General features: G+C 39.5%; 1 protein-coding gene and 2 long non-coding RNA genes across 3 annotated transcripts; 2 read left to right on the top strand and 1 right to left on the bottom strand.

Annotated features, from left to right (window-relative positions):
* Positions 1-2492: 2492 nt before the first annotated feature.
* Positions 2493-3495, bottom strand: LOC148116581 (uncharacterized). The gene is made up of 2 exons (XR_015733672.1): positions 3224-3495; positions 2493-3119 (listed from the first exon to the last, which is right to left on the bottom strand). It is a non-coding gene; the product is annotated as an uncharacterized LOC148116581 (long non-coding RNA).
* An 18702-nt stretch (positions 3496-22197) lies between these two features.
* On the top strand, positions 22198-22903 carry LOC117674730 (uncharacterized). Its single transcript, XR_004593966.2, has 2 exons — positions 22198-22359; positions 22440-22903. It is a non-coding gene; the product is annotated as an uncharacterized LOC117674730 (long non-coding RNA).
* Positions 22904-35386: 12483 nt separating this feature from the next.
* RND3 (Rho family GTPase 3) lies at positions 35387-62758 on the top strand. Its single transcript, XM_034424959.2, has 5 exons — positions 35387-35831; positions 37034-37121; positions 51821-51930; positions 56873-57007; positions 60855-62758. The coding sequence occupies exons 1-5, from the start codon at positions 35682-35684 to the stop codon at positions 61104-61106; spliced, it is 735 nt and encodes a 244-aa protein (XP_034280850.1). The 5' UTR covers positions 35387-35681; the 3' UTR covers positions 61107-62758.
* The last annotated feature ends 9331 nt before the right edge of the window (positions 62759-72089 follow it).

Below are 72089 nucleotides of genomic sequence, written 5' to 3'. Positions count from 1 at the left end.
CAGGGATTTTTGCTACCGGTTCTCCGAACCACCCACCACCATCGCTACCGGATCGAGTGATCCAGTCTGAACGGGGAGCATTTCACCCCTGGTTCTCACTGAACCATATTGAAATATATTTTGCAATGGGGTGAATGCATGTTTCCTTTTATACAATAATGAGACAGTTCCTTTTGCAATATATTATACTATGGTATCACTTCCAGGTTTCTGAAGGATTCTGGGAGGGAACGGTTACCTGGATAAAGGAAGTAGTCAACATCTCAGTTAAGGAAGCTGTGAAAGAACTATGGTCATTTTGTCCTAAATCTCCTCCTCTTTGCAATCCAATTGTTTTAAAATACTATTGCCTGGTTACTAACCTTCCCTTTTGAGGAAAGGTGATTCAGATAGTTGTGGAAGGTCAACTATGGAACATCATGGAAGAATCTAATAATCTGGACTTTTTTCAGACAGGATTCAGACCTGGAATGGAAAAGACAGTGCTAATTCCAGTAAATGTTGGAGACCTGGATGGTGGGCCCATACTCTTCTTGGTCCTATTAAATCTTTTAGTAGCTCTTGGACCATCAAACATGTTATTCTTTTCAAATGCCTGAAAGGGTCAGCAGTAGTTTTGCTTTGCAGTAGTTTTGCTGCTTCTTTAGCAAGTGATTCCCATTGGTGATTGTAAGACAGTGACTGTGGCCACACCCACCCCAGCTCGGCAAATAGGAAAAACGTTGTGAAACATCACGTGATGGCAACGTGACACAGCAGGTATGACACCGGTGATTTACATGAAGCTGTTGGGATCATCCAGTATCATCAATATGTTGATAATATCCAACTTTATATCACTTTATATTAACCGGCTGTGCCAGTTGGAGATAATATATTCCAGGTGAACAGGTGGAGACTATCAGCAAGGGATCTTTACTCAGATTCAGCCTATTGTGGTCCTACCTCAATATTGTTGAAAGATAAATTTGCTGTGATAGAACCAACTGGGTGTCAGATTGTATTATTCCTGTTCACATCCCAAATCTCCATAGGCCTACTAAGGAAATCTGTTCCTATCTCAGATCAATCCTGAAAAGTGATGGCCTTGCCTCTTTAATTTCTAAATACCAGTCCAGCAACTTATCAGATCTGAACTGCAGATGTGCAACACTTTCCCAGCTGCAGAACAACACCAGATGAAAAGGAGAGGTCAGACGATCTTTCTAAGGGATGATGTTCCACAATCTTGATACCATGACTGAAAAAAAGTTACTTCTTGGGCTACTTAAATTTACTACCTTACTTTGTAAAGGTAAACAGTTCAAAAAGTATTTAGTATGTTTCATTTTTTAAACAAAAAAATCTGCATGATTTTACCTCAATTTTTACCTTAAAGTTGTAACTTTTGTTGGCAATTTGTAGAGGTGCATTTCAGCATTTAGATTATGAAGTGTAATTTGCATTCAAAAGTCAGGATTTGATGTGATTTTTGGGAGGAAATGTGTCTGCCAGAAAGAATTAAATACTAAACTAAAATTGTTCCTAGCTGAACCCTTTGGAGCAGGGGTGAAATGCTCCTGGATCGGACCGGATTGCCCGGTAGTGATCTTGACCAGTGGTTCGGCGATCCGGTAGCGATGGCGGAGGAAAGCTCTGCCCACCTGCCTGGGTGTCATTACTTCCTGGTTTTAACCAGGAAGTAATGTATTTTTTACTTCTGCGCATGTGCAGAAGGTTTTGTGCATGCACAGAAGGTCTGCGTTCGCATGTGATGTGCACGCGCTTCCGAACCAGTAAGGAAGATAAGTAGATTTCACCCCTGCTTTGGAGTCTGTTATAAGTTATAACTGTTATAATCATGTTTTTACAATGATGTAATATATCTCTATTGTTACAGCTATTGTGAAAGGCTATTGCCCTTTCCACAATCTTAAATCTCCAGCATTGACACTAATAAGAAACAATCCCAAAATAATTTGATATATTTTAAATCCCAAAAGAGTTGTGGGTTGTTTTTTTTTTTTTTTTTTGCATCCTTCAGAATGATTAACTATTTCAGGACATCTTTTTTCAGAGCAAGTGACTTATGAATCAACCATCAGCATTAGGCAAGAGCTACTTTACATTACAGTAGTTAACTTTTCACATAAATATGTGAAGTAAAACTATTGAGGGTTCATTTCCGCCAACGGCATTGTTGCTTTCCCTCAATGCTACACAGATTCCCTTTGAATTATTTTTTCAGCTATTCTTCAGAAGGCTTAAATCATCATATGACGCAGGAACCTGCAATTCTATTTTGGGAACAAGAGCCACACCTGATCTTGGCTGCAATTCAACGAGACTCAGCTCAAGATCAAGAAATAGGTGCAAAAGGAACAAATTAACTTCAAATCTTTATATCCTAACATGACAATTAATATTTGGAGAATTCCAGGAAAGTTCATTATGTCTAATAGGATAATATTTAAAACTGTGAGGACAATGACAATTTATATAGTTACAAAATCTACAAATTACTTTACTTTATTGATTAGCCCTTGGGCCATATCAAAGTGCAGAGTTCCAGACACAAATTATTACTTAAAATCTGATATTTTTTAAAAAAAAGGTATATAGGATCATCTAAGATCAGACCATAAAGCCCAACGAGAATTTGCTTACTTTCCAAAGAAATCAATTACCAGGCAAATACTCTAATATTTCAAATGCCTCTTTGAGCTATACAGAAAGACAATATTTGATTTCACATTTGGTGTAATATAGTCAAAAGCTGATGCCCATTGTATTTCAACACTTCAATTTTTAAAGTGCCATTACATTAATATAGTTTTGAAAGCGTCAGATTTTTGGCCTTTGCAATTAAAAGAAAAAAACAACCTGTCAATATTACATGCATAACCACAAATAGATAGGTATCATCCTTTTAACCCAATGCAGACAGCAGGCAAATACCACTATAAGACTTAAGGCAAATTTATGAAATAAAATTTTAAAAATCAGTAGCTATTATACATGTTATCCTTTGAAGCAAAGTGAGAAAGTTCAAGAACGAAGTTTGGAGTTTTACGTCACACAAACTGGCACCAGGCAGAAATTCTCCAAAATAAGGCAGATAAATTATTCATAATATCCTTCTGAAAAAAAAGAAAAGAACAATTGGTCTTAATTACTGAACCTAACAATAGCAAAACATCTGATCAAGTCTTTTAAAGTGTCACCAGAGCTTCTGTTGTATTACCTGTTTCCCAACCGGTCTGTTGAAATGCCGTAGGGTACGGATAGATGACGAGCTCACTTATGGAGAATTTACATTCTGTCAAACCTGTTCTAAAACATAGTTTTATGATTGAATCGCATTCTTTCTCTGGTTCTAATAATAGATTTCTCAGGTAATGTGGTTCAAATAAATTGCTACATATCACAATCTATTATTTGCCTTGGGACAGAATCACTGTTAACACAATTAACGGTTTTTCTCCTGTGGCAGATGGTTGAGAGGGTGGGGGGAAATTTTCCTCAAGGCCACAGATATAAGGGGGGGAAATGACATTAATACCACATCCCACTCTGCATCATGATTTCATGTTACTTGAGCAGGCTATCTCTGAATGCTCCTTGAACTACAATATTTGAAGGCTGCTGAGCTGTCCTTCAGCTACGGTTATCTCTGCCTTAAAAACGCTGAAGGTAGAAAACTACGTATTTTTAATTATGATAAAACTCTTGTAATTTTGCAGGCTCCGTGATTTCTAGGAAATCTATCATCTTGTCTATATCAACCCTGAAGTCGAGAGTCAGGATCAAGCATTTCTCAATGTCCAAAGAATTTAGACTGATGCAAAACAGATGATTATGCATTCCTGAAAGAATACATCTGTTCCAAGCTTTTAAAAGTTGGCTTAACAAACTTTTCCAGCTTTCAGCTTTTGAATTGGCTTTGTACTGAAGCAAAGGCAAGATCAGACAATCTGATTTTGTATAGTCTAGGTTCAATTCATTGCTTTAAAACATAACGGTAATTATTTTTATAAATGTAAATTTAAGAATTTGAAATTATAGAATGAGAGTGAAATTGGAAATTGGAAAAGGGTTATTTTCATTATTTTTTAAAATTGTGGTGGGTTTTTTTGTCTTTTTGCCTCTTGCCTTTTTCTTGCTTGTTTTACAACATATAATGTATATCCATAAATACACATAAATTTGGATATATCAATCCAAATAGGGAGGGAGGGAGGGAAGGAGAGATGAATGAATCAGGATGAAAAGAAGAAATACAAATATTTTAAAATTCCACATTACAATTTTTATCCAGACTGACATTTGTACAGAAAATTATTATATATTTAAAACCTTGGAGAAATCTTTTCAGATATTTATGACAGTGCTGAACTGATGCTTTGGTTCCTTATAAGTTTCCAAAGTTCTTCTCACGCACAAGTGTTTGAGCACCAAGAACTAAATAACAGGATGTATTAAATATGTAGTACAAAGCTGCCCTTTCATTTTGATTTCTCTTTTACAGTAGGCGACATGCTTCAGGGCTTGCATTTCTCATCCTTCAGATACTTGCCATATTTGGATGAGATATCCAAATAAAATTTGGTCTGTGCTCTATGTGCCTTCGCTGTTCATTGTTAAATAGATCGTATGTAAAATAATTATGTTGACAATGAACAAAATAAAAGGTAGGCCTGACTTCCACATTATCAATGCTGTATAACAGCCTAATAGGCTCAGTCTATTCTAAAACACAAATTAAAACTACATTAGTGGCTAGTTGGTTATGTGAACCAACGAAGTCTATATCATTTATTCCAGTGAGTGAGAAGATAATAAGCACCCACTCCTTTCATACGGTTTCTCTTAAAAAAACATTGCTATTAAGTCAGCCAGACTCAAGAAAGAACCTTATCATTTTTCATCATAATGTATGAATCGTACAAACACTTATAGATGGATGGAGATATGAGGAGAGAGAGAAAATGGCACCCACCTTAATTTTTTAAAACTGCTAATCATCTGTAAATGTATCTAATATCAATAAAAAAATAGAATTAAGCTCAGATTTATTCAATTTTATTTCCAGATGAGTGGGAGATGATTTTTTTTTTAAAAAAATGTTTTAAAAATTATCTAGGGTGATTCTAATTTCTAGGAATAAACATTAGAATTTCCCCAAATTATGGGACGATTCCAAGGCTTGTAGAGAAGCTGTTCTAAAAATTCGGTATTTGGCGAAAGAACATGTTTATCATCAAGGATTTTTTTTTTAATTCCATCAACAGAGCAGACAGTTAAATGAGAAGTTAAAGTATGATTCATTTTGGAAGTATGAGAACAGCACATTGTACACAAAGTGGTGATTAATTGCTTCTTTGTTGTTGTTCTGTCTCATGCATCATTTTTGAAGACAACATATAAAACTCCTCTTCCCTCCCCCCCCAAAAAATAACCCAATTATGATGACTACTACTGTTAGTATGAAATGTCTTCATGGTTCAAAACCCATTCCTGCTCTTGTAAAGTTTTATGCACTTTGACAGGAATTCAAAGGCCCTTGTGACTTGAAGCTTGATTCAGAAGGTCAAGCACGGGTCTTTAATACACACAGTCAACCGAATTATGGTATCTAAGCAGAAGTCAGGAAACAGGACTCAAAAGCAAATGTAGCATTCAGTCAAGAAGAATAGGATCAGCAAATTTTGCAAAATCTTAAATTACTTCAGCAGCTTTAACAAAAGCAATGAATGGATGGGTTTCCTCCCCAAAGATTATGTGACAGCTCACATCCAAACTCTGTTTACTGTATATCTCTCCAGATACTGTAGGAACCCATTCTTGTTTTCTGCAGAACATGTAATGCAGAGCAGGTAATCCAGGGGTGGGTTCTACTTATCTTTACTACCAGTTCGCAACCGGGCAGCGCAGAAGCTTCCTGATGACATTGGAGTCGGTGGGTGGAGCGTCCCACCAGTTTTACTACTGGTTCTATAGAACCGGTCCGAACCGGGGGCAACCCACAACTGTGCTAATCCCAATAGCCAGGAACAGGCAGTAGAACTCTTGATACCAGTTGTGAAGAATGAGTGGAATAGAGCTATCTTGTCCTTCTTTTTGGCCTTCCTAGATGGCCTTGGTAGGACAGAATACTAAAGAACTTAATCACTTATCTGATCTAGCATGCCTTTTCTTACATATTTACATTCTAGGATTTTTGGTTTTCTTGTGGCCAAGCATGAATTCCAGTTATGCTAGTGCATTGATAGTTATATTAGATTCCTTCCTTCCTTCCTTCCTTCCTCCCTCCCTCCCTCCCTCCCTCCCTCCCCTTCCCTCCTCCTCCTTTCTTCTTTCATTCATTCACTTACTTTTTATTTTATTATTTTATATTATTTATTATTTGATTAATTACTCTCCCATCTTTATTTTGTACAACTCAAGGAAGTATACATAATGCTTCCTCCTGTTATTTTTCCCACAATAAAACTCTGTGAAATTAGTCAGGGAATGACTGGCTCAAATTCACCCAACCAATTTCTGTGCCTAAGAGATTTATGAACTCCAAAGTTCTAGACCAGCACTTTAACCATTATACCAGAGTGGATCTCTATAATGATGATGATAATGATGGTGATGATGACAATTATAATGATGATGATTTAGTATAACTACCCATTCCAAGAATCTGAATGACCTACAGCATAACAAATATATAATTAACATAGTTGAAACACAACAGGAAAATATAACAGCCATTACAGTCAAAACAATAGGATAGCCCCCCTAATCCCCCCACCCCACTTCCAACACACCATTTCCAGGCCTGGGAACAGAGCTTGTTCAGAGCAAACATTCACTTTAGAAAATAAATGATTTCTCTTCCTTAGAAATTTCCTAGAAGAGGTTGGCAAACATATATGTAGTTTATGAAAATTAGTACCAAACCTAACATTCCAGAATTTCATAGCATTGGTTTCTTCTTTTATCATCATTGGTTTTCTCCTCTTTAACATGGATGCTCCCAGAAACCATCCAAGAAACCATGGATGCTGTTTCTTAAACCAACTTCAAAAATTTCAGTCCAGATTGCTGTGATTGATAACAGATTAGGGCTGGTGCTCGGTCCAGATTTGGACTCATTGGTCTTTCCCCTACTTCTTCTTGTCATGGTTCCATTGGAACCTGGTGAGGAGGAGGAGGAGGAGGAGGAGGAGGAGGAGGAGGAGGAGGAGGAGGAGGAGGAGGAGGAGGAGGAGGAGGAACTGAGACCATCAATAGAGATAGCATGTTTCCCTTGGAATGCTTGGAGAGGTCAGAGGCTGAGGATGATGCTGTCCCAGGCCCCTCAGGCATGGGGGAAGTGGTCAGCTGGACAGAGAGCTGTCTGCCCTCACAGACACAGGGGAGGATCAGCTGCTGACAGGCAGTGATCCCCTCTGATGAGGAATAGCTGCCTCCCCACTCGATCCAAGGGCATGGAGAGCAGAGCATAGGCAAGCTCAGAGAAGGTCTGTGAGGCTACACAGGAGAAGGTTGCCCCACCCCTCCTCACAAGGAATACCTGGAGTATATTGACTAAAGGAGAGGCTGTGGGGCTGTGGGGCTGTCTTTGCCAGGAACAATTGTTTGTTTTGGTTTATACTCCCCCAGCTTTGACTCGTTTGCCTTTTGCCTTGCTTTGAAGACTGCTTTTTGTCTTTTGCTTTGCCTACCCTTGAGGCTAGCCTTCTGCCTTGCCTGGAGAACTGCCTTTTGCCTTATACCTTGCCCTTGCCTTGAGGACTATCATTTGCCTTTGCCTTGACTTGCCTGGAGAACTGCCTTTTGCCTTGTACCATACTTTTGCCCTGAGGGCTGCCTTTTGTCTTGTGCCTTGACTTTGCCTTGTGGACTACAGTTGGCCTCAGGGACTCTCTTATCCAGGTGGACTGGATTTTTGCCCTGTAAGCATGTTCCTACTCTGTGGACTTTCTTTGTTTATATATGGGTGGTTGTTTGGGGGACTGAGGGTGGCTGCCTTCAGTGTAGCCTGGGGTGGAGCCTTACTGGTCATTGGAGGGCCATTTGTTGGAACATTTATTTAGAGCAATAAACAACTCTCTAGAGACCTGCCTTGCCTTGATGACCTGGATCATAACACTTGTCCTTTCCAACTGCTCAAGGAAGGCCATACACGCTGGCTGGCTGGACAATTCTACCAGTGCTTTCTCTTTCTTTCGGGGGTTATTCTCTTCTCCCTATTCTCTGTATCTTTCATTGGCTTTCTCAGAGGCCTGCATACAACACATACACCGTAGCTGCCTTCAAATTTTATTTATTTATTTATGAAGAAAATTTATTTGGCCATCCAACTCATTCATGGTGACTCCGAGCAGCTTACAATAATAAAACCTCATTACAAAACCCAATAAATCCTAGTTCCCCTAGTGATAACAATCAAACCAATCACTTCATGGGCTCCATATCACCTTGGGGTCCTCAGGCATGTTGGCAAAACCAAGTCTTGAGAGCTTTTCAAACAGTGCCAATGTGGGGACTAATCTTATTTCTCTAGGGATGAAGTTTCATAGAGAGGGAGTCACCATGAAGAAGGTCCTGTTTGTTTCTTAGTCCCATCAGATTGATCTTTTTAAGAGAGAGGACTCTTAACATACCCTGTCTCCCCACTCTGATGGGCCAGATAATATAACTGGGAAAAGACCAGGAGTGAAATCCAGCAGGTACTGACATATTCTGGAGAACCGGTAGCAGAAATTTTGAGTAGTTTGGAGAACCGGCAAATACCACCTCTGGCTGGCCCCAGAGTGGGGTAGGAATGGAGATTTTGCAATATCCTTCCCCTGGAGTGGGATGGGAATGGAGATTTTGCAGTATCCTTCTCCTGCCACGCCCACCAAGCCTCACCACACCCACCAAGCCACGTCCACAGAACCAGTAGTAAAAAAAAAAAATTGGATTTCACCACTGGAAAAGACGGTCCTTCAAATAACATTCCACTTTGCACTCTATCTCCTTTGCACTCCCTTTGCACTCTATCTCCTTTGACACTAAATCAGACTTTTTCTTTTTTCGCCTTACGGTACCATTGTCGTTCTGATGCTACAATCAAAGCAATATGGGGGGAAAATGCTCTTTCATTCCTACTTCCCTTTTGCTTCAGGGAAATTTGTACAAGGAACAACTGATAGGTCAGTTTTATAGAAACAACACAGCAGTGTTTCTAAATAGCCTGTCAAAAAAAAAATAAAGGGAAGGAAACCTTTGCAGTACTATGAACAGGGAATGGAAAGCAAGGGAAGGATGTTTTACTCAGCCTGGGCAGAAAGTGAGATGGTGTCCATAGGGAAATGTGAGCATTGAACATTATTTGCCCTCGTGTCGGAGGCACTGAGATGGTTCCAGTTTGAAAAGATTAGCCACTGACATCACCATCCGGTATCAACTGGGAGACACCCAGTTGGAGGACCCTTTCATGTCCCCGCTGGGAGCTGGAGCAAAGAATGAGAGCTCATCCTGCCCCATGGCAGTACTCGGATCTTGAACGTGAGTTTGCTGCTTGTCAAGTCAGCGTCCTAACCATGCGAGCCACCATGCTCCTTGACTATTGACATATGGGGCCACCACTGGATCAATATTATTTTTTAAAAAGAGCAACTTCTGGTCATCCACGGGAGGGCAGGGAGGGCCAGGCACTGCATTCAATCAGAACTGGGTTGCTCCTGAAGTGAATGAAGCTCTGAAACCATTTGCTCTCAAGGACCTCAGGAGACTCAGGTTGGAAAACAGCAGCTTTGAATCAAAGCTGCAAAATGGAGGTGCAGGGGGTATTTGCAGAGGGCTGGGGGTGGGAGGAGAAAGATGTTATCTCTTCTTGCACTCAGGGAGCAATGAGTGGCCTGTACAGTATTAATGATGGGTTTTAAAAAACCAATTATGTGCCATCATTGAGCCTTAGCAACCAAATACACAGACTATGTTTTCTAATGGAGTGCCATTATAAGTGATTATTTATTTAATTCATTTGTCAAATTTATTTTCCACCTACCTCACCATGGGGTTACTCTAGGCTATTCTATCTATCTATCTATTTATCATCTATCAATCATCTATCAATCATCTACCAATCATATATCTATCATCTATCTATCAACTGTATCTATCTACCTATCTATCTATCTATCTATCTATCTATCTATCTATCTATCTATCCTAGGTTATCCATCTTTCTGCTAGTCATCCTCTTCTTCCATCTTTCCCAGGATTCAAGACATCTTTAAGGAGCAAGGTCTTCCCATAGGTCTGCAGTAAGATATTTGAGCCTGGTTATTTGTGCCTTTAGTGAGGTTGAGTCTACCCAAGTGCTTCTGAATTGATTGGTTCAATTATCCATTGGTTTGTTTTCTTGGTGATGGACCAAAAGCAAAATGTGGACCTGCCCTTATAAATACTGTACTACATTGTAACACATGCCTATAGATCAGCATTTATATCATACAAACATAGTTTCTGTAGAATGCATATAATTGGATCAAACCTCAGCATAGCACAGAAAAACAGTATGAATGAATAAATGGCAATGTACAAAGTTACTCAACCACAAAATTATGTTCTGTGTGTTCTAGTTGACTAGAGTTCTAGAATGATGTCGTAAGACTGTTTCAAAAATATTGTGATCTGTCAACTATATGATTCAGCTTTGATGTATTAGGATAACAAATTCTAATTCAAACCCTCTCTGTCAACAGCCTTGTATTGTCATGTGATAAACTTTCAGCAAGGTATTTTTAAAAATTGTCCCATGATTTTCTGATTAGCAAATGCAATCAGGCTTCATCAACAGAAGTGTAGTTTCTAAATCACAGAACATAATTCTGTTTTATTTTACTTTGGTCATTCCCCCCCCCCACTTCTTAGGTTCATAAAAGGACAATAAACAGAATTCAAGAACCAGAACCAGTCAAGAGAGACTGAGAGAATTGAGATTGTCTATCCCTTAAAGATCAAATGTCTTCAGATGTCTGAAAAGACACCACACAACAGACAGCGAAGAACATTACTCCTCCATCATTGCAGAATCCTGGGCATGCAATAATGGATAAAACTGAGAGGAAGGCAATGTTGAATATTAGGAAAAGATTCCTGAGAATGAGAGTAATTTAACATTGGATCTAGCTTCCCCCAAAAGATGGTGAGCTCTCGTCATTTAAAGTCATCTGTTGTGGATGGATTATATTAATACACAGAGTAGGAGTTTGACTTCATACCTTAAATCAGAAGTGGGGAATTATGGTCCCTTTATAACTTGTGGACTTCAACTCCCAGAATTCCTGAACCAGCCATGCTGGCTTGGGAATTCTGGGAGTTGAAGTCCACAGGTCATAGTAGAAGGCATCACTTCCTGACAGAATCATGCTATACCAATTCTCCTCCTAGCGCTTTAAAATATTACTTTCCTGGGTTTGGAAAGAAGGGGGAAACAAGCAGTGGGTAACCAACAGAATCTCAAGAAGACAACAAATCAAGAATCATCATGTTTGCTCAGCAGGAGGATCTGTTTCCCTTTTTTGACAGTCAGAACAAACAAAAAAAAAACACCCCAAGCTCCTTCTAAAGAAACATCATGGCAAGGTGCATTGTGAGTTGGTATATATTAACTTGAAGGTCGGGGCAGGCAGTCTTCTTGTAACCAAGTGCTGCATTGATTTTTTTAGCTACCAAGGTCACAGGAGATGTGGTGGTGAGTGCCATCGCTGGAAGATGGCAGGACTGGAATTTTAAAAGCCTTTTTATTTCTTTGGTAAAATAGAAACGTTAAGTTTTTGGATGCTTAATGCATTTACCTGTTTGTTTTTCTTTCAGAAAGAAGTGGGGGGGGGGAAAGGTTCACTGCAATACATTGGTTGATGACCCAGGGGAACCTGTGGTAGTGTGCATGCCCTGAATTTCATGTTTCTACTTTAAGTAAGCCCCAGTGAGTTCAGTTAGGTTTCTCTCCGAAAAAACCCTACCAATAAATACAGCCATTTCTGAAACTGTCTGGTTTTATCCATTGATTGCAACTGGGATTATCCTCAAGAAACTATAATTACTTGCAATACAATGCCTTGAAAGCTTCATCCTAAAATATCTGCTGGATCTGTGACTTCCAAGTCTATTCCACCCCAGGAGTGTCCAGGGGGAGGGACCAACAAAGTCAAGATGGTAGGCACAATTGAGTAATCGAACCCCTGTCCATTTTCATATCAATGTGACTCATGAAAGAGGGCCGGGATTTTGAATTAATGGTCAAGCTAACAATTCTGACTACTTTGAGCCCTTCTAAACAGCCCACACCATCCTTTAACCAACTGAGATTAAGAGTACTTAGCAAAACATTCAGCTTGCTTACTGAATGGGGTTTAACTCCAATGTAAGTTTGCCATAGTGCTGGTTTTCCTCCATTTCTGAGCTTGTTTCTGTTCTGTGGAAAACGGAAAATTCCAAATGTTGGTTCATTTGACTTGTAAACTTAGAATAAATCCCATTTGATTTTTAATAGCTCCTTCAGGGCTTAGATACATTTCAGTAGTTGTGCAACACACCATCTCAGGAATATATTGGGGGATTTGTAGGTTCTTGGCAGAGCACACCATCCTATGAATCCTGTTCGCAGGGAAATTCATATCGTCCCTTAAAAGAAAATGCAGGTTTACACTTCCTTATTGGTTATTTACATAAGGCTTATAGTCCCCATGGTTACCTAAAAGGAGATACACTCTCTCACCTAGGCAGTATAGAGATGAAAAGCACATTTGAAAAGCAATCTAAAACATAATCTCATCCTATACTACTCCTATGCATTTAATGATGCATCATTAAATACGCTAGTTTGCAAATCACTATTTTAAATGATAGAAAGATACAGTGTTTGATTTGGGGAAAGCATTGGACCTATCTCAAAATGTCAAAGAAACAGACGGACAGACAGAGAAAGAGAAAGAGAAGAAGATGGAGAGAGAGGGGGGAGGGAGAGAGGGAGAAAAGAGGGAGAGACGGAGAGGGAGTGTGAGATGGAAAAAGAGGGAGACAAAGAGAAAGAAAAAGAGGAGGAGGGAGGGAGGAAAAGGGAAGGAGAGAGGAAAGGAGAGAGAAAGAGGGAGAAAGCAAGAAAGAGGGAGGGAGAAGGGGAAAGAGGGAGGAGAGAAAGAAAAAGCGAGAGGGAGGGAGAGGGAAGGAGGAAGGAGAGAGAAAGGGGGCAAGGGTGAGAGAAAGAGAAGGAGAGGGAAAGAATGATTGAGTGATCTATAATAACTATCAGCAGTACAAATATTTAAATTTGATTTGGAAAATGTGGCAAATATATAAACTGGGAATTAAGAGCTCCAATCCCAAGAAGTAAGCTACATAAATCAATTACTCATCTTGTTAAAATAGAGGATGTACCTGCAGGAAAAACAGATTCAGCAATAAGTCTAATCTTTTTTGGGTAAGACCTGAGTTTCCCTCATAAGGCTAGGCTATTGAAATTCAAGCCCACAGCCAAAGAGGAGGGATGCTGGAAGTTCAGCAACATGTAGAGAATCCCAGGTTCTTCATCCCTGGAATTGGCTTTTGATCAAACAACTTCCTAGTTAACTCAAGGCAAGCTTGGCTGGGTTTGTGCAGCTCGCATGCTAATATTTACATTCAGAGACTTGGAGGTAGAATAATCGGGACCGATCACAAAACAATTGTGCCAAGTTTCTCCAGGTGTTAGAACATGAACAACATTAAAGTTGGCATGTTTTAAAGTCGGTGCCTCCCAGGTAGTCTCTCAAGAACAAATGAAGCCGATCTAGAAAGGTATTTCCCTTATGATGCCAGAGACAGTTTTCAGTCATGGGGCCTAGCCTGACAGAATAATTCAAACAGGAATATGGAGATCTTTGTCACAGGGAGATCATAATTGCCTTGGGAACTGGGCCCTCACAGAGTGTGTGATAGGCTTTCATTCCACAATGATTAATTGCAAGGTCGCATCAGGAATTTCTTCAGACAAGCTAGACAAAAGGAGAAAGTAGTGACAAGGTCTATGATAGAACACAACAGTGAATGTGGGAGGAAGTAACATTCCTGCCTATGTCACAGGGTGATGTAGCAAAACACTTCAGCTTGAAAGGCTTTCTTCTTATTCTTTAGGAATTAATTCTTCTCTCTCTCTTTCTTGGTTATTTCCAAATTCTATATCCGATACTTAATCAATGTCAAAAGGTCACACACCAAAAAGGCCATTATCACGATGCATCAGCTAGTCCTGGATGCTAGAGAACTAGAATAGGCCTGTCCACCAATCCCTGTGAAGCTCTCAGATAGAAAAGAGTTTATTATTATGGTTGGTTGCACAATCAATCAGATGTATAGGCTGGATTTGGCATTTTGTCCCCCTATCAAGTCTTTCTCAAGGACCTGGGATAGATAGATGTTGTTTGCTGGTGTTAAAAGGTCTTGTCTCAGGATGTAAGTTGTTCCGAGTAAACCTGCCTTTTACAATTAACTGGTTTTGTGAATGCCAATGATATGCCAGTGGTGCATTATTTGTTTTGGGATTGTATCAGTGGTGAAATCCAATGTTTTTTACTACCTGTGGGCATGGCTTGGTGGGCATGGTGTGGCTTGGTGGGTGTGGCAGGGGAAGGATACTGCAAAATCCCCATTCCCGCCCCACTCTGGGACCAGCCAGAGGTGGTATTTGCTGGTTCTCTGAACTACTCAAAATTTCCGCTACTGGTTCTCCAGAATCTGTCAGAACCTGCTGGATTTCACCCCTAGATTGTACCCAAGGAACTTAGGACTATTGGTTCTATCTTTGTTTGCCATATTTAGCTTCTATTTGCAGGTTCCTTACATTTTGTGATTTTCTCCAGTTCTTTCTCTTTATTTTGTGGTCTCCAGGAACTGCAACATTCACTAGCCAGACTTCTTTATCTTTCTCATCAACAATTGTTAAATCTAGTGTGTTATATGGCATAACTCTCTGCTTGAATTCTGAAGTGCTAGAGGATTTTAGCTTCTTCATCTTCTAGTACAATATTTTTATCCTATCTTATTTTGTGTATAACTCAAGGCTGCGGACTTGTCTTATATTCCTGCCTCCACCAGAAGAACCCTGTAAGTTGGGTTGAGCTGAGAAAGAACAACTGGGTCAGAATCACCCAGTTGGCTTTCATGCCTAAGAAACTTATACAGCTTATAGTTTAGTGTTTTCTAAGCCTACACCTTCAGGGAGAAATTTGTAGGCCATTGACCTTGCTCAAGGCATCAGTTCCAAAGGTGAAATCCTGAAATACACTGGATACATCCCCCCATTACTCTTTGGAAAAGGTTCTAATGTTGTTTTGTGCAGTTACCTCTGTATGCAAACTTTGTGAGGAGTGCTTCTAAAGTAAGCTCCATCAAACATGTATAGGCCATGGGCTCAGACATGGTTGAACAACAGTAAGGTGGAGAAAAGCCAGCGTAGAGGGAATGTAACCTCTTTTTCAACTTCTCCCTTCCAGTTGCTTCTAAAGTGGGTAAGGCCATGTATATATTGGTGTGGGATTAGTTTGAAACACAAGGCTTTGAATATTAGAAATTGATATGTTGTATCAAACTTTGCTGATTAATACAGTATATTGTGCATTATATTTTCTTATTTTACTTTCTGGAAGTATTTGTGAATTTTTGTTGTTGCATTTGCACTAAAGAAGTCAAAAACGTGTTTTGTTCCCTAATGAACTCTCATAATTTTTCTTCATTTGAGCATTAACATAAACTGAAGCAAGTAGAAATAAAAGGCCATAATGTCCCACGCAAAGCCTGAAGCATCATGTCTGCTGTGGGACTTGTTTATGGAAATCTCTGATCTTCAAGAATCGCATCAAGTCGACATTGAGAAAAACAGATTGGTAGATCATAACCTGAAAAAATAGGCTTGCAAAATAAGGACACATGATCTCAGAAGTATCTTTTCCAACCTTGTTAGTATCGACTGAGCAACCTTCTCCCACACATGGCCACCTACATATAATTTATGTTTAGTTTCTAGGGGATGCTAGACTGAAGTGAAATTTTCTAATTGAAGAGACCTTGTTAATCAACATCTCAGTTGTATGCGTGTGTGTGTGAATATATACACACAAACAATTTTACATGCACACACAAATATACATACTCTCCTGGGCAGGGGTGAAATCCAGCAGGTTCTGACAGGTTCTGGAAAACCGGTAGCGGAAATTTTGAGTAGTTCGAAGAACCAGCAAATATCATCTCTGGCTGGCCCCAGAGTGGAACGAGAATGGAGATTTTGCAATATCTTTCCCTTGGAGTGGGGTGGGAATGGAGATTTTGCAGTATCCTTCCCCTGCCATGCCCACCAAGCCACGCCCACAGAACTGGTAGTAAAAAAAATTGGATTTCACCACTGCTCCTGGGTTCAGAAAGTGGCTCCAACAGATCCCAGGAATGGCATTGGAACTCTCTATCCAGTATACTGCAATGCTAGGAACAGTTAAGATCCTACACAGAACCCTCAAGCTTGCAGGCCTCTTGTAGAGAACCCAAGATCGAGGAAGAACACAAATCATCCATAGGGATGAGAAGTGAATTTTTTTACACCACTGATATATCTATATACATACATACATACATACATACATACATACATACATACATACATACGAACAGTCATTAGTCATCTGAGTTAATTATAAAATCCATAATGCAGTATTTCCTTTATATATAGCTCATGTAAACTGCCCACATAATGGCAAACGAATATGATAGAGAGTCTGAACAACGTTATTGGTTTTTGTTTTATAAACATTTTGCAGTGCCAAACCCTTGGTGCTTGTAAGCAGTGGCCTCCGCGGGAAGGGTTGAAACAGGCAAGATGGCCCTTATAGCATCATGATTGGGTCCTGCTTCTTCTCTACATGTGTTGACATGTTCAAAAGGGTAGGGCTGTGATTGGAATTCTCTGCCTGCCATCTTGTCTGTTTTGACATCCACCCCTTCTAGGCATCCCTGCTTTTGAATTTTTGGTAGTTTAATATCTTAGATGCCGTTATGCAGTTTTGCTTAGTTACGTCCTTACACCTCAATTTCATGGTAATGATAAATGTCACAATAAGATACTACTATTAGTTTCACGCAGAGACCTCTGGATTCCAAAAAAATAAGTTATTTGTCCAATAATTTGCAAATTCTTCCAAGTTTAGAAGGGCAATCCAATACAGAGGCTATGATGTTACAAGGAAGAAGCTAAGTATCAAAGCTTATTCAAATTTTTTCCAAGGTGCCAATGGATTCTTGGCAAGCTCTCCACCTGATTCACTGTTTTAACTTGCACAAATTCCTATCTATATAGTAATCTGATATCTAATTTAGATAAATTCTTGTTTTTCTTCTAGCATAATATGCTCATCTTTTTCCTAGCTCAACCTATAATTGCTATAACATTAAAAGGTGGGTCATTAAGAGAAAGGAATAATAGTTCGAATTACCATATTGTTCAGAGTATAAGATGCACTTTTTTCCCTCCTAAAAGAGGCTGAAAATTTGGGTGCGTTTTATACTCCGAATTTACTCCACCCACCCTTCGGCCTCCGCGCATCCTCTTCCTGGCTGTAGAGATTGCCACCAACAATGGCTTTGTGGTTTTGGGCTCCGTGCGTTGCGTTTTCAGCCTTCAAACATTTGAGAGCGCTTCAAGGTTGCAGGGATTGCGAAAGCATATCACTGCTGATTGCCGCCCAAAAACGCATCACATTTGGAGGCTGAAAACATGATGTGTGGTGCCCAAAATGGCTATTTATTTATTTATTTATTTATTTATTTTACAGAATTTATATGCCGCCCTTCTCCCGAAGGACTCAGGGTGGCGAACACAGGTTAAAAACATACAATAATAAAAACCTACTAAAACCAGATTAAAATAATAAATAATAAAAACCCAAGAATGCCCTACCCCTGGGCGTCACCAGACGGCATTGCCTGGTCGACAGTACCCTGAGGAGAGCAACCCTATGGGAGCGGACAGGACGGTGGGAAGCAGGCAGGAGATGGTCCTGCAAATACCCCAGACCTAAGCCATGTAGGGCTTTATAGGTCAATACCAGCATCTTGAAGCGGATCCAGAGGACCACCGGTAGCCAGTGCAGCTCGTGCAGGAGAGGTGTTACACGGGAGTAACGAGGGGCTCCCGTAACAACCCACGCGGCTGCATTCTGGACCAGCTGGAGCCTCCAGGTGCACCTCAAGGGCAGCCCCATGTAGAGGGAGTTGCAGTATTCCAAGCGGGAGGTAACCAGGGCATGAGTGACCGTGCAAAGGGCATCATGGTCTAGAAAGGGGCGCAACTGGTGCACCAGATGCACCTGTGCGAAAGCCCCCCTGGTTCCAGCTACCTGGAACAGCTGCTGCTTTCTCTTACCCCTTCCGCGCTTCACCTGCTTTAGTCACTGGATCTCCCTCTGAAGATCAGCTGTGCTTTTGAAGCTGTTTTTCAGCCCCAACACGGTGCTTGCAAGCAAAGCGATCTTCTGCACTTTTCCCGCTTTTCTAATTGCTGCTCCCTCCGACAATCAGCTGTGCTTTAGAAGTTGTTTTTTAGCCCCAACCAGCCCCAAAACCTCAAAACCAGTGAGCGAACTAATGTGCTGAAGATGACCAGGCTAATGATGCTAGCCAGTTGAATACTTGGTAGTCAGAATTTTTTTTTTCCTATTTTCCTTCCCAAAAACTAAGGTGCGTGTTATACTCCGGTGTGTCTTATACTCCGAAAAATACGGTAGTTCCTTTTTTTTCTTTTCCCGTTGAAACTCCCAAATACGACAGTATCTCTTTTTCTTGCTGCAACCTAATTACCTAATTAACTAATTATTTGTAGGACGTATGATGTAGGCCATCAGAGAAGGAAAATAATTTGACTTGTATTGACAATAAACAAGTCAGATTATTTTCCTTTTTTCTTTATAACTCCCAGATATACTGCATATATAAAATATTTGCTGCCTGATGAAGCTGGTGACATCTTTAGTTACCCAGCCATGAGAATATTCAGATAGTGTACCATCTACAACTGTTCCTTTCCCCCACCTTCTTTAAAATCCAATTTTGAAACTGATGATATGGGACAGAAGCTGGCCTAGGAAATGTCACCTCCTTTTTCTTACTTCCATTTGAAGAGCCGGATTGCTATGACAACCACAGTCCACTTGAATCTGAAGGCTTTACCACATAAATACATTTATCTTAAAGAGTTTCCTGGGAGGATGCTTAAAATAATGCAAAATTCATTTTTCTATTATATAACATCTTTGTTCAAGGTCTTGATTTCAATCAGAAAGGTCTCATCAAGGGTTCCCAATGAGTAAGAAATAAGTTCCAGAAGTAAGAAGTCTGCAAGAGACGAGGTTTAGATCAGGTGAAAATTTATAAAATACAATGGAGAAGAACTGAAACTTCAAGATTCCATTGTCTGGACTTGCCTGTGAAATCATGACGGGAATGTATCTAACATTCACTAACATTGTACATAGGATCTGGCTGTGTACAAAATGCTAGGGATGTTTTTAAGGTTCCTCCAGCTAAACTCCTTCAGGAATTTCTGAATTCCTCGTTTTCTCTTATTGAATGCAGAATGATCAGTGTTCACTAAACTGATGAGACAACTGTTATCATTATTTTTATTAGTGGCAGTGGATGGGCTGGTTCTCTTCCCCTTCTCAGCATCCTGCCTGCCGATTTTGGCCAGGCATCTCAAGCAGAAACAGTTGAGGTTTGGCACCTCCACAACAAGCATTTCCCCTTCTTTCTCCTAAATAGAAAAAGCTTTTCAAAATCAAGCAGGAGAGGCTGACAAGAAGCAGGCCACTAGTAAGCTTTTTCAACTCAACCTCCAATTTAACTGAATTTTGTGGAAAGCAGGATTTTCCAGGTAGTAAAATTAGCATAAGGTACATCTGTTTCAAGGGCCATCTATTCTCTAAAGAAGCAAGGAGAAATTAACTAAGGACTGCCTTAAGCTTAATTTCTTTTCTGTCTCTACTGGTTAATGCTTAATGGTCTCTGATATTTTAGAGTTCCGTGTACATGTTGGGAAAAAAATGTGTGGTTTTATGCAAGTTGGAACCTTTTTACAACTGAATTTCTTTAGATTCTAGAATTTTACCCTGACTTTGCCCAGAAAATTATCTGTAATTTTCTTACTTTTCTACAGGAAATATTTTGATGTCATAATCTGTACTCTGAACAGTCCTGCAGTTTTATCACCTTTGCTACTGAATGATTTATCTCTGGCTATTGAAAGCAAGATAAAGGAATTTTGTACATTCTCCTTTTTAATTAAGTAATCTTATTTTCTCATTGTGTGACTGATCTTCCTCCAAAAGAAGAGTCTACTTCAGAGTCAAATAAGCTTAAACCAATTCAATACCTTTACTTCAAATTATATTCATATAAATGATGATGAAAGCTTGATTACATTGGGATCCTCCTAAATAACAACTGTCAGGGTCATCTCCTACAACAATAAGTATAAACTAATAGCCAGTATTATTTTATAAAACATAGGTAATTTATATTTTTCTCCAAGAATATAGTCTCTCTCTCTGGCTACAATGAAGGCCATATTCTTCATTGTACCAAAGGGATTTGTTGAGGGGCCAGAAATGCTTCTCAAAGTTGCACAATAATTTTAACAGTAATTGACAAAAGACGAAATGAAACAGAAATTGTATATAAACTTCACTAAAAAAATAATCCCTTGACTTTTGGAATATTGCTTTACTCTTGTGATAGTTCTATTATTTCTGCAACATTTTGAATAAAATGTAATGATTTTGTACTTCATCCCATCCATCTTATTTTTAGCTGATTCTTCTCAAGAAAAACATTTTAATTATTTTTCCTCCAGCAATTCTTGGTAGATTGTGCCATTATCTTTATAAATACATCATTTTTTTTAAAAAAAATTGCAAATTTCCAATGAATGAAAATTAGGCTTGTTATGCCAGCAGAATACTATTTTTTTTCTTATTAAATAGCAAAAGTTCCTTTATTATTTAGCTTGAACGATAAAGACAGAAAAAGTCTAATCATAAAGAAATGAAGTGTTTCTCTTTATAATAATTGTTTCCATGTGAATGCTTTTGCGAGTGAACCGGATGAATACAGGAGGATTGATTATACTGATTTTAGATGCAAACTAGCAGTAGTTAGTCTTCTACTAGCAGCTTTGTTATCAATGAGTAAGATTTCCAAGGAAACATTTTCAGGAGCCATGGAAATTTGGGCGTGTCAATGGGTACTAAACCTTACAATTATTGTCCAAAGAAGCAATCGTCAATAAATATTATGCATCCAAAGAAGCATAACCCTTAAGGAGAACTACTACAAGTAATCCTAGATTTATGATCACAGTTGGGATCAGGATTTCTGCACAATTCCACATTTCTGAACACCCACATAATTCACTTAACAACTGCAGTGATTCACCTAACCACCATGACAAAAATGGTTGCAAAATTAAGCAGTACTCATTTAATTTCTCTTGCTTAGCAATGAAAATTCTACTGCCAGTTGCGGTCATAAATCAAGGTCTACCTGTAATATGGGACTGAGTGCTGAGATCAGGACTGCACACAGTATTGGGGCCAAAGTAGGCCTTGTGTCCTTCTGAAGATACCATCAAATTGTGGTGGTGCAACTGATGAAAATTAACAAAGAAATATAGGACAACTATTGGTTGAACACCTTAATACCTTTAACCCAATTAAAAAGCAAACCATTATTTCTAAATTCTGCCTGCCCAGAAAATCTCAATCAGATATGCTGCAGAGGTGGTATTCAGCAGGTTCTGACCAGTTCTGGAGAACCGGTAGTGGAAATTTTGAGTAGTTCAGAGAACCGGTAAATACCAACTCTGATTGGCCCCGCCTCCATATATTCTCTGCCTCCCAAGTCCCAGCTGATCAGGAGGAAATGGGGATTTTGCAGTAACCTTCCCCTGGAGTGGGGAGAGAATGGAGATTTTACAGGATCCTTCCCCCGCCACACCCACCAAGCAACGCCCACCAAGTCATGCCACGCCCACCGAGCCACCCCCACAGAACCGGTAGTAAAAATTTTTTAATCCCATCACTGGTCTGCTGTTTTACATTATTGTCCCTAGTAGCCATTTTATATTTTAGTCCCAAAAAATATAAATGAACTCCCATCTGCCAGATGTCTGCTCATCTCGGGTGTAGAAGAATGAAGCTGAATTGTGACTTCATTTAAAAGGAAGGAAGTTTCTGGAAAATTCTACAAACCTTTTGCATTCTCGTGAATTCTCCAACTGTGCCTCACATGAAAATTTCTCAAGGATGACCTTTGGTGAGCATTATTTCCTTACTTTTTCCAAACACTCTGAAGATAAACATGCTTCTCTCTGACTATGCCCTTGTTTCTTCCAGAAGTGTTCTGTATCATCAATCATCTCAGAAAAGGAGAAGACAAGGAAGGATTACTGTTGATGCATATCTAATACCAGATGACCGGGAATGGGAAGGCTCTACTTAGGGCAAATGACATTATGACCCCCTCCCCATTTTAATCCTTCAGATCCCCTGAATTTCTTCTCAAAAATTCAGGTCTGTTCCCCCTCCTTTTAAAGGGGTTTTATAGGACAACACAGAATATTTGGGGAGAATTAAAAGAAAGAGCAGCTTTGGGAAGTTAAGAGGATCTAGAAGAGCTACTCTTTGCCAAAGTCTCATAACAATTCACTATGTAAAGTTTGGGATGTTATTTCTTTATGTCATGGATGGCCAGCTTTTTTTTTTTTTAATGTATTTTTGGCCAACAGCCTCTCTGAGAACTCCATTCAATTGCTGGATGGAAGTGGGAGGTAGAGCCAGAATAAAAATATTCAAAGTCATTCATTTATCAATAGCTCCCCTTTTTCGACATACTTTTCCTTTTTCCACAAATGAAGGCAAATATACGTGTCCTAGAATAATGTTGCAGGATCCAATTTGGGTTGGTTACCGGGACCAGAGGTTTTGTCTTCCGAGCTTTCGGACTCATGCTGAAGTCCATCTTCCTGGTTTTCCTTTTTTTCTCCTTCAGAGATTTTTCCTCCTTCGTTCTCCATGTGCCTGTTTATTATAGCTGTTCTTACCAGAAATCTTAACTTCCCTTTTGGCAGAGGGGGTCATATTAAAATGAGAGCTCTGGTGGCTCAGCAGACTAAAGCACTGTTATTAACATCCACTTACATCTGCTGCCTGCAATTACTGCAAGTTCAAATCTCACCAGGCTCAAGGTTGACTCAGCCTTCCATCCTTTCTAAGGTAGGTAAAATGAGGACCCAGATTATGGGGGCAATAAGATGACTGTATAAATATACAAAAGTATGAAGGCTATTGCTTAACACATTGTAAGCCGCCCTGAGTCTCCGGAGAAGGGCGGCATATAAATAATAATAATAATAATAATAATAATAATAATAATAATAATAATAATAATATGCACATCCAAGGGGCTCTAGGAGAGCAGCCTGTGAACCCCAACTTTATGTGCAGCTTCTCTAAAGTGAGCCCCAACAACCCACAGTAGATGTGGACTGTCAACAATTGTGAATATTCTGCTGATTTTCTGCCCAGGCCTTGTGTCAAGATCAATATGTTGTGCTAGACATGGAGATACACTGCTGCGCCTTTAACAGAGTGACCATTGCATCGAATGTGTACATACTGAGATAACTAGACAATACACATAGCCTTCCAAAAAAACCCAGATCCATTCCTAGTGTCCCTAGAAACCATACTATGGCTTAGCTTTCCAGTTAGAGACTGTACAAGAGATAACACCATGTACAAACTCAAGAGGCAACCAAAGATCTTATGATAGGCACGTTCTCCTGCCTCCACCACACAGCAAACACACCCTGTTATCACATCCTCAAGATGGTTGCTGTGTGGCAGCTGTAAACCTGCTACATTTTCTGGTATCCTTCTGGATTGTTTCTTGTAGGCCCTGGTGGAGAACCAAAAGCCTGCCTGATGTTACTGAGCTAAACACATGGTTCATGAAGAGAGATCTGAGGAACTGCTGTCCACCAATATTGTTGTGTGCTTCCACAGCATGATTCAGGCAGGGGGACTTCAACAATGACATTGTTCATAATAAAATTTGATTGTACACACACATGGGTGTATATGAATATGCAAAATGAAATGTGTAAAGAAAATATTCTTTGCCTACATATGACTAGAAAAAACATACTTCTGGAGAAAGCCAAATGGCTTGGCTTGCCAAACAATGGGAAAGGCCTAGAAAATAAATATGTAATTATGCTTTAGGATCCATTCCTCTTAATGTATTTTATAGGACTATTTCCTTTAAATACACTCTAGACAATAATTGTCATATCTGCATATCATACCATTTTCACATTCCTTAGGCTAATCCTAAGGAATGTTTTCATTCCTTACAAGTTTTTGGCTTGTAACTTACATAACTCAGAAAATCACAGGATATTTCCCTGAAAATAAGACCCTATTTTATACTTTTTTTGAACCCTGAAATAAGTGCTTGGCCTTATTGCCATGCACTCAAAAGCCCGATTGGGCTTATTATCAGGGGATGTCTTATTTTGGGGGAAACAGGGTAGTAAAGTTTTTGTTTCACAGGTCAGACTTGTCTGTGCTCTCCTTGTTGTGGAAAAAATTCAAGAAACAGACTCCCTCTCCCTCCCTCCTTCCTTTCCTTCTCCTCCTCCCCCCTCCTCCTCCCATTCCCAACGCCTGCACCTGAGATATTCTAAACATGAATTTTGGACACCTAAAATTAATAAAATTCACCGAGATCCAAAAGACCAAGGAAAACTCTCATTAGCCCTTTGTTTATGCAAGAAACTTCTTCTTTTTAATCAAAGGCAAACTTTCCACAAATTTTCCAAACATTTGTTCAGTTACAGCTCCCATTATCCCCATCTAATACTGTTATTATTCAAGGTTCCCATAGAGGATGAGACTTGTAATCTAATGAACGGAGAAAGCATCTGGCTAGAATAGTATTGTTTAAGACGCAGCCTTAAAACCCTTACCTGCCTAAGACACCCTGGTTATTTATTGCATTGACTCAGGCTTGCATGCAGCTTCAGTTGAAAGCAACTCTGAGTAGCTTACAAGTCCAGATATAACAAAAAAAAAAAAGGTTAAAAGGAAGACTATAATGCAATGCTGAATGTTAACAATCACACACTCAGCAGTAGGCAATTCACAGTTTCTTCCTTGAAGGGAACAAAGATTCCAATCACATGTACACACAAACACATACTTTTGGAAGAGCCAAATTCTTAATACCTTTCCAAAATCATTCTGATTTTGGGCAGGTCCTTTTGTGGCATCAGTTAAGAAGGCCCAGTCTTGGGACCCACAACCAGCCCTCTCTTTTACTTAGATTCTTTAAAAAAAAATTACCAAACCAACAAACTTCCAGAATAACTGGTATTTTATAAATGAATCACGGTCAAGGCATGAGTTGACATTATTGTTGCAGGATATAATAACAGAATGCTGAAAGTCTGGAAGTAGACTGTCTGTAGGATGTGGTTAAAAAAAATAAATAAAGACGGCAAAATCAAGATTGTCAATAATGACAATCGAATCTGAGTTTGTTTTTCACGTGTGCACACATAGCACTAACCCATAAATCATGACTTAAACAAGCCACATTATCCTTTAGGGTTCTCCATATGCTCGTGTGTGCTCATTCAACAAACCATGATTGAAATAAACCATGTGTGAATTCTCTGGCAGCTGACCTTATGCAGTTTACCCTATTTCATCTGAACCAATCTTTGGTGAAATTCCTTTTTCTGAAGTAAGAAAGATCATGTTAAAAGAGTTATCAATTTTTTAAACATTGTCTATGACAATTAAAGATCTCAGCAGAGGTCAAAAACTTGGTAGTGTTCTCTGGACTCGGAAGGAAGCAGAGTTAACCCTGGTTTACTATTTAGCTAGGAAACCCCCAGACAATATTGTATTTTGCAGCTGATTAGGAAGCTGAAAAAAAGGCCATGGCAAACAACTTCTGGAACATTGGCAAGAAAACTGTATGTGTGTATATGGATGACTGCAGAGGCAAATGATGACATGTATGATAATGTTATCACGTAAATGGACAACTTGCATACAGTACTTTTGTGAGATGCTGGGACTCAAATATCCTGGCATGAATATGATGTCACATTTGGCATCTTGCAGTTAGTTATGAATGCCATGGATATGTCATATGTCCATTAGGTCACTAAGTAACAAGTTTGAATTAAGGAAGACTCTACTTTTAAAAGCAGTTAAAATATTGTTCACATCCAATGAAAACTAATGAGTATTTTTAAAAAACCGAAAACATAGATTTTCTTTTATCGTGAATTATTCTGCGACAGATTTATTGTTTACCCTTTTCGAAGACAAGTGTTGCGCAACAAGAATGCAGTATGTATTTTTGAAGCGACTAAAGAAACAGATTGCACATTACATACGTGAAAAACAAAGCACCGGCATGTTTTTGTTCAAATGGTGACTGATTCTGTTACCGGTTTATTTATCTTAGAAATGATTCATTAACACCAAGCCAGAAATGACTGGAAGAATGTATTCAGGATGATGTATATGACCAGTGTTGTAATACAAAAAAAATACAGAATATGTTGTGGTATGTATTGGCGGCCACATGTTATTAACCTAATTAGTGGCATTTCCCTTGATTAAATTAGTATTACATATGTTAAAATGAGAACTGGGGAATTTGTGCAAGAAAACCTGTAGTTATAGAATAAGATGATTCAAGAATTGGATCCTATGCCATGCTAAAGAGGAACTTGTACTTCAGAGGTAGTACAAAGGTAGTACAAGTATCTCAGAAATTCAAAATACCATGTGAACTGTCCTAAAGCAATAAATTTCATGGTTAAGTGAGCCAGTCTGGTGTAGTAGTTAAATTGCTGGTTCTAGGAACCAGGAGACATGAGTTCTAGTCCAGCCTTAGGCATGAAAGGCCTGCTGGGTGACTTTGAGCTAGTCACTCCCTCTCAGGCCAACACATCTCACAGGGTTTTGTTGTGGGGAAAACAGGAAGAAGAAAGAGATTATTTTTTATTTAATTTATATGCTGCTGATCTCTTGGTTCGGGGTGACTCTGAGTGGCTTACAACATAATACAGTAGTCCTCAACTCACAACAGTTTACTTACTGACCATTCAAAGTTACACTAAAAAAGTGACCATTTTATGACCATTTTTCACAGTTACCAGAGGTGGTCGTTAAGTCAAGGACTCCCTGTAACTGTAATTGATACAGATAGTCCTCGATTTACAACAGTTTGCTTAGTGACCATTCAAAGTTACAACTGCACTGAAACATGTGACTTATGACTGTTTTTCACAGTTACAACCTTGTAACCATGGTCACATGATCAAAATTCAGACGCTTGGTAACTGGTTCATACTTATGACCGTTGCTGTATCACAAGGTAAACGTGATCCCTTTTTGCAACTTTTTGACAAGCAAAGTCAATGGGGAACCCGATTCACTTAATAACCGGGTTACTAACTTATCAACTGCAGTGATTCACTTAACAACTGTGGCAAGAAAGGTGGTAAAATGGGGCAAAACTCACTTAACAAATGTCTCACTTAACAGAAATTTTGGGCTCACTTGTGGTCGTAAGGCTAGGGCTACCTGTATGCATTATGCGTGTTCACCGCAGTGGTGGGTTTCAAAATTTTTTTACTACCGGTTCTGTGGGTGTGGCTTGGTGAGCGTGGCATGGCTTGGTGGGCGTGGCTTGGTGGGCATGGCAGGGGAAGGATACTGTAAAATCTCCATTCCCTCCCCAATCCAGGGAAAGGTTACTGCAAAATCCCCATTTCTTCCCGATCAGTTGGGACCTGGGAGTAGAGAATAGATGGGGGTGGGGCCAGTCAGAATTTTTACTACTGGTTCTCCGAACTACTCAAAATTTCCGCTACCAGTTCTCCAACTGGTCAGAACCTGCTGAAACCCACCTCCTGTTCACCGCCTTGAGTTACTTGTGAAGTAATAAAGGCGGGATGAAAATCTAATAAATAAGAGAGAAGGGGGTACTATTGCCCCCTAGGTAATGCTTACAGTTCTCCTTATATGGGAAGGTTTAATATTAAGGACCCCAGGAATCATGCTGCCATCTGGTGAAGTGTGGGGTTCCCCCCTCCCAATATGAACACAAAGATGTATCATTGCTTTAAAGCAGGGATGGGCAACGAGGCCCCCTTTACGACCTGTGGACTTCAACTCCCAGAATTTCTGAGCCAGCATGGAGTTCACAGATCATAAAAGGATCAGAGTTCCCCACCCCTCCCTTAAACAGGCCTCATTCTCATCTGTGAGGCCACTCGTGTGCATGTATAAATAAACCTGCATCCGTACGGCAATTCAAAGCAGAGTACTAAGATGTCAGCATTTACCCGGCGAATCTGTAATTGGCCTCTTGTGAAACATCCTTCAGTAACAAGTTGACAGAATTGAACTCCAGCTTGTCGTTTGATCTGTAATACTCGGAGGTGATCTGAAGACACTTCCTGGATGGGGTGAGGCCAACCGATTTTTCCTTATCTTCAGCAAGGTTGATTCCTTTCATTCATCTTGGCAGCGCTTCTTGTATGCATTGTCATGCCAACGAGATTGCTTCCTCCAAATACTAAAAACTAAAAAGCAAACAGTTCTTGGAAATGAAGCAGAGTGGTTTCTCTTGTGTTCTCCACCCCAACCCCACTCAAAGTTGTTTCTTTGGGAGGAGAAAGGCAATCTATCTTCAGCTTCCGTATAAGATTTCCCTCTGCATTTCACAGTGTTTCTCATGCTTTTGACCATAATCAAACTTCAATTCTTTTTGATATGGGAACTCGGTTCAAAACCAACAGTGCAATCTTATCCTTTCGGAAACATTCCCACTGAGTTCAACTTTTGAGGACAGAGAATGGCAACTTTCAATTGCTAGAGTCTCTCTAGCATAAATGTCAGCAGACCTCATGTTTCCCCTTTGACCACAGTTTCTGTTTTAATTTGTTTATGATATGGAAACAGAGGGAAAAAAGAGAGAAATCCATAAAAGAAAGATCTCTCTCTCTCTCTCTCTCTCTCTCTCAATCTCTCTCCCTCTCCCTCTCTCCCTCCCTCTCCCTCTCTCCCTCCCTCTCCCTCTCCTATATCAGTTACCTTAAAAATAGTCAAAAAGAAGAAAACAACTCTACAAATTAGTTTATGTTGCCTTAATTTCCTCCAAATGGGATTCTGAGCCATAGAATTGTTGTTTAAATATGTAGAGGTGAGCTTGATAGAAAACAGACAGCCTCTCATTGTATTCATATAATATTTACTGCAATCATAAAAACATACGATCTACATTTACGTTATCTCCTCTTTCATTTCTCAATTTTTGGCATGTTCAAAAGGGAACCACTATAAGTAAAGAAGCATATCGTAAAAACCAATGTTACATTTCCAATAAGGAACTAAATCTACCATTTTTTTCCATAAAGTTTCCAATATCCTCCAATTAATTTTGGATTGAATTGTACTTTTAAATTTACAGTATAGTACTGTGGCTATAGGAGATGACCAGGCTGAAACCGAGGGAGGAGTCATGGACATCATCAGTTTGGAGTCCCTTCGCATCCACAAGACATCTAAGTCCAACCCTCCTTGAATTCCATTGACTCTTATCTACTGCCAATTTGCCCTGACTGCTAGTAGTTCAGATTCTTGTAGTGAGCTAATATAGATTAAATTTGTACTCACTTGAACGGCTTTGGTTCCTGATTATTTGTACCTACATTGACCTATTAATGGTAACTGTTAATTCATTTGTTGTAATTCTTCATTCTATTCTTCTCTATCCTTTAAAATCTAGATTAATTTAATGCATTACATATCACACATAAATAGTGCAGCTCTGCAGCTCTCTGAGGGAAATTTTGTTACATCTCTGTAGGTGCACCATCTAACCAACCATGTCTGGACTCAGAAATTAAGCAGGGTTAGGCCTGGTTGGTATTTGGTTGAGAGACCTCTTAGAAATGCCTGGACTAAATTGGGAAGTCCAAAAGACATCCCAGGAAAACTGAAGGACAAACTTATTTTGTAATTCTGCCAGCAAAAACAACATGGATATGAACATGAAGTCACCAGAATAAAAGGATTTTACTTCCTTTTATTTATTTATTTTTTTGTTTCATGAAGCAACACAGGGTGCACTTCTGATATAAAACTGGTCTTGAAATGGTCACGTAATTCTCATTTCCCTGTTCTATTTTCTCCAGTAAATTCAATAACTGGAAGAGACTTTGTATACGTATTCCCAATTCCTCTTACAAGCCTTGAGTTATCTTCTAATCCAGAGGGGATCCTGAAACAGAGCTACCTGCCTATATATACCTGATTGGCTTCCCTTAAAGTAATAACCACACACCCCAGTTTCTCTTTTTAAAATCTAATAGTGTAGCAGCTTCCCGGCGTTATAATCTTCTTGCTAAATCCAGCATTCTCACCCTCCCAACTCTAAGACTAGGCAAAGGTCTGCGCCAGAAGCATTCCTCTTCCATCCTGCGCAGACACACACACACACACACACACACACACACACACACACACACACACACAAGGTTTCCACATCACACTAAGAATATGATTTAATTTATTCTGGAAACCTAGTCATCGTGGTTTCTAAATCATGTTTGATGGCTTTAGTCCAAAGTATGCATCTAGCTATTGTGGTTGAGTCAATGAACCACAGGCAGAATTATCAATGGCTTCATATTATGTGTAATGCTAGCTATTTTTTCCTTCCAGCCTCAATGAATCAGCTATAGTTTGACATTTAACCTATGTTCCAGAATTGTGATCCTCATACTTCACACAGGAGCCATGAATAAAATATTGAAAAGTCTCTGCCTTAGGAACATAGGCAGTAAATTGAATTCTAAAGGGGGAAACAATGCAACTGCTGACATTTCGATAACCTATCCTCTTTCAATAAATTTTGGAGAAGAAACTCTAGGAAAAAAAATCTTGCTTTTATGGAGGTGGGACGACGAAGAACTTGGCAAGTAGTTTGAACTGGGTTCTGGCTTAAATAGGCAGCCTTGTGATGTAACAAAACATGATAATACCCCAGAAGGTCCAGAGCAGATTGAATGTATTTCAGACTAGGATCGAAAAAACAGAAAAGAGAATCAAGAACAATTGCCTGGAGACTATTGCAGTAGCATACAGTAATCTGATTTAGATTGCAGTAATATAAAATGTGATGCAGTCAAGGCATCACCAAATAAAGGACACATATTCCTCTCTCAAAGGTCTTTGGATCCTATGAGTTACTCATCAAATGAAAATTAGTGATCGATAAATAGATGCAATGTGAATTGATTACCAATCATGCCCTGAGATTGTGAGCAGAGAAAATTGAAAAAAAAAATCTGGAAATCTTAGAGACAGAAAATATGAAGGACAGTCAAGTCAAAAGATAACAATATCTACCTTATCCATCTTCAATTTAAAATGATGACAGGACATGATAATCTAGTTGTCTAGAAGTTGTTACAACAAGTTGTCTAGAAGTTGTTACAACAAGTTGTCTAGAAGTTGTTACAACAAGTTGTCTAGAAGTTGTTACAACAAGTTGTCTAGAAGTTGTTACAATAATAACAAAAGGCATGTTGACCAAGGTACATAGAACAAATACACAATATTTTAAATACATTTGCTATGGCACCCACTTCTGTGTATTAGAAATCAACTGCAGATGACAATACCATCTTGTATATGTACTGCAGATGTATATGCACCAGGAACCTGGTGGTGCAGTGGACTAAACTACTGTTAAAGTAGTATTTAGCTGCCAGCTGCCTGCAATTACTGCAACTTCAATTCTCACCAGGCTCAAGGTTGACTCAGCCTTCCATCCTTCTGAGGTAGGTAAAATGAGGACCCGGTTTGTGGGGGCAATAAGCTGACTTTGTATAAAATAGAACACCGCTTAGGGGGGGCCAAAAGCCCTACTAAGCGGGTATATACAAAAGTATGAAGGCTATTGCTTAAAAGCATTGTAAGCCACCCTGAGTCTCCGGAGAAGGGCGGCATGTAAATCAAACTAATAAATAAATAAATAAATAAATAAATAAATAAATAAATAAATAAATAAACAAACCATCTTGTATAAGCAAGTGGTTCATTTAGTTGGTGTTGTCTGATCTTGAAAACTAAGCAAGATGCTTCTGGCTTAGAATTTGCAGGGGGGAACTACCCCAAAATCAGACTGATGATTTTCTTCTTGCTGTTTTCAGAATGTCTTCCAGAAAGACATTCTGGAAAGAAGCAATGACAACTATTTCTGTAATGCTTCCTCAAAGTGTCATCTACTAGGAGCAATTTCTTCTAGCAAGGGTCTCTCTCTCTCTCTATTGAGTGCAGCTGAAAAGGAGACTGGACAAGAAATCATTTAAGGATGATTTTAGCTCCAATTTTTGTGGATCCCTTTCTTTAAGATGTGGTTTTCATCTTGTCTAAGATGGAAATAAATTGGATAAATTGTTCTCCCTCCACGTCCACAAAATCAGCACATGTAGCTTTGGGGGAAAAAAATCTCAGTAAATAAAGGAAGAAGTATAATATTTTTGACTCATTTGTTCAGTTGGGGCTCTCTTCAACCACTTGTTTTAGGACTTGTGTGGATAACATATTCATTTTATATCATATTTATGCAGAAAATATTGAAAATTCAAATGTCTACAAACTTTTAAGCACCACTGTAAGTTGAGCACACTCTCTGCAAGGGAATTTCTGGGATGTAATATGTGAACATTGAAAAGTCAGGTGTCTTCTACCCCACTGCGCTTAGGATGCCAGCTGGGATGCATGGCTGTGTGATTTTGGCCCTGGTCTATCAACAATTACCTATATCGCTACAGGTATTTTTCCACTTACGACCACAATTGAGCCCAAAAATTTCCATTGGTAAGCAAGACAGTTATTAAATGAATTTGCTCCATTTCATGACCTTCCTTGCCACAGTTAAGTGCAGTTGTTAAGCTAGTAAGAATTGCAGTTGTTAAGCTAGTAACACGGTTGTTAAGTGAAGCTGGCTTCCCCATTGACTTTGCTTGTCAGAAGGTCACCAAAGGTGATGGTGTGACCCTGGACATAAATATGAACCAGTTGTCAAGCATCCAAATTTTGATCCCGTAACCATGGGGATGCTGCAACGGTCCTAAGCATGCAAAATGATCTTAAGCCACTTTTTCAAATGGTCACTTAATGAATAGTTGTAAAGACTGCCTCTATTTTCATCCCTATGTGACCACATGTAAAGAGACATGTACGTTCAAGACAAAGCTCCTTCCTCAAAGTCTCTAAATCAGGAGTGAAATCCAGCAGGTTCTGGAGAACTGGTAGCAGAAATTTTGAGCAGTTCGGAGAACCAGCAAATACCATCTCTGGTTGGCCCCCGAGTGGGGTGGGAATGGAAATTTTGCAATATCCTTCCCCCAGGAGTGGGGTGGGAAGATTTTGCAGTATCCTTGCCCTGCCATGCCCACCAAGCCACGCCCACCACATCACACCATGCCCACCAAGCCACGCCCACAGAACCGGTAGTAAAAAAAAGTTGAATTTCACACTGCTCTAAATCCATACTGAAAGGTGAAGAGCAAAACCTGCGGTCACTGAGCAAGGAAGGTAATCATACTATTGCTACCATATACTACAACATTTAAATTGAGATTCCAACCAACCAGATTCTGATTTTTTTTTTTGGCCAGAAATATACCAAGAATTTAAGCTCAACTCTGGGTTCTTTCTGTAAACTCACTCCAGAGTGCAGGCAGATGATCCCTCTTGGTTGTACTTCGAGTTAAGTCACTGAAATCAATTCCCTTTTTTAAAAAAGGAAAATATAGGTAGTCCTGTACAATGGCACTGAAAAAAGTGACGTGGCCATTTTTCATACTTATGACTGTTGTGGCATTGCCATGGTCATGTGGACAAAATTCAAATGCTTGGCAACAGACTCATATTTATGACAATTGCAGCGTCCTGAGGTCATGTGATCTCCTTTTGCGACCTTCTGAAAAAAACAAAGTCAGATTCACTTAACAACCCTGTCACTAAATTAAAAACCGAAGTGGTTCGCTTAACAAATGTGACAAGAAAGATCATAAAATGAGGAAAAACTCATTTGTCTTCATTTTATTAGACTCATTTTCATTTTTCATTTTATTAGATTTATATACCGCCCTACTCCCGAAGGACTCAGGGCAGTGAACAGCCAAAGAAATAAAACACACAGACTACAAAATTTAAAAGACAATATAAAAACCCATTAAATAATTTGGCCCCAGACAGATTAAAACACCCCCAATGTTTTAAGACAAATTTAAAAATTTATAATTAAAAAGGGAAGTTAGGCCAGGCTAGCCTGTTGAAATAAAAAGGTCTTGAGGGCACGGCGGAAGGTGCGTAAATCCGGGATCCTCCGTATCTCCGAGGGGAGCTCATTCCAGATAGCAGGTGCCCCCACAGAGAAGGCTCTCCCCCTGGGGGCCGCCAGTCGACACTGTTTGGCCGACGGCACCCTGAGGAGCCCCTCTCTATGAGAGCATACTGGCCGGTGAGAGGCTACTGGTGGCAGCAGGCGGTCCTGTAAGTCTTGCTGAATATCAAAAAATTTTGGGCTCAATTGTGGTCGTAAGTCGAGGACAACTGGTAACTATAATTGGTACAGGTAATCCTCGATTTACAAACATTCGCTTAGTGACCATTCAAAGTTACAACGGCACTGAAACATGTGACTTATGACCGTTTTCCACACTTATGACCGTTACAGTATTCCCCACGATCACGTCATCAAAATTCAGGTGCTTGGCAGCCGGTTCACACTTACAACCCGTTGCTGTGTCCCAAGGTCATGTGATCCCCTTTTGCGACCTTCTGAAAAAGCAAAGTCAGTGGGGAAGCCGCATTCACTTAACAACCGGGTTACTAACTTGTCCACTGAGGCGATTCGCTTAACAACCATGGACAAGAGAGGTTGTAAAACGGGGCAGAAGTCCCTTAACAAATGTCTCGCTTAATAACAGAAATGTTGGGCTCAACATGTTGGTCGTAAGTCGAGGACCTCCTGTACTGAGCCGAGGCCCTTTGTCAAATAGCACCTGATCGCCGCTTCCTAGCGGGCTGAGCCGAGGTGATTTCTCCTTCCCGCGGTCGCCGCGTTACTCCCGGTGGTTTCTCCCCTAGAGGGCGCGTCTCGGCCGGTTGCCGTCGGTGCCTGGCCGGCTTCTAGCAACCATAAAAGGGCAGGGGGCGGATCGCTCCTTTCTTTCCTTGAGCCTCGGATTGGAAGGCGGCGGGGCATATAAATTCCGGCAGGGCGGAGTGAAACAAAGCAGTTTGCCTTAGGATCCGGCGCCGGAGAGGTGGGAGCCGGAATAGCTGCGATTCAAAGGATCGGCGAGCGAGCGCCCTTGTTTGGCAGGAGATTTCCTTTGGCGCTTTGGATCGTCTCCCCACCCCCGCCCCCTTCCTCGAAACTGGTAACTTGCGTGGTTGTTGGTTTTCTTTTTTTATAATCAGAGAGAGAGAGGAGGAAATCAAAAGATTACGGACATCTCAATGAAGGAAAGAAGAGCTAGCCAGAAATTAACCAGCAAATCGATCATGGACCCTAATCAGAATGTGAAGTGCAAAATAGTGGTGGTGGGAGATACGCAATGTGGGAAGACGGCGTTGCTTCACGTCTTTGCCAAGGACTGCTTTCCCGAGGTAAGTTGCCACCCGCCAACCTCGGGGATCCCTCTCGAAGTTTTTTTTTTTTTTTTTTTTTTTTTAAAGCATCGGTTCGGCTGGGATTTCCTGGGGAACGGTTTCTCGTGACGCTCGGTTAACGAGAAATGCCAAAAGAAATGCGACCTGATCCGGATCCCACGGTCGAGAAATTAGCCTGCCCCGAACCCGGGTTGGGGATAGTGAAGATGTGGGGGGGGGGGAGACTGCGATCGTCAGGATCTCAGCTTTTCAATGAAGCTCCTCTCCAAGTCTTTCTTCTGAGAGACTTTAGTGTAGCTCTCGATCCCGATTGTGCTGTCCGGATTAAAGCCGCTTCCTCGCTCGTGATTGATAGTGTCACCCAGCCACCCCGGTGGTGACATAAAGCCTGTCTCCTTGGCTGATATATTAGCCCCGGACTGCTTCATTGCCTTATAAATCACTAGTGAGGAAATGGATTGGATGCCCGCAACTTCTAGCCTCTGTCCTTTATCCCTCCTCCACTCTTTAGAAACCATGCTCTGAGTAAAGCTTTGCTGAACTTATGTATTGAGTTAAATTTAGTAGAACCCTGGCCCCTTGATTTAGTACATTTAACTTGTTTAAGTAAGGGGGTGAAGCCCCAAGACTCTGTTTAAAGCATACTTGTGCATGCAGAAAAACTCTTAGCAGGACTTTGTCAAGCTACACTTATTGTATCTTTCTCTCCTGAAAAGATATTTTGTGAGGGATGGGAAAGGAAAGAACAATGGGGGGGGGGGAAGGCATCCAGACCACTGCCCCATCTGCTACTGCAAAGGAGGCAAGATTCCTCGTTCAGGAACGGAATCCATTTTAATTTGTCCTTCCCCAAGCTGGTGCCCACGAAACGTTTTGAAGAATGACTCCTATTAGTCCCATCTGTCCTGACCTTTGACCAAGCGTGAACAACCTGAGAGGCTGGGTGGACTTTCAAGATCTGAGAAGTATAAAGTTGGTTGGAGGGAGGTGAACAGAGCCTGATGCCGCAATGTACATACATAAGGGAAAGTGGTATAGAATTAAAGGCATGGCCGGTGGCTGAGAGATTCCGGGAAAGATTTGTGTTCCTTTCCAAGTCTTTGAATCTTCCAGAAGGAGAAACAAAAAAAACGTTAAAAGCGATGTGGTGTTCACTTTCAAGCGACCATAACACTTTTCTTCTCTCTTTTGTTGCCTAGAATTATGTGCCCACTGTGTTTGAGAATTACACCGCCAGTTTTGAAATAGACACGCAGAGGATAGAGCTCAGTCTCTGGGACACTTCGGGTAAGAGCCTAACTGTGTAGCAGGAATTCTCTCCTTCTGTTTCCATGCCATTCCAGTGACTCATAGCTGCCTTGTGTCGTAATTATAAGGCTTCACTCAAACCTCTGTTAACACCCTGTTGATGAAGTAATTACTTGCCATCTAGAAAGCTGCCTTTTTCAGAGGGATATGTACGTGTCTGTGTGTATGTGTCAGATTTTGACATAAAGTATTGTGTCCCCTCCTCCCTCCTTCCTTTGTTTTAATTGTAACTCTTTCTGCAGTGTGGTTAATGCTTCCATCATGTTTACCTGACTTCCCCTCCTCCCTTCCCTCTTATTTTTAATTCTCTCAAGGGTCTTAGGGTAATTAGCTGAACAGATGGGAGAAGGTTATACTGGCCTATTGTGAGCCATTCTTTTTAATATTTGCCTCCACGGATGGGGGGAGCCGGCATGTGTTCTCCTTCTGGTAATATGTAATTTATACAGCCGCAAGAAAATGAGTAAATACACATATGCCAGCATAGATTGGAGAGGGGGGTGTACGTGTTTCTTGCTGAATTTTTTTCCCCCTGCCGTTTCGGCATGCATTTCCCACATATTTTCTTCCCCCAAATACTCTCCACCGCAAAATGTGTAGGAAGTCCTTCACTTAGTGGATATGAGGTGATTTTGGCACGGGGGTGTAATCCCTGGAGGATTTGACAATATATCCAGCAGGGGGTGGAAAAGCTTTTGAAATGGAATTTGACAAAAAGCTGAAAGAAGTTTAAAGGCAAACGTGAGTTTTATGCCTGAGTGTAGTTCAAGATCCAGTTAGGTAATTCTAGAAAAGGGGTAGTGACAAGATAGAGAATTGAGGAGTGGGTTGCTGAATTTCAGCAGCTGAACAAACTTTATACCTTCCAGTTGTTTAACCAACAGTTAAGAAAAGGGCTATTCTGTAAAAATTGTCTTGGGATCTCTAATAATTTGGATGTAGACTTGAAATTGTCATATTCAGGTCACGTCAGTTTGTAAGGTTTATTGAGGAAAATAAATGACAGGATTTCCTCTCAGCTGAGCCATTATTGTTGTGTACCTGATATAATTTGGTCACTTTTAGTTGCTGCTTAAAGTAAAGTAGGCCCAGGAATCCTGAAGTCTGGTTTGCCAAGTCTGGGAACCGTTGTTTTCTAGCAAGACAGATCGACATAGCTTGAATTGGCTAGCAATGATCCTATGGTTTTCAAACAAAAATCATTCCCACCCTAAATAGGGATATCAGAGTTTGAACCATGGGCCTCTAGCGTCCATTGTCTGTACTTCTGAATGATGGTCCTTCTCTTTCCTTGCCCTCCACCTTGCTAAATTGCAGCACTGGAAACCATTGCTGTTTCCCCCCTTCTGCTGTGCACCAGATTGTCACGCAGTCCTCCAAATGAATTTTCTGCCCCATAAATCATCCTCTTGAGACTTTGCCTTTCCGCTAGGCCATTCTGTGATTTAATGCTAGGTTTGCAGATACTGTCATCTCAGCCCATGTTCCATCCTAAGGCAATAACGTTGAGATGGTGGGAGAAATTAAAGAAAAAGTGAATCATTTCTGAGAGACTGAGACAATAATCGTATAAAGAGAATAATCTGTGTTTTCTGGTGGTTGTATACATACATACATACATACATACATACATACATACATACATACCCTATTTTCCCTAAAATAAGACATCCTCTGATAATAAGCCCAATCGGGCTTTTGAGCGCATGGCAATAAGGCCAAGCGCTTATTTCAGGGTTCAAAATAATATAAGATAGGGTCTTATTTTGGGGAAAACACGGTATATATTTATTTCCACTATGATCTCTTGCTAAATGAGTATATTTCATGTAAATATAGAGCAAATTTATAACTTCTTTTGGACCTTCAGGCCAAATCTGTAAAGAGCTTTGCAATGAACTTTGCAAGGAGATAGATGCTAGAAGCAATGTACACAGATACACTGTTGCCCCTCAGGACTTGCATAAGGCTAAATTATCTTCTAAAAGAAGTGGCTGGATTTTGTATTCTCAGGAACCACTGCAAATCCTAGAGTCTGTAATGGCCTAATAAAATCATCTCCATTTAGCAATGAAATTCATTCAAGCACAGCATTCCATAAAGAGCAAAACCAGGGAATGTTGGAATCTGTTCCTTTTAGTATTTTACTTATTAAATTTATATGCGGGTGATGTAATTAGCAGAGTAGCTTAGAAGCCTCTTCTAAGGCCATAAGGAATGTTACTTCTCTCTCACCCTCTCTTCTGACTGATTTTATATATAAATCCAACCACTGAGATGAGACCTATAAAATCCTGCGTACAGAACAAATAAAATCTTCCTGGTTCACTGTCATTTATGATGATTAAAAAAAGATGCTACTGAAGAAGGCAAGGGGTGGGAGGCAAAGAAGGGTACAGAATGATGAGAATGAATGGCGAGACAATCTGAACTCTTGCCTGTATTGCCTTAAGCCTGGTGTGTGTATAAGACCACCCAGTGGGTTAGCATTCTTCCAGGGCAAAGAAACCCAAAGAGTTGCTGAAGAAGATGCCTCTTTTACAGCCTAACACACAAAGTACAAAGTTCTTTCTGGTTTTAAAAACACTTTTAAGTATTAGAACAAATGTTTGTCTGCCGGTTGCAGGAAGCAACGTTATGAAATCACATTGTGGCACAAAGAATGGTCCGATGGGGAAAGGATGTTAATAAAAGCCCCAAATGGCAAGTCTGCTTGTCTTGTACATTGGGCAACGTTTCTACAGCTCTTTTGAAGACACCACAATTAAGTCCTTTCTGCTTTAGCAATCTTCACAGCACATTACTGCTGTTGGCATCGTTGGAATGCAAGCTTCCAGATGTGGATGACAGCTGGGAGGCCCGCAGCTCTGATTCCCTTTCTCTTTCCTCCTCCCCCTACAGAGGAATGTGTGCTGATTTTCTCCCTCCACTGTGATAGAGCAAAATTAAATTCTCTCCTTCCGCCCCATAGCAGGAGAATGAGCATGAAATGGAGAAGGGCACTGAAGGAAAATTAACACAAAAATCTCAGAATTTGTGCTTTTATTCAAAGGTGGTGATCTCCTAAACTATGGTACATGTTTAGGGTGGTCTGTAGAAACATTTTGTTTTTACACTTAATGATGAGTGAGAATTAAATTCCATTAAACCCAATGGGCCTTATTCTAAATCTAAGCAAACTACTTCAGATTAGGTTCCTACTGACATATTTTAGTTATTCTTGGAGTTATAAATTGGTTGTCAAGTATCAGCTGCCTAGATATTTTGGGCTGTGGTTCCCACTGTTCTTGGCCCGATGCCCTATTAGCTGGAGGCGAAGAGAATTAACAGTTTAAAAAACCCGGCATTTACTGGGTTAATTATCCCAGCATTTTTATAAACAAAATAGAACAATTTCTTCCTGGCATGAATCAAACATAGCCTTCCAATTCCAACAGGATATGATGAAACAGACTTCAAAAACTTTCATGGGATTGCCTTGACTCTTAATTATTATGTTTCTGTATCTTGAGTTCTTTTGCTCATCGGTGTCCTAAGATCTCTTCTACACTGCCCTCTGGTATTTTTTAGATGCACAATAAGCAGGGGCTATAACTCGGGAGGGGGGGGGAATAATCTTCATCTGTATTACTCACACCTGTGAATTACTGGGTAGAGAAACCTTAGTCTGATATTATCCTTCTCATCTTCGTTAAAGATTAGCATATCTTTTGCAAGCCTATTATAGAGGAAAGGACTGTTCTGTTTGCTAGACTAATTCTCATCTAGAGATTATAGGATTGCAGCATGTCTCCAAGTCACAATCTAGGCCTACTTTGAACTGCATAAACTTTGCATTAAAGTCTGACTGCTTGAGTAGGACACATCTCAAACATCAGAGTAATGATAAATATCAATATAATGGTCTGAAGTAGTCAACCTTTGATCCTCATAGTGGAATCCAACTTTCATCGTCATCTTTATCACTTGGCTGTGCTGGCTAAGAAATTGGCTTTCAGCATCTAAAGGGCTACATGATCAACCCTGTTAACCACATAGGGGAAATGCTTGCTTGACTATAGATGATAATTGGGGCAAAACAGAATAAAAAGAACAAAAGGACAATTTCCCATTGGGAAATCCCAAAGTTGGTATGAGTTTATGTATGGGGGAAAAATGTGATGTTCCATTATGTACTTTATTTACAGCATACAACTAAGTAAATTGCTAAAATGCAGTGAATTTTTATAGACTTCGTGTCTACCAGAACTAGTCTACACAATTCCAGAAAATAATGCCTCACTTTTAATGATACCACTTGGGTAGTCTCATCCTTCAAATGTTTAGTTGAGGCTCCCAAAACATTTCAATATGACTTAGCCTCTTGTGTTCTCATTAAGTGAGTGGGTCTGCTTTATTTCACTGTACATTTGGGATGAGCATTCCTGAATGAGCAGTGTTCTCAATTAACAGGGGTTAATTGCTGTTTGACCAAATCTATCCATTTGGGGTTAAAATTCGTGGAAAGGTTTAGAAATCAACAAGTACAATAAATATCTGAATGTTTTATGCTTTAATCTATCCCTAGCTACTAGCTGCACAGGCCGCATACGGGCCACAACACCTGCTGGGATTGCAAACATTCAAATGGAAACCAATAGAGTTGCTTTAGAGCCATTTTTGTGAAAGCCAAAGTCTCATTTTTAAAATGTGAGAGAGTGCAGTCCAGCCTTCACAGTGTTTTTGTGTCATAGATCTAGTAAATTAGGGAATAGGCAGCACTGGTATTCTGACATGCTTAATAGAACAGAACAGAATTCTTTATTGGCCAAGTGTGATTGGACACACAAAGAATTTGTCTTTAGTGTATATGCTCTCAGTGTAAAAACATCTATACTGTGAACAGGCAGCCTAACAACTCTCTCTTCCCATCAAGGTGGAACCCAGCTTCTGATTATGTGCTCCTGACTTGGATTGACCACTTCCGACAGGGGTGGGCAATCCTTTAGAGACCAAGTGTGGTGAGATATATCTATAGCAAAGTTGACGAGGCTCCATTATTCATCTGGGTGACCTTGATTTTTTTTTATGGGAATGCTATTGTTTATTTTTAAACCATCTTCTGCCTCTTTTATATCTTACTTTAAGGTTCTCATTATTTCCCAACTCAAAATTGTGCAGAATTGTGTTATCTTGCTCAGAGGAGACTCCCCCACAAAAAATGGAGTTGCATACAACCCTGAGGTTGAAAGTTGCCAATCTTGACTTTTGATATGCTGTTAGATGAGAGCCAGTTTGGTGTAATGGTTAAGGCATCAGGCTAGAAACTAGGAGACCTTCAGTTCTTGGCCCAAGTTGGGTGACCTTGGGTCCATCACTCTTTTTCTCAACCTTAGGAAGGTAATAAGGGCAAACCACTTCCAAAATCTTGCCAGAAAACTGGCAAGCTTTGCCCAGGCAGTTATGAGGAGTCAACATGATATACAAAGGTACCAAAAAGAGAGGAAAAAAAACACCTGTGAACTGTATTAAAATGTATTAATTTTACACTCCACAAAGTACCCACCAATATTAGAGAGCACTCTAATATTGTCTCATTAATCTAAATTGCACATGAAGTGTGCTAGCCAGATTGGATAAATGACTCTCTTCCTTGTTGCAGTTACTGGAAAATAATTTGCAGTAAATTATTTATTCTTCCATAGTCTTATTATACAGCTTGTTGCCACAGAAAATGAACTCATTTTAGCAGCTTTATTTTGCTATACTTTATTAAGAATTCAAAGCACCTGAAAGGGGGAATCCAATGAAAATCATATGTATGTTTACTGGGTTTTTTTCTTATGTTAAATAGCCTATCCATTAGTTACCTAGTGCTAAATCATAGGACATTGAAGGTGGCTAATATGTGAATTTTGATTAAGTTTAATTACAAGAAAAACATGATGGCATACCAAGGGGCCTTGACAACTTTCAGATTAATTGATTTTGATATTAATCTACTAGGGTAATCCAAACATAGTCTTCCTAGATAGGTTGAATTTCAATTCCCATAAATCCTCAAAGAATGTTATCATAGGTCAAAGTAATTTGTCTTCTGAAACATTCTGTGGCCTTTTGGAATGTTGGAGTAGCCTGCAAATATTGTATAATTTCAGGGAACATTTCATCTTCTTGATCAGATTAGCAATTAGCCAGTAGTTTCCCAGATAAAATATTAATCATTATGGATTGTCAGTCTTCCAAAATGTTATCATATAGTCTTGGAGAAAGGGCTTAATAAACCCAAATTGGGTAACTCTTTCTGCTTCCTGAAAAGGATATGGTGAACACCATCTGATTCCTTTGCAATAATCAGGATTGTTATATGGGCTACATTTGATTATAAAAACCACCCATGATAACTTAATTGAGGTTAAGAAGCTTTTTCATGAATGACATCTGGGAGATAAGTATATAAATTTATCACCACTCAGCTTAGGGAACTGGTACTGGAGGCAATGGGTCAACCTTCCATTCCTACATCAGTGGCAGATCCCTGATCAAAATAGTGATCAACAGTTATTACAAGTTACTGTTACACTATAATGCGCTACTTCTGCAGCAATGGTATTTTCTGCTGGTCTTAGTGCTCATTTTACATTTTGTGTTTAAAATTAAAAGTGGTGGCGCAGTGGTTAGAATGCAATATTACTGGCTGACTCTACCCACTGCCAGCAGTTCAATCTTGACCGGTTCAAGGTTGACTCAACCTTCCATCCTTCCAAGATCAATAAAATGAGGACCCAATATGCTACGGCAATATGCTGACTCTGTAATAAGCTTAGAGAGGGTTGTAAAATGTTGTGAAGTGGTATATAAGTCTAAGTGCTTTTGCAATTGTGCTTATTAGACCAAGTTTTCAATGGTCCTAAAATGATGGACAAGCTTTTGAATGTTTATTAGAAATCTTGATCAGGCAAGAAGGGAAACTTTCATCAGGCAGCAAGAAGGAAAACCTGGGTGAGAAATGGTTGGGATGAAGCTAGAGAACCTGCATTTAGCCACGTCAGATTGACAAGTGGAATCAAGGTGTCAGCTATAGAGAAGCCTAAGTGTCCTTTCCTAATAACAAGGATATCAACCTATGGAATGCATGTTGTGATGTTGTGACATAAGATCTGCTCTCTCGCATTTGTGTTGCAACTTGTCATGCAAATACATAAAGAACAGAGTTTGTGCTGTGATGCCACGACACATTTCCTTGCCTCCCTTCCCTTTATGGATAACTTTCACTATCAAAAATTGTTCAGGTAGTAACTTTATTTATGACCAAAAGATCCAAACAGCAAAGTACAAATCTGATCTAAAATTTAGCATTAGATAAAACAGTTTCAACGGATAAAATAATTGATAAATATTACAGAATGCGTTGAAAATTCTAGCTTGTTGATGTATTACAGTTGATATGTTAGCAACAGGGTTGTTAAGTGAATTTGGCTTCCCCGTTGACTTTGCTTGTCAGAAGGTTGCAAAAGGGGATCCCATGACCTTGGGACACAGCAATGGTCCTAAGTATGAATCAAGTATGGTCAAGTATCTGAATTTTGATCACATGATCGTGGGGATGCTGCAATGGTTGTAACTCTGAAAAATGGCCATAAGTCACTTTTTTCAGTGCCATTATAACTTCGAAAGGTCACTAAATGAACTGCAAGCGAGGACTACCTGTAATAAGTAGTCTACAGCAGTGATGGCTAACCTTTTTGCCATCAGTAGTAGTCTACAGCAGTGATTGTGTGCCAGGAGTGTGGGGGGGGTCACGCATGCGCATGTCCACACCATAATTCTATGCGCCCTGCCCCCTCGCTTGCGGGTGCAACCCTCCCCCCACTCCTGGCACGCGATGGCATGGTAGGCCCGTTTTTTGCTCTCCCCAGCCTCTAGAGCCTTTCTAGGAGTCTGGGGAGAGCAAAAACGGCCTTCCCCACCACTGGAGGCCCTCTGGAGCCCAAAAGCAGCCTGTTTCCCTACTTCTAGTGGGCCCAGAAGGCTCAAAAATCATGCGTGCGCCGGAGCTGAGCTCACGTGCCCACCGATATGGCTACATGTGCCACCTGTGGCACGTGTGCCATAGGTTCGTCATCATGGGTCTATAGTATATGATGTAGATTGGACAGAGAATGATTTTTGCCTAGAGCAACCCCCTACCCCACCCCTTCCCCAAATGATTACTGAAACAAATGTGTTAAGGAGGCAAGCTTGACATGGAATGTTAGCTTCTCAGCAGTAAACTTTGACCTCAGAAGACCATATCAACACTGAACACAGATTCCTAATCTTTGTGAACTTCATTGATGTAATACATTCTGAATCCAAATATTCATCGGATGTACAGTGATCTACTCAATCTGTGCCATTTCTCTGTTTTGGGCAGGGTTTCAGGTTTCTTTAAACCATCTTGGGGAAAGATTGAACAGACTGCTATTGAGTTCTCTTGAAAAGAGACTTTTTAGATTTAGCACACATTCTCAAGATTCCTCAGCTCTGAGGATTTTGTGCTAAGTAAAAATGCCCTATTGAATTCCATCTTGATGCTTTTGTTCCTAACTGCTGACTTACTTGGGCAGAGATAAAAGATGGCTTTTAAAAAAAAAATACATTTCTTGGGAAGCAAAATGTAACTATATATTCTTAAAAGATGCAGCATACAGTAACATTCCTCAGGCATTCCCTCACATTTTTTCCCAGATAAGGACGCCCGATTGGTTTCCACTATCGTTGGATTCAGCAAATTTATAATTAAATAAGGTGACTCTAGCGTATCAGTATATCATTCATAGACATGTACATATATGGTGTGTAAATCTCCTGGGTGATGACTGAACACTTAGGTATGTGTCTAAAGAATTGTTATTATATTTTTGGGGCGAGGTGCTTCATTCTTCTCTTATGCAAGCAATATCTCTATCCAAAGTTTAATGAACCTTAGAAGTTAAGGGTTCATCATGCCCGGGCCTGTCTCAAGAATGTTGAGAAGAGAAGGTGGCACCCATGCTAAGAGCTACACAATAGCTGTAGGTCGGAAATTAAAATATTGTGCATTTCCCCGAAGTTAGTCGAGTTTTTTTAAAGCATGATGATAAAGCATAATATCTGGTTATCAGTGGGTTGCACTTGAAAGAACAGTGGTGTTGGAATATCAGCTTAAAAATCTGTGATCATGGTTACATTCTTTAACTGACAGTAGGTGTGCCATAAAAGCATAACTCAGATTTTGGCCAGCTAATTAATGGTCGCCAATCTACGGCCTTGCCAGGTAAAATATATCTAATATTGAGTTTTAGGTATGTTGCTTAAAGGCTCTTTTATCAGGAGAGGGCAGGTGGGATCAGTGACTTTGTCCTTTAAAGCAGGGGTGAAATCTACTTACCTTCCCAACCGGTTTGGAAGTGCAAACCCTTCTGCGCATGTGCAGAGGGTAAAAAACAGGTTACTTTCTGGTTAAAACCAGGAAGTATCGATGACTGGGTGGGTGGGCGGAGCCTTGCACCACCATCGCTCCCGGGTCTCCGAACCACCGGCCGCCATTGTTTCCGGTTCGACCGAACTGGTCCGAACCGGGAGCATTTCACTCCTGTTTTAAAGGTATGCAAAGCAGATTGTAATGGCCAAATCCAACAGTTTGTGCCTTTTTCTTGAGAGAAAGCCTTGGTAGGAGCAAAGAGTGATCTTCTGCTCTCTGATTATGGCTCAGGAAAGGTCAGCAGAAACTTTTCACAACTACACTACTGAAAAACAGACATGCGAGGCCACTTCGAGGCTGAGTTCGTCACAAGAAACCATGGTTTGACAGTGCATCTGAATACAATATAAGCATTTGTAGTATGTCAGTTGCAGGTGCCCGATGAGTATATCTCAGGAAGGACCAGACAAGAACATTTTTGTCTTAAAAGTAGGGTCAGTACAGCACTAACTTAATTGCAAAAGACTTCAACTTTCATATCCCAGGGAAAAGAATTTGGTGGCATATTATAGAAAAGAACTTGGCAAGATGTCCTCGATAAATTTGTGCTAAGCAGGGTTAGTTATGGTTCTTTAGATCTGGAATGGGGAACTATGGCCCTTTTACAATTTATACTGGTTTAAGAATTCTGGGAGTTGTAGTTCACAGATCATAAAACGATCATAGTTCCCCACCCCTGGTTTAGATGGACAAATAATCTCATTTGATTTAAGACAATCTGTATCCTCCAAGAGTAAATAACTTTTTTGGGGTGAGGGCTATATTTTAGCATGTCAGGTCATAAAATAGAGATGGGCATGTTGTCTGTCTCACTGTTCACATTAAAGCTTTAAATAAATACATTATTCCACAGATGTTTAATGGCTATGAAACATTAAGAATTGTAATGTGGTAGGATCCTTTGGAGTTACTTTGGCATAGGCTTTCTTTCCTAGATGTGAATTCTTTGGCCAGCTTGATCATTCCTGAAAATTCTGGGAATTGTCTACACATCTGGACAACATCTAGATTTGGGATAAGTCACTCTAGAAGTTGCATCTGAAAGTCTAGCTTTGGGGAAAGTGCAGATGCGGTCATATTTTTCTCTTTAGCAACCCTCTTGCATTAATAACTCTTCTACCTCTGAAGTATTTGGCCATGTTGCCAGGTTCCAGCAGGAGCCAGTGAAGCAGCAGTGAGATGCTACAGGTTTATTGTTCCCGTATAAAAGTTAGCTCTGGTGTTGACAGTATAAATACACATCTTGTAGAAGGTCATTTGAGATGTCCAATTTCATATGTTTCTCTTTTGGGGTACCTCTTCTCTGTTCCCTAATCCAAAACCTGGAGTAATACTACAAGAAATGATGAGAAAATTTTGCCATCAACTGTCCTCATTGTATGTAGTGTTTGTAGTGTCAACCATTTAAAAATACTTAAGCCATTGACTTAATGGAATTGTGTCATGTACAAAAAAATAACCCTAAGGAAATTTCTTCTTCCTCTAGAGCTTTAGCTTATTTATTTATTGTTTATTTATTGGTTCGATTTATATGCTGCCCTTCTCCGGAGACTCAGGGTGGCTTACAATGTGTTAACCAATAGCCTTCATACTTTTGTATATACCTGCTTAGTAGGGCTTTTGGCCCCCCCTAAGCTTGTTGAGCATTCGATTCCCACAATGGGAGTGGTGCCTTATATATTAGCTTATGTCCAGGAGCAACCTTATCCAATCAATACATAGGCCCAAAATTAAACTTGAAAGGAAATTGCAGATCAGCTTTTCCTGGCTGGGGCTTTGCTCCATATGTTCCTGTTTCCTTCAAAAGCAGCATTCCTCAAATTCCTTCCTTCTGGTCCAGCTGCCCTTTTCCCCCCAGATGAGTTCCTTTTGCTGTTTACCTTAAACACCCTGAAACAGCAGGGAGGGGGGCATTTTGCAGAGTCCTCTTTATCCTGCTCAGTTATCATTTTATACAACCCCTAACTCATCTGCAGCATGCTGCAGATTTAAAATATTAAACATTGCTCGTTCCCCCAGAGCCAAAGGCGATCTGATCACCAAATGTTTGTGTGTCATCTTCCAGCAAACAGTATGCAGCCAACTCTCCAGCACATTGATAGAGAATGTCTGCCAAGAGAAGACCCCCTGGTAGTCAGCCCGGCACCATCCCTGCTAAGATTTGGCTGGCTCTCAAAAACCCTAGGGTGTGCTATACAAATAAATAAATAAATAAATAAGGAAAAATAAGGATCCATCAGGAAATAAAATATAGCTGGTCTAGGACTGAGCATATGCAGTAATCACCATATGCTGATTGTCATTTATTTATTTATTTTTTAAGAAAAAGGATCTGAGAGAGGTATGGAACAGATTATCCTGCTGGTTGATTGAGCTCCACAAAAGGACATTTCGTTTCTGCACCGTTTTGTGGCAGGTTAATGATAAGCAGGAGTAAATGTGTTTTTAAGGATGCAGTCTAATTCTTCAGATTCCTGGGAGAGAGACCACTCAACCATTTAAAAATACTTAAGCCATTGACTTCTTTAAGAAACAGCCAGTTTCTAGCAAGCTTTTAAATTTCATGGGAGCTGCTTGCAAAGACAGTGTGGCTGGAGGCGATGTGGAGTTCTGCATTCCAGAAGACCAATTCTCTCTAATGACCTACCATAGATTTGAGCAGGTCATTAAACTGCGGGTGCTCCAAAGGATTCTTTTACTGATGTATGATGGAAGTGACCCTACAGATAGGATGGAGAAAATTAATAGTTACATATAAAGGCAGGCCAGACTTATGGCGACTGTGGCCAGATAACTGTAGTTAGTGTAGGGACTTAGTTACACCCTTGCTGCATATCTGGTGACCCGCAAAGCTGTGGGTAGCCTGATAATTCTATCAGTGTTATCATGATGACTGTATAGAGTCAACTGTACAGAGAGAAGCAACCTGGAATTAAGGAGAAACTTCCTAACAGTGAGAACAATTAACCAGTGGAACAGCTTTGCCTTCAGCAGTTGTGGGTGCTTCGTCACTGGCGGTTTTTCAAGAAAATACCAAATAGCCACCTGTCTGAAATGGTATAAGGTCTCCTGCTTGACTAGAAGACCTTCAAGGTCCCTTCGAGCTCTATTCTGATTGACTTTAATTGCTGAGCTTCAGCAGAAAAGTCCTATCGTCTGTGTCTCCAAACACATTGCTTCTTGTTGCCCAATCGGTGGAGATGGGATGCTCAGCTAAGTGAATGATGGCTTTGATCCAAGTGAGTTTTTCTCTTTTTGTAGACGTCTCTACAAAAGGTTGATACCAGTTATAGGCAGGAAACATAAATGAGTTGTTTATTGAGTTTCTGGTGGTTGTATTATTGGGTCACAAGTTGTGACAAGCTAAAGGGGCAAGTGCCTAGAGCTTTACAAGGAAAAGTCTTTGTTTAGCAATGGCAACTGGTAACAGCAACTCCATCACTTAAGCAACAAAGTTGTAAAGTGCAGGGTCACATGACTGCACCAACCTATGACAACAGTTGTGGCAGTTCCAGTTGATGTATTAGGTCAGTGTTTCTCAACCTTGGAAGCTTGAAGATGGGTGGACTTCAACTCCCCAGAGTTGAAGTCCACCCATCTTCAAGCTACCAAGGTTGAGAAACACTGTATTAGGTGAATCCCATGCGGTTGCAGCCTCTGGTGGTCATGTGATTGCTATTTGTGACCTCCTGCCAGCTTCCCTATTGACTTTGCTTGTCAGAAGCTGGCAGTGAAGGTTGCCAGTGGTAATCACATGACTGTGGGTTGCTGCAGCGGGACCCCTCGTTCAGTGCCATTGAACGGTCACTGTATGAATGAATGGCCATTCAACATGAAAACAGGGTACAGCTAATTAATCATCCAACTGATCTCTCAGTACTCGTCTTTGCAGCCACAAAGATCTGCAGAGTGATGAAAAGGTTGTCTGTCTCAGGAATTCTGGGAGTTTAAGTCCACAGGTTGTAAAAGGGCCACATTTGCCACCCCTGTCATAGGGAGATAATGCTTGGGAAGGATTTATGGGAACAGGCTAAAGCATTGTATATATTTTCCCATTTCGGAACATTAGGCTGTCTTGGGTATTGCGAAAGTAACGCTGAGCGTATATTTCTCTAGGGTTCAGACTTGAAGTGAACCTAATATAGTGTTTAGATCTAGAATTCAATCAAATTCTGAAAAACGCTGAGGTAACAAACTGAATCTTACTACATTAGTCATGGAACAGAAAATTAGAGGTGTGTGTCATTTTACTACAGCTGTAGACCTTTTAAAAGAAGGCAGACAGCTCCTGGGCTCTCTTGGCATAAGTATACGAGATTTTAGTGAGCTTAATCATGTTTTAATTCTCCCGAGAGATGAGAACAATTTCAAATTGTTGTTTCCCTTCCAAACTGTATGTGAGAGCTGTTTCTGGGTAGCCGTGTAAGCACATGCTTCATTTATTCATTAACCATAAGAAATGGGCTGAAGAGGATCCGCACGCCCATTGGTTACCCTATCTGGTTATTCCTTCTCTATTAGTAAATGTAAAACATGTTCAAAAGATGGTGGCCGTTTCATCTGAAGCTAGCCTAAATGAAATGAAATGACCTTTAATATGGGGTTCTACTGAATCTAATGCAGGGGTGTCAAACTCAAGGCCTGGGGGACGGATCCGGCCTGGGGGATGCTTAGATCTGGCCCGCAGAGCCACCCTGGAAACGGTGAAGGACTGGCCCTCGGTGCCTCTGTCAGCGAAAACAGAGCTCGGGAGGGCCACACGCTGGCAGAGGGTTGCAGGAGGAGAGCCCGTTTTCTCTGGCAGAGTGCTCAGGCCACCACAGGTGCCCCCAACACGAGTGACATCAAGCTGGACATGCCCACCCTGGCCATGCCTATTCTGGGCCCCTGAGGTCAAACACAACCCTGATGAGGCCCTCAGTGAAATTGACTTTGCCACCCCTGTTCTAACAGATGAAAGAAACTTTTAAGTTGAGGATCAGGAAATCATGATACATGTGACATATGACAGTTCTCTAATCTTTCCAAATTGGGTTGGGTTGCATTGTCATCAGAGCTGAAATCTAATGCATTTGGGGAGCACAGGATTAGAAATGATTGTCATGTGCCTTGATTAAAACTCTTGGGGCACATACATTTGTGATATGTATGTGTTTTTCTACTGTATAACCCTGATTTAATTTATTCTTAATAGGGTCTCCTTATTATGATAATGTCCGCCCACTTTCATATCCAGATTCTGATGCCGTCTTAATTTGCTTTGACATCAGCCGTCCAGAAACTCTTGACAGCGTATTGAAAAAGGTAGGTGTTTTAGAAATGTGCATATCTATGAAACACTACTGTTTTCATTTTTATATATTTAAATATATCATCCAGGCTGGGGATTGCAAAAATGCAGCATCTACTGTATTTTTTGGACTATAAGATGCACCAGAATATAAGACGCACCTTAGTTTTGGGGGAGGAAAATAAGAAAAAAGCTAATTGGGGGTGGATCTGCCTCCCAGAATACCCCCAATCAGCTTTTCCCAGAGGTGAACTTTAGCAACAGGTTCATTGGTTGTGAGCTCTGTGTCTTACTTTTTTTTTCAGCCTCTGAAATCCCAGATTCAGAGGCTTTTTTTTTCAGCCTCTGAAACGGAGGTTTCAGAGGCTTTTTTCAGCCTCTGAAACGGAGGTTTCAGAGGCTGGGCGGGGCTACATTTGGTGTATAAGACACACCCAAATTTTCACCCTCTTTGGGGGGGGAAGAATAGTTCCTCAGTTTCTCAAGCATATTCAGTTCCTGATGGTAAGCATTGGGCATCCACTTTTGTTTCTCTACTTGGGATTCAAACATTTAGCTTAGTACTGAAAGGGATCAAGGAAGTATCTCTTGAGCTATATGTTGCTCAGGAATTATAGCTTAGTAGAGGAACATATAATCTGAATCTTGGAAAACTAGATTGTCAAAATCCCAGCATCCTTACCATTGGCCAAGCTGATAGGAACTGCTGTAGATTATCGCTGAAGAACATCTGAAGGGGAACGGGTTCCCCACTGGTTCTGGTTTAGTGTAAAGCAATTTTATTGTTAAACTATTTATTGACAACAAAAAGAGTCACTGCCCTCAAAAGGAGGAGAATACTGAAATTAATATCTGACTCTTAATCAAATTACAACCCATGTCTTTTTTAATTGACTAATATAGTGAATTTTGTACAGCTGCTTACTTCTTAAAGTAAATTGCTTCTTCATCTTTCCTTCTTAAATATAACATTTGTTTTTAATTGTTTCCATATTTTATGATGTGTGCCACCCAGAGTCATTGTTTCAGATGGGTGGCTACAGAAATCAGATAAATAACTCATGAATTAAAGACTCAGAAGCTGAACTAATTTGGTTGACTCAAAGAAGGTGGTCAGTGTAGGCCCCAAATTAACCACTGTTAGATTTGGATAGAATTTTATCTATTAATTGCAGTATGATCTGACTTTTTTCTCATTTCATACATTATGAAAAATTGACAATACACCAAATTTCATATATTTCGATGCCTATCTTGTTCCTAACATATAACATTTTAATATAATATTAGACCAGAGGTTTTCAAACTTGGCAGCTTTAAACTGGCTGGCTGGAGAATTCTGGGAGTTGAAGTCCACATGTCTTAAAGCCGCCAAGTTTGGGGACCCCTGTATTAGACTAACTGGAAACATGTGAATAAATAAAACATACTAAGGAATGTCTGCTTTTGATGATTATTTAAAACAATTGAAGATGAATGAAGAAATGATACAAAAATGATATGAGCAGACAGAAATGTAATTGAAAGGGAGTAAAATTAGAAAGATCCATCTTTATTTCTTTGAATTATGGAGGAACCAAGAAACACTGTTTGAAGAACCTGTCTAAAAAAGACGGAACATTCTCCTCTTCTCTATGCTATTTATAAAGAGGAGGAGGATATCTAATCAAGCCTTTGTAAAACTATGAAGGTGGGATCTCAAGCCAATGAAATACAATGAAACATTATTTTCTAGTTTTCTTGGATGCTTTTGCCTAAGAACACTGTTTCCCTATATTTATTAATGCAACAGGATAATGGTTAAGAACCCGTGTCCTTCCAGATGATATTCTGTTGAGATTCTCAGCAATACTGGTCATAGTTGTCTCAAAGTTGCTTTTTTTTTCTTCAAAAGACAATTGGGACTGGGTTTTTTTTTCCCTTGAGGAGGAAGAAGAAAACATTTTGCTTCTCATCCAAGAAGCTTCATCAGTTCCATCCCCCTTCCATCACAACTGATGAAGCTTCTTGGATGAGAAGCAAAACATTTTCTTCTTCCTCCTCAAGGGGAAAAAAAACCCAGTCCCAATTGCCTTTTGAAGAAAAAAAAGCACCTTTGTGGCTTCCAGATGATACTGAATTTCAACTTCCCAAAGCACTAAAAGCCAGCTGAACCGAGCAGTATGATGAAGAATTCCAGTTCAACACCATCCAAGTTCCTCTTGCATGATATATTACATGGAAAGTAGATCTCTCATTACTTTCCAGAAAGAAATATTTAGAGAAATGTTAGTGCTTAACTCCTATAAGTTATGACCCCCTCAATTGAATATATTTTTACTGGGAATGTAATCAAGCAAACTGAGCCTATTATATTCAATAGGCCTTACATATAAATAGATGGGAATCCCAGGAAGTAAAGGATTTGGAAAAGCAATATATTCGTGTGTATTAGGTATCCTTTAGTTTTAAACAAACCTTCAGCTATAGGGAGAAGTAGGAGAATGCACATATAATCTTCTACATATATTAAAAGAACAACTGCCCAGGCCTTGTATACAATTCAATTAACAAATATTTCGCTTAGCAACAGAAATGTTGGGCTCAACTATGGTGATAAGACGAGAAGTACCTGAACAGTGTTTTTCTGTGGTTAATTGTGACTCAATTGGATTACATTCTTTTTGTTTCCGCACTGCCTTGCTGATACGCATTTTGTAATGTAGCCCATTTCTAGAATTGCTGCTGATCTAACACATTCCACCTTCTGCTGCAGTGGGAGGAAGTATACACCTAGGCTTGGTGCTAAGCTGCTTTATATTAAAAATCAAGTCCGTTTTCCCACTTTACAGACCGCATTTTGTGTATGTGCGTGACACAGGTTAAGACCACAGTTTAATCTAACGATTACGGTACATGAAATTTAGGGAGCAGTTGAAACTTGCTCTCTCAGAAACTCCCTTGATTAGATCTGTGCTGTCGGTTTGATGTGATGACTCAAATGCAGGGCAGCTGGGCTATCTTCAGGGGATGCTGAGCTTCATGTTGCCAGCCTTTCCTCCTCAGCCCTCTGGAGTTGGATGGGTTTAAAATTAGCAGCACTAATTTTCATGTAAGACTTGTCCTGACAGGCCATTCGCCTTAAGATGGCTTCTGATCTTTGGTGAACCATAAGAGACAACTCTGCATTAAAACGCACTGGTGGTGGTAGTGACAGGTAGTAAAGAGATATAGATAGATACTAGATGTAAATATCGTAAACACACATCCCTGCCTACTATGTGTGTGTGTGTGGAGTCCTTGGTGAACTCTGAGCTTGGTTGTTTGCTTGTAGACATTTCATTGCCCAACTAGATAACATTATCAGAGCTAGTAGGTGTGGTATTTGCTCCCAGTTTATATACAGTAGTACCAAGATAGGACGGTAGCTTTTTAGATACAGTGAGCATCAAAGGCTTCAGAGTTCAACCCTGAGCATAGCATTATCCTTAAGACATATGTACATCCAATAGCAGAGAATATATACGTATGTATGTATGTATGTATGTATGTATGTATGTATATGTACATGTATATATATGTATATATTCTCTGCTAATGGATGTACATATGTCTTAAGGATAATTAAAGAAACTGGAAGGTATTATAGACTAGTTCTCCCACTTTCTGTCCTTCCCTCTCACACACATGTATATCTCTAACCTCCTGCTTATCTAAAAGTTCTCATCACATCATGATACAGTGGACACCTCTTGCCATCCTTCACTTTTCTTCCTGGGGCAAAAGTTAGGGAAATAAAATTCCCATTTCAGAAAGTGCTTGTTCCTCCAACATACAGCATGATCAAACTCAGCCAAGATTGCACCCTTTGGGGGGGGGGGGGAGCAAAAGAAAGAGGTATAATGACATCATCATACAGGGCTGCCTTGGAATTTTCAGTCCGTGTTTCTCATTTTTAGGGAGCTTTTTTAAAAAAAAACTTTTCCAAATCTATATGAGGTTTTATACACCCTTTTGTTTCAGAGCCATCTGCTATTGTTATTGGGCATTGTGCATGGTTGGGAGATTTTACATTGTGGGGGGGGGGAAAGGACGAAGAGGATGAGGATGAGGATGAGAAGAAAAAGATATTAGGGTCACATCTGTAGGCAGAGGTAAAATAAAATGTTGAAAGGGAGATCTTGGCAAAGCAGTAGTATACTACTGTAAGCCACCCAGAGTCAGTCAAGATAATGTGATGGATGGCATATAAATTGAATAAAAAATCAATCAAAGTGCCACACTTTTTACATACATGTACCAAAGGGACAGGACTTTGTTCACCACCACTAGAAGACCTCCAAGGTCCCTTCCAACTCTTACTCTGTTTATTCTTTTTATTACACAAAGCACACAATATTGATGTACCATGCTGGGACTACTCTTTGATTTTTTAAAACCTCTGTACCTTCCCATGGATGCTACTGGGACCACATACGGTCCATGGACTGTACTAAACCTTCATTCTTTTATATATCTGCAATTGAGAAGCTCAGTCTGTGGCGGGGGGGAGCTATTGACATCTAGTTCATATGTACTTAAGCATTCATATAAATTTGACTTGAAGAAAAGGATTTAAATGATAGACATCTTCACATGCAGGTGATGTAAATGATGCAAAAATGATTGAATATGCATCCTAACATCACAAGGCAGACATTTATGATTTGAGTCCAGAAGAGAGCTGAACCTTACAATCCTATGCATGTTTGCTCAGGAAAAAAAAGTTTTATTACCTTTGATTGATTTTTCTCACAGATAAGGGTGTGTAGGATTACAGTCCAACACTATTTAATACTTTAATTGGATGCTTTACTGTTACATAGCACTTCAAGTATACAACTAATCATGATAGGGATTAGCACTTTAAACTTCTCAGTGATGCAAGATGCTCTACTTTGTTATTATGGCACGATCATGAATGTCTTATTTTTACAGTGGAAAGGAGAAATTCAAGAGTTTTGCCCCAACACCAAAATGCTTTTGGTTGGTTGCAAGTCCGATCTGCGCACAGATGTTAGTACGCTTGTAGAGTTGTCTAATCACAGACAGACTCCAGTGTCATATGATCAGGTAAGTTCTGACAATTCCATATTTTGCTTATTACTTTCAGATTTTTCTAATGATGCTTTCCATCACTGAATTTGTAATAAGAGTATAGTAAAGACAGATATATATGCCAGACCGATTTTCACCATTCATAATTACTACAGGCACTGGGAATTTCATGAAACCAGAAAATGGGAATTATTGGCTCATGGTGCTCGTAGAGTCATTGCTTACTTGCAGAGCTCACCCTGCAATTAAGAAAGCCCAGGTTCAATTTGTAGAGTGTCCAGCTGAACTCTGAACTATTAGTGCAATAGTGGACAGTCTTTTTCATTTGGGTGGCTGCACATTTTCTTTGAGTTCTGCTTGGGAAACAGATATGGATATGGACCCCCATTGTCCTTTAAAGACTTCCCCCAAACATGAATGAAAGTCTACAATTTTGGTCCCATTCATTCTGGTGGTGGCTGCAAATAAAATCCTGAAGGAGAGTAAATTTGAGCTTCAGGTTCCCCAAATGTTCCTAATGAAATGTTGCCCAGTCAGTTAGCAAAATGGACTAATGGTTTCACTCAGGGAAGGCAGTCCTATGCTACAGGCTCTACATTGGACCAGACGACATGAGTGGATGATCTTTTGTAGGAAGGACTTACTTGAACAATGCTAGTATTGCTACATAGATTGTGAAGCTCAAATAAAATAGTCTATGTGTGAATGATTGCATGTTGCTATGCCAACACTCATTAGCATGTTAAGTGAAACCCAGTCATGGTGCTTAATATGAACCTACCCATTGCTGCTTATTCCATAACTCGTGTTGAAATCAAGCTATGCAATATATAAAGGCAGCATAAATAGCAGAAATGTGTTTGCATGTATCCTACCGCAATCCAATTACTCACAACTGAGGACTTCATGGAAGAGCTTTTGTGTGAACAGAACCCACTTCAAAAGGAATAGGGTTTGCTCCCCTTGATAACTCAGGGTATAATCTACAGAATATGTTATCAACAACTGCAGGCTTTCTGTCCCCCTCCCTCTTTTCTGTGTTGCTCAAGCTGGATAGCTAAACCGGGCAGGAGTCCATTTGGCTTTAAAAGGTTCTCCTTCCTTTTGTGGAAAGAGTGAACTGAATGTGTATTTCCTTTTGTCATGATAAGCAATAAGGCAGAAACGGCTGTTTGTCTTTAAAGAAGCAAAAAAAGTAGGGAGTACGTCTAACAAATATCTCAAACTGGGAATTACCACCCTTCTCCCCCATGAAGATGGCAGAGAACTTTTCTGAATTGTTATAAAGCTGCATCAACCTAAATCTGATTTAACACAAGCATCAAATAACCCACTTCCAAAACATTTCCCTGAAGCAAATGGATTCAAACTGCATTGAAAACAGTAATTATACTTTTAAGAAAATTTGATTTCAGCCGACATACAACTGGTTTACAATATGTGGATTTCTGTTTGTTGTTGAATGCCAAATCACATCAAGCCTAGCCAAATGGTTGATAGTGATGATGTTTGGAGCTGCAGTCCAGCTATGTCTGGAAAACAACATAGTTCCCTGCCAGTCTTCAGTTTCTTCAAATCCTCAGGATATTTGTCAACCTTCTTTAGGTCCATCACATCTGATGAGATCTTGGCAATATCATTACAAGGACTTGTTAGACAGTGCTGAGTTTTCACAAAACTTTCACATGAAATGTTGGCATTTCCCCCCTCCTGTCCTAGTGTTTACATCTCAAAAGTGATACCTGCTAAAAGCAGAGAAGCAAAACAATAACATAGCTTATGTTTTAGTCCTCCCTATTTTATTTTATTTTTTAAATACAGATGAAACCATTTTTGTCCCGAAGACACAAGAATTAGTTCCATTTGAATTGTCAAGGAAATAATCAGGGCTTTTTTTTTTTTCTTCACACAGCGTTTGCTTTCTAAACTTATCAAGCTGGGATTGAGTCTTATGAACAAATTTATTCCTCTACAGAATCTATAGAATAAATGGGAGTAAACACCTACAGTTGACAATATTGATGAATACTATGATAAAATGGGGGAAGGGTCTTTTTTTGGTTGATAGAGGTGGATTGATCTTGATAGTAGTTTCAAACTAGAATCATACGGCCTTGAATCAGGGCTTTATGGTGTATAGCATGACCAGGATCTTATGCCTTTCAGAACTACATTTTTGTGGGCACCAAATTGGAGCTTTGTAAAATAACATATGAAACAAATACTTCTCTGTGGCTTCCCATGTAGCGCTGGTGAGTTTAACTTTCTCACTGCAGATTGATTCTCATAGATAATCCAGAAGCTATCTGGTTGCCCCTTCAGTTGTAATGAGACAAGCCATTTAATTATCTTGATTTATTTTTCTGCCAAAACATGTGAGTTTGCACAAAATTATCCAGCTTTCCTTCTGAGAGTCAACTCAAAGCTCCAGCTCTTATTATCTAAAGAACCGACAACCTTTGGTTTCTGAATGTCTTCCAGATCATTTCCATTAGGCATAAAGTGACAAAGTGCAAGAGACTGTTCCTAACGTCAGTAGTGAGACTAGTATTTGTACAACTGGAATATGCAAACTGTTCTAACTTCTAGTTGAACAACATTTTTTTCCCTGTCCAGGTTGAACAAATAAGCATTATTACCAAACAGGAAAGTCAAATATTTGTTTTTCTTCCAGTTTTAAGTGGCTTGTACCCCTCCCTGATGCTTTAGGGCACTAAACGGCTCAGAGGAATACAATTATAAACCTGATTGATAAACAACATATAGCTTTCTTATTAATTGCTGGCTTAGTGAAAGTTGAGGGTTTCCAGAAAACACTGTTCTTTGCCTACATAGTATAATGCTAGACTTTTCTATGTCGAAGCATATATGGGTGGTTTTAGAGTCAGGTTACAGGTTTTACCAGTTTACCAGACTAGCGATGAAAAAAGATGCCATCTGCTGTCCAGAATCTTAGCTCAAGGAGTTCTACCCTATTCCTTTAAGAAAACAGAAAAGGTGGCTTAACTTCACCACATTTGGATGGCTTGCTTCATCTTTTGAAGCCCGTTGGGTTTTTAAAGTCAACAACTATAGGTCATAATTTAAACTAGCTGAACTATTCAACCTTGTATTTAGGGGGAAAGGTAGCAGACATCCCAAACCCAAAAGCCTACATTGGTTACTACATAAAGAGCGGTCTGTACCGCAGTAGTTAAAACAATTTGCTCCTCATGGGAAGGAAAATGTATCCTGTCTGCTGTGTTGGGTTTATGTATATTGTACAAAATTGTGCTAGGAGTCTTTAGTTCTTTTTTTTCCCTCGCTGTTCCTTGTTGCCAGTCATATCTAATCCATTCCATAAGCTCTGCTAATGAGGGGACACACAGACACGTCATTGTAGGACTGCTGAGAGGAACATGAAACATTCAGACCATTGAACCAGAATTTAGGACCTGATGATTATTGCCTATCATCTGACCTTGTTACTTCTCTATAAGTACATTCTCTTGAAATGGCTGTGGTTCAGTAAGAGCTTTTTTTTTTTTTTTAAATGTGGCTATTGTTGGACTATCAAACTGCTTAAAGATTCCACTGTCCAAATTGCAGTCAAAGATCATTTAAGGCTGTGATGTGGACAATAAGACTAGGATCAGCCTTTATTGGTGGAATGAACTCCAGATTCATTGAGGTTAATATTCCTAGAATTGGCTGTGCTGGCTGGGATTCTGGGAATTGTAGTCCTAACCACACATGAATGATATCCAGGTGTAGGAGTCTGTTTTTCTTTGGCTAAATGCTCTATCTAAAAGCAAATATGTTTAGGTTTGAACTGACTTTTACTGAGGGCTAATATTTGCCTCTCCTTTGTCTTTCATCCTAGGGTGCAAACATGGCCAAACAGATTGGAGCAGCCACTTACATTGAATGCTCAGCCTTGCAGTCCGAAAACAGCGTACGAGACATTTTTCATGTGGCGACCCTAGCCTGTGTGAACAAAACTAATAAAAATGTTAAGCGGAACAAGTCGCAGAGGGCAACAAAACGAATTTCACACATGCCAGGCCGGCCAGAACTCACCACAGTCACCACAGATCTGCGGAAGGACAAAGCAAAGAGCTGTACAGTGATGTGAAGACTCAAATTTCTCAATCAAGATGGCCAAGGACCATGTGTTTGGGGGGATAGATGATAACTCAACAAGAAGTGTCCAGTGAAAATGGCCTATTGTATGGGCATGCCAATGCTTAAAGGCCACAGTTTCCCCTTAGTAGGCAAGAACTGTACTTGAGGGGTCAGTATGTAGGGAATCAGTGGGAAAAGATGGATCCTGAAGGGTTGTTGAAGCTACTTGGATGAAATACCAAATATTAATGAAGCTATTTGAATGTGCTAAAGGATTAAGTAGCACCCAAGGAAATGATGTTCTGGAGGAAGCTTATTTTCAGTCTATTTTGAATACCAACTTCAATTCTGATTACATTCTAAACAATACTCTCAGATCTAAAGTCAAGATTTTCCTACTCCTTTCATTGTGAATTTTGGCCTTGTGATGCAGTTTTAGTTTTTTCCAAAGAATATATCTTTGCCTTTTAGTTGAACCTTAAAAATAGGAAGAGTTATTCCGGAGAAGAATGCTCTTAGACTTTAAAAATATATGTTGTGTGAGAGGACTAGAGTGATGGAAGAAATTAAACACTTTTTAAAAGCTATTGTTATGAAAACACGGATGGATAAGGAAGAGGGTTTTAAGAATCTCTTTTTCAGAGCAGATCTTGGATATGACATCTTTCCCTTCATGCTTGACCCATCATTTTGGATAATGGGCTGAAAATTAATTTGGATTTCAATGGCTTCTTCAGGAGTTGTCTGCAACAAGAATGGCATAGGTGGAAGAGTAACATCCAACAAATGGTGCTAAGAGTTAGTTATAAAGGAGCTTAGTCTTACTGCCCTCCTAACCCTCTCTTTTAGTGTGAAGGAGGCCAACCACAGCACTGTGTGTAAGAGAGTAAGTGCTGTTTTGTTATATGACCTTTTCTACAGTTCTGTCCTGGGTATTTTCTGTTTCGGCTAGCACATGAGCCAACCTTCTCCAATTAGTTCCATTAAAATGTATCTCAGAGAGAGAAAGAGAGAGAAATGGCTGCGTATGGATGACCGTCTCTTATTACACATTTCTGTTTACTTGTAATGAGCACTCTGAGGAAATGGGGGAGGAGGGGCCCAAAGAATGGTGGAGCCTTAACAGGTCCCATGTGGAAACAGGATATTGCATTAATCCTGAAGGTCTAATGCAAGCATATCCAGACAGTGATCATTAAACATTACTTGGGCGACCCAGATTCTGTCAAATTCCTTTTCCCTGACTGATGACTATTGTTACATCCACTAAGCCAATCTCAAAAATAGTTTGCAGATGTTGTTGCGCTTTGGAAGACACTGCAGAGCTCTGCCGAGAAGGTCTCTCTGGCTTGTCAAAAGCCAGCGTTTTTCTCCAATGCTTCATTTTTGAAGTACTTCCACACGAAAGGTCCAGATCTATTGCCACCGTGATAACACTTTTGATTGATGCAATGGTATGCTTATGGCAGTATTAAAACAAACAAACAAACAAAAAAGCTGGCAAGTGCTTTCCGTATTTAAGTATTGTAAAATGAGAAATAAGTTAACTGTTTCAGCAGAACATCACTTTTTAACAAATGTTGGTCACTTTGTATGTTTGGTTATTGTTTCTGCAGTATTTATTTTTCTTTTAAATAAAAAAAAATGTTTAGTCGTTGATTACATCTGTGTTCCTATGTTATTTTGTACTGTCCACCACTGATATTTCTGAAGGGCAAAGAACAGAAAGAGTAATTGGGATGACCCGGAGATAAAAAAATCTTGGATCGGTGATCAAAGGGGAACTTATACATGTTTCAGTGTTTGGAGAGAGGTCAGGACGAAGGGTGAAAACAGTTGCAGTCTGGTTCCTTGTTACTTTATGTAAGAATGTTTAGACGGCACCAGAACACTTTAGTTAATTTGTGGTAAATGCCTGGCGTTTTTGCCTGACTTGCTGCGGCTTGGTACAGGATTTTTATAGATGCTGTTGAAAAGACACAGGCAGGAGAAAGAAAGAAGTAGAAAGAAATGAAAGGAAAGGAAAGGGAAGGAAGGAAGGAAGGAAGGAAGGAAGGAAGGAAGGAAGGAAGGAAGGAAGGAAGGACAGTGATATTGGGAAAAGGTAGAGAACCAAGCCTACAAGTGGATTCAGTTCTTTTTCCAGGGAACATTAAAAGTTTTCATCATAAATGATGATGATGATGATGATGATGACCATGATGGTAGCAAGTTGGGATTTTGAGATTTGTTGCTTTTATAATTCTGTAAAAACGAGTAATATAGAGAAGGGGAATAAGGATTATTTTGCTACTGTGGGATTTTCCAAGGCAGAAGACAATGCTTCCTTAGTGCTATCCTAGCTCTGCTAAGCTGAGTAGTGGAACTTTAGAGCGGGGAAGTTATGACAGCAAGCACAATAGTATTTTGAGAAGCTGTAATTTTCCTGAATAGCTGCTTTGAACATACTAAGCCTAAAGTTACTTTTTAAAAATGTTCAGCTAATTGCATGAATTATGTATTGTCTTGGTTGGCTTAGTAGTACGGCTGTATTATGAAATAAGACTGGCTAGTGGAAAAGAAAAAATTGCTGATCTGTTGCAAATTATCAGTTTATTTACTTTGCTCATGACTTACTTCATCCGTGCAAGAAAAGTAACTTACATATTGAAAAGATTAGAAATGGCTATTACACATAGTTGACATTCGTAATTAAAATAATAATACTTATCATGCCTGAAATGTCAAGATCACCTTGTCCAAACTGGCCCTTTCAGATGTGCTCGGTCACAACTCCCATCTGCCATAGTCATAAAGTCCCCGTGAACCATTGCTGGTTGTAAATGGAACTGATGATTTCTCACTGGAAACCCATTCTCTTAATTTATATTTTTTAGATCAACTTGATGGAGGCTTTCCCCCCCTCCCCCACAATTCAATGATTTTGAGTTGGGTGAGGGAGAGAAATGACTCACTGAGATTTAGTCTGTCAATTTTTTTTTTGAAAAGAAAAGTGTCAGGGCCAAAGAACCAGGACTGTTTATAAGGTTGCAGCATAGAAGGCTAGCCGTGAAAGGTTAGCCATTAGCCATGAAAGCCAGCTGAGTGATCTTGGGCCAGTCATTCTCTCTCAGCCCACCCTGCCTCACAGGGTTGTTGTTATGGGGAAAAGAGGAAGAGAAAGGTGTATGTTATAGTTGTATAAATAATAAAGGTGGGATACAAATAAATAAAAATAAAATAGAAGATGTGTTCAAGTTTATACCCAAGAATCTGAGCAACTAAAGTTCAACACTAAATGACACTAAAGTTCAACACTAAATAAAGTTCAACACTAAATAAGGAGCCTTGGTAGTACAGGGGTTTAAGGCACCCTGTTATTAATCTTATTAAGACCAGCTGCCTGCAATTACTGCAGGGTTCGAATCTCGCCAAGGCTCAAGGTTGACTCAGCCTTCCATCCTTTCTAAGGTAGGTGAAATGAGGACCCAGTTTGTGGGGGCAATAAGCTGGCTTTGTATAAATATACAAAAGGATGAAGGCTATTGCTGAGCACATTGTAAACCGCCCTGAGTCTTCGGAGAAGGGCGGCATATAAATCAAATTTTTTTTAAAAAATGGATGCTAGATAAGGATCAACGGAATTCAGAAGAGATTGGATATGGAGCGCTTGAGGGAATGCAAATTAGTTTAACAGTGTGCTTAACTCCCCCCCCCCGGGTTTGCCTGCTCTTCTACAAAGGGGAAGAAATGGCCTTTGGGGATTCCATTCCATCGATTTCCTTGCAAGGAAGTGGATTGCTACCCAGATTTTACAGCCTAAATCTGCAGCAAGCAAAAGGATATAAAAACAGGAAAGCTTGCCAACTCTGGGGACTGGCACCATTACCATCATAACAGCTTCCATCGCTAGGTGCAGTATTAGATAGAGCAGTTGTGTGTTAGCCAATTAATCATAATCTACAGTGGGACTGCCTAATCATAGGTAATCACAGATGGCCAGACATTATTACTTTGCTTAGTAACCAAGGGATGCTTCTGGCTAAGTCAGAACAGACTTCATCAGGTACCACTTCTTTGGATGAAATGATGGAAACATTTTGGAAAATGTTCTTCTCAAATCCTATTGTCAGCCCTGGAACCTATTACGAGTTTTGAATCTGATCCAGTTACAGCCTGTTGATAAGACACTTTCAGGCCTGCTACTTTACCCTTTTCCATTTGAGTCATTTGGGACAAAATCCTAAGTCTGATCCGGAGGGCGGAGACCATACTGAGTATACTATCTCTACACAAAGGCTTTCAAGGAAATAGATTTACGATGCTTTGTGAAACAAACAGCTATATCCCAATTATGCCGCTGGCAGAGAGAATACAAATACAACAAGAGGAAATAACATCTTCTTAACCTGAAGCTTTTCCCCATTAAGGAGCCAATTCAGCCATAAAAACAAGAAATGAGCAAAATGGTGAATAAAAGCCGAGGCCCTCAAGAGTTGATATGTTGCCTAAGGGGAAAGGAGATTTAAAGCAGAGCGTGTATGAAAACCAACTGGACAAGGAAGAAAGCTTAAAAACTGGTTGTATACCAGAATGGAGGTTGAGCAGAAAGAGGAAGAAGAGTGTTCAAGATTAATTGGTCAGGGCAGGTCCTACCAACCAGCGAAATGTGGTTGGGTAATACTGGAAGTGTTGAGAAATAAGAGTATTTGTGTAATACCTTGTCTTCTTCAGGCTAGACCAAAGTCCGCAGGTGTGATGGGTGAATGTTGTGGTGCCACCAATCTTGACATGACATTCAGCTAGCAGTCTAGTCAGTTTCTATAGATGGAGTGGGATGAGTTGATGCCACCTTGCCTTTTGCCTCACGCTGTAAAATACCTCAGATTAGGCTTTGATTTGGAAGGACTTTTAAGATGAAGGGTGTTTAGAACAGTCACTGAATGTGCCTTTTCTAGAGGTTTTAGATTTTGAGTTCTACTGTATATTTTATTTATTTGTTTGTTTATACCACCATTATTTTTTATCAGTATCTTAAGGTGGAAAACATATCTAGTTATTCCTTCCTCCTCCCTATTTTCCCCTTAATAACAACCCTGTGAGGTGAATTGGGCTGAGAGAGTGTGTTTGGCTCAAAGTCACCCAGTCAGCCTTCATTCCTTAAGTGGGACTAGAACTCCCAGTCTCCCAGTTTCTGGCCTGAAGCCTTAACCACTAGACCAAACTGGTTTTCTTTTGTCTTTCCCTTTATTTTTTATATTTTATACTTGATTCGACCAGCAAAGTGCCTCAATCTTGTAAAATAAAAACAAACAAACAGAGGAAGGCCTGAAGTGTAATCATTGTTTCACTCACTTTTCATAGAAAAACACACTGACATTTTAAAAATGCAGTCCACAAGCACATTTATTTTTTTATTCTCAATCCAAAAGAATTGATATACCGTAAACATGGGAAATTGATATTGGCAGTCATATTGTGAGGACATTTTTGGTCAACAAGGTTTTATAATGTATTGACCTGCTTTCTAAAATATAATCTCCTTGCAAATGGAAAGAGTTCTATAACAAGAGTCACAATTACTACAATACTAGAATTTTCTGAAACGTCCAACTGTTTTAATGTTGCTAATCGTTTATAATTAGAAAATCAGAGAAGCAACAATTGAGTTATGAAGTGTTTATGTGGATTCTTTGAAACTCAGAAATGTTTTTGTCAAGTCAAGAAAAACTATTTCAGCTCTATTTTGGGGGGGGGGTTCTGTGCTAGAGGAACCAAAGAAGAAGCTATAACATCAACCATTTCCCTGCTTTTAAAGTTGAAAAAAAGTGCTTAGTTTTCTTCTTCCAACTGAATGACCTGTCATTTTTTAAAAACTATTTTTAGGAGAAGAAAAAGAAATGCAAGAAACACATTTTTATTTTTAACATGAGAAGCTAGAGTGATTTTGGGATTCCCGTGCAAACTTGCAATTAAAGCATTGTGTTTGCCTTTTCCTTTGTCAGGAATTGGAAAATGAGACCTCCAGAATTCCCAGTGCAATCTTTAGCCTTGAGGGAACTATCATGATTTTGTTTTTCTGCTTGTTTTCCTAATGCTAAGGAGAACAACTGTGCTAGGAACACATCCTTCTTACGCACTCACATCTGACTTTTTTATTGTTTTACTGGATCAAACAAGGTACGTAGCCAACTCTTTATCTTCAGTAACTGGCCAGAAGTTGGTGGGAAGATAATAATCGTATGAGATGAATATGATTGCCTAATGTTTGTTCCTAGTCTCTTATCTGGAATTAGAACTATGACTTCCAACAATTGGAAGTCATCTGAGGACTATCATAACAACCCAGTTTGGTCCTCCAGCTGCCTGTCCATCAAGATACATTTTTGGTTGTTCGCTTGAGCCAGGAAAAGTATGGCTGAATAAGCTTGATCTGTTTTCAAAGTGGTTTCCGATATAATTAATTGCTGACCAGTGGCCAAAGTGCATTAAGTTTCTTTTCTTAGTCACATTGAAGTCTTACAAGACAAACAACTCAGAAAGCTAAATAATTTCTCCCTGATAGGAATATAATAGGAACTTCATGATTCTACGTATATACATTTAGATCTAATATCAACTACGGGTAGTATTCAAAATTACGCAAATACTTTTTCTACACATAAATTGTTATAGATATATAGCTATATATTAATGACTTGTGCATGTTTAATTGAATTCAGTAAGTTTTGCTCCTAGCAAAGTGACAGAATCATATGAATTTCCCTATACATTATACTGCTATTATTTACAAATAGGCCAATTTTTTAAAAAATGCAGATTTAATGAGCCAGGAAATAATTGTATACTCTCCTAGCTAGTGCTCTTTAAGAAGTATCTTAAAGATACTTTCAGAAGTATCTTTGCCACTTTCAGAAGTATCTTTGCCACTCATCCTCTCTTGAAGATAATTGATATCTGAAGACAGAGGATGAATCCCTGCCAATGATTCTCTTTCAGGCTGATGTTACCATCAATGTTCTATAAAGCTATTCTAGTGCAGATTTGGAAGAGACAAGATGGTTACCATGATGGCTTATTTGGATCTGGATTTCTCAATTCAAAAATATGAAAGCCGGTGGGTGGGTTGGTGTGGGGATGTCCTTGGTGCTCTTTGAGTTTGGTTGTCTCAAAGTTCTTCAGTTCTTGGATGAGAAGTGAAACAACTTCAAAGAAAAACAAGAAAGTCCAGTTGCCTTTTGAAAAAGCATCTTTGGGACAACCATGACCTAGATGACTGAGAATCTCCATCGACATCTGGGCTTAGTTATTTTCTTGCAGACATTTCATTAACCAAAAACTAGGCAACATCATCAGGACTAGCACTGATTATGTTGCTTAGTTTGGGGAATGAAACATCTGCAAAAAAACAGCCAAGCTCAGAGAGCACCAATTACCTCTCATTTCAATCCTGGGGTACAAATATTCTCTTTTAAAGAGCAGGCGCTTTCCCCTACCATTGACATTAGTTATTTAAAACATTTATGCAGCAGTCCATTTTAGTTATAGGAAGTAATTACACATCCACATTTAGGGGGAACATGGCAAATCTTTTCCTTAAAGATGGATTTTTATCATTCAGCTGCTGCAAAATAGACCTTTTGTACTACAGTACTATGTATGTAAGCATCCTTTTAGATTCAGGTAACAGAAAGATTTTAGCATATACATTTATTCAATTGTTAATACATTTAGATTTTAGATTCCATATGCACAGGGACTATCGTGGACGAAAAAAAAATGATTCACTCTAAATTGGCTGAGGCCTCTTTGATGTCACAACTCTCCTTAATTGGCTTTAGTTGTTTGGGGCTTCTCTCCAGGCATACATTTAGACAATTATCTGTAATGACAAAGATTTAAGCCAACCCGGTTCAGATCATCAATTGTCATATTAGATAGGGATTTGCTGAAGGGCAGCAAAGCCTGAAGATCAAACCTGAAGTAGTAATCAGAGATTACCAATCCCATTACTCCCTCCATCCCATAACCACAAAGAAATAGCTGCTTTTTTTCATTGGGAAGTCAGGCCACCCTGGGGGAACAGTGAGAAAGTTAGAGTAAAGGTAGAGTAAAAACAATTCTTTCCCCAATCCCTGCCCATTCTCTTGAATTCTAGATTACTGATCAGTTTGAGGCATAAAAGACACTTAACTTTAGAAGGACACGATCTTCAACTAGGTTGGCATGCTTTTTTATAGAATGGGAAGAATAAGATACATAGTTATTTTCAAAGACATTATGTTAGAAATGCACTGTTATCAGTATGGTTTAAAATTAAAGAACAACGCTACTTGAAAATACCAGTCTGGCTTTCCACAATGGAAGCATTGATACATCCTAATGTTATTAACATGGAAAAAATTGTAAGATATAAAGATATTTTGAATGTAAAAGGGGAATTAAAAACCAAGCAGGAACTTAGTCGTCAAGGGATGGACATCACATGGTGGCCACAAATGCAGATACAATCTCGATATGAGAAAGATGCTAAAATGTATGGTTTCAATAAAGAGTTAACAGAATTGGACCAGATATTAACTGGAATGGATGAAAAATGTATAAAGAAAACATATTGTTACTGATTAGGTATCAAACTTGAAAGTGAGCAGGTAAAGGAGACAATGATTGTTTGGGCTAATTTTGAATATGCAATAGAACTAGACAAATGGCAGAAATTGTGGGATAGAAATGTTAAATTGACTATGTCAACTGCATATAAAGAAAATTTGTATAAAATGTTCTATAGATGGCATTTTGTACCAATGAGACTGGCTAAAATGTATAAGGATAGATCTGCTAAATATTGGAAATGCAACCAAATACCTGGTTCATATTACCATATGTGGTGGACATGTCCAAAAGCCAAAAAATTCTGGACGAAAATACATACTTGGTTGGAAAAAAAATGATAAAACAACATATAGACATGAAACCAGAAATATTTGTATTGGGCATTCTGACGGGAAGATATGAGAAAGGGACTATATGCTTGATTTTACATGTATTAACTGCGGCTAGAATTGTATATGCTGAACAATGGAAGTATGACGAGATCCCAACAGATGAGAGTGTAATTAAGAAAATATTAGAATGTGCAGAAATGGATAGACTAACACTATTAAGGACAAAGAAGAAACTGAATACTTTTTGACATGGGACTTATTTTACCAATGGTTAGACAATAAAAATAGAAGTTAGAAATGCAGGGATATAAAAAGGATAAATGTTAAAATTTGATAAAATAGACAAACAAAATGTTATTGTTATTATATTATCAATGTTATTGTGATGAATGTTAAAGATTTTGATTACGATTGCCTAAAAACAACTGTACCCAGACAACACATTTTTTGATTGAAATGGAATTTTTATATATTATTCAAATAAAGTAAATAAAATGGAGGGGAAAAAAAACACTTAACTCAGTGAACTCTTAAATTACTCCTGCTTGGCTTGTCCCTGGAGCATTTGGTCAGAAACAAACAAGGGTAAAATGTCAGGTAGAGGAGGAGGAGGAGGAGGAGGAGGAGGAGGAGGAGGAGGAGGAGAATCTATATCCTAAATTGGTATACTGAGATTGCAGTATTTTACCTACAGATAGATATTTGTAGGTCATTTTATACTGTATGTATCTCTCTCTCTTTGTCTCCCTCTCCCTCTCTATTATCTATCTTTGTATCTATCATGTCACTTTCTCTCTGCCTTATTTGTCTTCTATCTATCTGGTATCTATGTCTATCTTTGCTACCTATGTATCAATCTATCTGTCTATCATCTTTATATCTTTCTATTTATAACCATATTTCATACATTAAGATTTGATTTACAGTATATATTCAGCTGAAACTTTCTAAAAGCAGGAAAAGGAGAAAAACGTAAGAAGAAAATTTCAATGAATTTATCATGGTTTGGATATGCCATTTGCCTTATTGTTCAGTATAGGAATGCCCTGTCATTCTACCATCATCTGATCAGCAGTCTACAGTTTCACAGTCTTACTATACTTCAGATGGGTCCCAAAGAAAGATAGCAGGAAAGAAATTCTTCTAAAAGGCTTTTTTGAGCTAGAGATTGCTGAAAGACATGGAGACTCCAGAGGACAGACAGGGATATAACAGAAAAGAAACAAAGCTACCTCCACTTTTTTGTAGCAATAATGTTAACTCAATATCAGCTAAAGAAATTCTAATGTACCTCAAGAATTACTTGGCAATCTAAAGGAGACGAAAACAGCCCAAAGATCAAATTCAACAGAATATTCTTTTTCTCCCTCCCATACAGAATATCTTTTTACTGGGGAGAGGGTGGGGTGGAACATAAGTCCACATAAGTAGTCCAGAGTGTCCAATTTTGGCAACTTTAAGACGTGTGTCTGGCTGGGGAATTCTGGGAGTTGAAGTCCACAGGTCTTAAAGTTGTCAAAGTTGTCCACAGGTCTTAAAGTTGTCAATGTAGACATTGTCTGTTTGCTGGAGTTGGATTGCCCTGGATTGGATTCTAGACATGTCACAACCCAACTATATTAATTGAGCATGGTAGAGATTTATCTGCTCAGATATGAAATAAAAATCTAATAATTCTTTCTGAGTTATTTTAGTAATGTACATCATAATCACCCATTATTTATCATCTAATTCAGTTTCCTATACTCACCAAACTGCATTAATCATGCAGTTTCTTTTGAGCCATCGACACTTAAAGGATGACTGGAGAAAAGAAAGAGGCTATCAACCTTTATGCTATATTTAAAGGATCAAATGATGTATGAGACACTTTTAGTTCCTGTGGACCTTTTGAATTATTTTACCTATTCTCTCATCCACCATGCAGTGAATAATCAATTTCAATCAGCAACAGAGAATCACAAACAGGTGATCTTTTGCTTTTAAAGAGAAACTACAGTACATGTAATGATTTATATAATATTAATCCATCCAGGGCACTCCTATTAACCCCATCTCTATAGAGAGCA

Source organism: Pantherophis guttatus, chromosome 1 (assembly GCF_059756535.1).
Source record: "Pantherophis guttatus breed Tessera chromosome 1, ASM5975653v1, whole genome shotgun sequence".
Classification (NCBI taxonomy): domain Eukaryota; kingdom Metazoa; phylum Chordata; class Lepidosauria; order Squamata; family Colubridae; genus Pantherophis; species Pantherophis guttatus.
The sequence above is the reverse complement of the archived record's forward strand: the minus strand, read 5'-3'. Positions and strand labels throughout refer to the sequence as shown.

Coding starts and splice junctions, on each gene's coding strand:
- RND3 (XM_034424959.2), top strand. CDS start 35,682: ATGAAGGAAAGAAGAGCTAGCCAGAAATTAACCAGCAAATCGATCATG. Junction 51,931..56,872: donor TTGACAGCGTATTGAAAAAG/GTAGGTGTTTTA, acceptor TTATTTTTACAG/TGGAAAGGAGAAATTCAAGA. Junction 57,008..60,854: donor CTCCAGTGTCATATGATCAG/GTAAGTTCTGAC, acceptor CTTTCATCCTAG/GGTGCAAACATGGCCAAACA.